This window comes from Quercus robur, chromosome 8 (assembly GCF_932294415.1).
Source record: "Quercus robur chromosome 8, dhQueRobu3.1, whole genome shotgun sequence".
In the NCBI taxonomy this organism is placed as follows: Eukaryota; Viridiplantae; Streptophyta; class Magnoliopsida; order Fagales; family Fagaceae; genus Quercus; species Quercus robur.
The window spans coordinates 60737099-60809187 of NC_065541.1; the positions used below are offsets into that span (position 1 = coordinate 60737099).

Consider the following 72089-nt stretch of genomic DNA (forward strand, 5'->3'; position numbering starts at 1 on the left):
TAATCTGTGTTTATGCATGAAATATATATATATATATATATATATATATATTCAAATGAAACATAATGAGAAAAATAAAAAACACCTCATCACCATTATAGGATTCTTACTATTACTCCCCAATTTACATTGCAAAGAGGACAATTAATTTCAAGAATACAAAGTAATATATATATATATATATATATATATCTTGAGGTGTGGGGGAGAGAAAAAGAGATCCCTTAAAGCCAATCCTTATTTTGCACTTGCATTGATTGAAACTAAAAATTGGTCCCTCAAGATTAAATGTCCAAGCCTATGTAAGTGCAAAGAAAGTGGCTATGGTAGGCCTAACCAAGTCTTCCATTATAAAATTTTCTCAATAGCAATCATTAAAAGATAAGAGTCGGTACTAATAGAAATCTGCATTGTCTTGCTCTTTTCTTGAGCCGTGTACATTTGATTTTCAATTTCTTGATGCTTCCTACCACTATCCTTTTCCATGATCAACTCCTACTTCATTAGGATCCTGATAATATTTGCACTTTTCTCAGTATCACCAATATTCATTTTCTTATTTGTCTCTACCTCTTTTTCAACTACTCTTTGGCTCTAAGTAGCAATTAAGACCTAGCAAAATAAGAATAAAATATTCATAAAAAATAGCATTAGCATAAAACATAAATGATGCATTGAGTTGCACTCTATAAAACTCAAAGGAAGATATCATTCTACTTCACTCTTGTAGACAGCATCCATCCCATTTAGCCTCTTGCCAAAGACAACATGGCATCACTTTGCTATTAACTAATTTGGCCGAAAGTATAGGGTACGTTTTGGTTGTTAATTCTTAGGCTCTATAGAACCATATCTCTTGTTTATTTTTTCCCATAGGATTATGTAAGTAAAAACAAATTACTATATTTGCTAGGTGTTCTACAAAAGGCCTCCCAATAGGTATTTTATTTTTTGAATACTCATTTGATTTGTCTTCTTTTTTTCCCATACAAATAAATCTCCTGTTGTGGAGCTTTTAATGCTATAAACTAATGAAAGAGAATCGCAAATAGCTTATGTAGTTAGGACAAATAAAAAAACCCAATATGGTTGGTGGCAATTGTTTTTAAAAGAGAACATAATAGCTTGATAGGTTAGTTGAATACAGGATAAGAATTAATTGAATGCAAATATTTGTTTCTTTGAAGAGAAAGCTGGCTAAAATATGCAAATCAAAGCCAATTCAAACACAAATACACTAATGGACAAAATCTAATACAAAGTATGAGATAAACAAAGAGAAAATCAGGCTGTCCTTACCTTTCAGTTTGTTCCTCAACTCTTCTTGTAAATTACCCAAGTGTTGTGCTTGGCAAAGAACTAAGCAAATCTGTATTTCAACAAAATGACAGGGTTAGAAGGTTTTTCAAATTATAGGAGAGAAAGATGAAAAAGAGACTACAAAAGAACGGTTTGATCCATCGAAAATAACCATAAATTATGTAAACTTGTGAAACTAAAGAGTTGGAATTTCAAATGCATTCTCAAAGAAAAAAGGTTGCAAGGATCTTAGTTAAAAACTAAGTTTTGAACTTTACTCTAAAAACTCCTTCAAAAATTCAATGTCTTCCATTTAGTAAGTTAGCTCCTTACAAAGCACCATGTACCTCAAGTAGGAGATATAAGTTAGTTACAACTTCACCTTATAAAAATTAAGTATAAGCATTCCTTCTAAACCAAGTTTGCTAAAGCCATCTATTAGAACCTTTGTCACAATTAACGTTAATCTATTTGTAGATAATTAAGTGAAGAAAGTACACCAAATGCATTAATGCAGTGTACAAAACATCATACTTCATAAAAGCCTATAAACACGTTGTCATGATCAAAGTTCCAATCATCTCCAAATGGAGTGACGCCCAAAGTAAAACCAAATGCTTACAATAATACTAATTTAAATTACACAGGGTCAGAAGGTCGTTCAAATTACAGGAGAGAAAGATGAAAGAGAGACAACAGAAGAAGCTAAAGAAAATATTGTAAATGGTATGGATATTGTAAAAATAAAATGCGGAATTCCTTAGGCTGCGTTTTTATCTCAAAAAAACGCGGCCTCAGAACCTGTCTATGGCCCCGCGTATAAAACGCGACCTTAAGGTGGGCCTTGGGCCGCATTTTTTTGAAACGGGGCTTTAGCCGGGCCTTGGGCCGCGTTTTTTATGGCCGCGGCTTAAAAAACGCGGCCCAAGGCCCCCGCGTTTTGTAGTGCAAGAGCGAAAATCCCTAATTCAAAAACATAGCAAATAATCTAGAAAACCATAATTTCACTTATAAAAAATTATAAATTATCCTACATTGTAAATTTTTTGATTTAAAAGCAGAAAATGTGAAAGCTAACTATTAAAATCAAGAGTGAATATCCCTAATATTACCCAAACCAAAATACAGAGATGATAATTTGAGACCAAAGCATCCAAAGTAAGAGAATAAACCCATCTATTCTTCAATAGGGATCGAAGGAAAACCCTAGACAATTCAGCAGGAGTGGAAAATTTTAAATATAGAAATTCAAATAATAAGTACCGTTGAGAAGTTACAGGAATTGACAATAGTGGGTGAAGTGGGAAAGAGTGTGCTTACCTTCCAGATATACTACTGTAGAAAAGGGATAGGGGCAGGAAAAACGAATAGAGTAGCAAGGATTAAGACAAAGTACGGATAGAGCAGATGGCAATTAGAAGGGACGAGATAGGGTAGAGAACAAACAATGTGATTGGTAGTTAGAATGAATGAATATTGAAAGGGAGGGTTCCACCACTAAAATAAAATTTTCTGGCTCATTGGAATTCAGCCGGATATGCCAATGAGCTTAACGAACAAAACAATAATTATTAGAATAATATTGTACCTATTCTATATAAAAGAAGTACATGAATAGAGCATCTTTGCAGTTTTTTTTTTTATTACATGCAAACCTGCAAACTTAATAGCGACCACTCATTTTTTAGTTTTGTTAATTCAATTCACACACCAGCAACTGTAAAACTACAATAATAAAACACATTGCTTGCAATTGTCTACCATTAAAACAAAACTTTAAAGTACCTAACCCCGTTCATTATGCAGATAGAATGGAAGGCAATAAAAAATTTTAATAGAAAATATAAAAGAAAAGCCAAAAGGCAATAACAAAACTTATTCTAAAAGAGAACCAAGTAATAGCATTAAAAAGAGGTCTGACCCGTATTAGACTCCATACCACACACTTGCCTTGACAAACAAACATTTACCACCTCCAAGAATTTTACCAAATTAAACAAAAATGAAACACAGCTTCTCCCATAAATCTAAGTTGCATTTGTTTCCATTCGAGTTTCACTGATTTTTTGCAAATTAATTTTGGTTGTAGGGAATATTTGTTCTATTAATGAAGCAGTCCTATCTAGTAAGTTCTCTGCTTATCTTCCTTTGAAGATAAATATATTCCTTTCTCAAAAGATAGATTTGTGTTAACTCTCACAATTAGTCTTAAAACACATCCACTTAAAGCAAAGTAGCCACAAAAGCTAAAAAGTCAATTCTCTTGGGACTTGGGAATATGGATATTAGTATTACACATTTATGGTGCATGATTAGAATACAAATTGATCACAAAGTATCATAACTTTAATACACATCTTACTCAGTCATGAGACCGCATTTAAGGTAAGACATTATTTTATTTCTATAATACCAAGATTGTACCATACGTAATTAATTGGCAATAAAATGAACTCAACAAAATATGACCTATACCCCTCTGAATTCATCACCTTATTCTTTCATTCTTCAACAGAATAAAAAAATTGAAAAGCCTTCCCTCCACAAAGATTCACGTTACTACTTCTATAGGATTTGGATTAAGGGAAAACTCTCAATTTACTTTTTCCTTCCAACTTGATTTGTATTGTTTATAACTTTGTTTTGAATAATCTCCTAATCTATTTCGACATTCAAATTGTCCAAAAGAGACTGAGACTCGCTTAAGTTTTTTAAATTCGTTCCCTTGTGTTTTAACCCAGACAACATAGATAGATGAACATGAACAAATTTAACCCAAATAACTTAATCATAACCAAATATAACATAAAGACCTAAACTAAAACCAATCCAAACAAATATTAAAAGAATTGATCCTATTTAATGCACAAACTGAAAAGCTAATAGAAAAACATAACTTCAAGGTAAAGACCTAAATCAAAACCACTCCAAATAAAATATCAGATTCTGATCATATTTAATGAACAAACTGGAAAAAAGAAACTCATATTGGTATTGGTTTTGGTATGATGATGGCAAGAGGAAATTCATTTATAAATAAACACCTCATATTGACTATTTTTTTTTTTTTTTGGTAGTCAGGCAGTAACAAATAAAAAGGAAATTCATTTAAAATAAATGCAATAGAAGATAAATGGCAATCACAACTCTGCATTGATCCAACATGAGATCAAAACATGCATGAAAGAAAATAAAAATAATACATGAAGAAAAAATAATTATAGCTTCTATTATATGACAAATTGACAATTGTAATCAAAATCAATTCAATTGAGTACCGAAACTTAAGCCTAAATCAAATCAAACGTTTAAAGCAATATTTACTTAAATAATACCTATAAAGGTTTCAGGCGGCCTGACCGAAGATGTTAGATTTCTCTCTTTCCAACTCTTTTCACATGCCTTTACCAACGCTTTCTCCAAATAGAAAACTCATGTTTGCCCTCTCCAGACCTAAATTTAAAGAGACAAAAAATAGAGAGACTACATCAATGGAGGTATGGTCTGATTGGGGTAGAGGGTGGATGTACCATGGCGCAGTTTAACCCAAATAATCAAAACAGAACCACTTATAACTTAAATACCATAATGAGAACCAAATATAACATAAAGACCCAAACAAAACGAAACCAATCCAAAAAAATATCAAAACCTAATCATAATTAATAAACAAACTTAAATGCAAAGATAAAACTCATCAGTAGTGGTTCTGGCCTCTCTCTATCTTCCCCTGCGTGAGACTTTTTTTTTTCAAATGGTAGAGCAAAAATGGCAGAATGACTAGTTTTGTTTGTTTTTTAATGAATCTTAGGCGTGTTTTTTGATAGTTGTTCTAAATGATATATGACGGCGGTGTGAGGCTGAAGGAGTGAGAGAGCAGCCATGGGCTATGGTTTAGGGGTTTTTAGAATTGAGAGAGGCAGAGAAAACGACATCAACACGAAGGAAGAGGCAAAGAAGAAGAAAGGGTTTATCAGGAGAGGGTAGTTTTTGGGCTTTATGTTTTTGTTTTCTCTTATAGGTGTAACGATCGGGCTTTCAAATGATGTAATGATCGAGATTCTAGTTGGGTTTAACTAACGTGGCAGTATTTGAACATGCTATTCTGACCTGTGTGTATGGAATTGTAGAGAAGAAATGGAAGTTAGAGTGAGTCTAAACTTTTGATTGGAAATACGGCGTTTGGGTTTTTGGGTTTGTGTGTGTGTGTGTGTGTGTGTGTGTGTTTTTTTTTTGATAAGTGGCCGGGTTTGTGTTTTTATAAATATGTTTGATAAAAAGAAGACTCCAAACGGTGCACCGTACGGTTTTTTTTTTCTTTTGAGAACGATTCAACAAAACATAGATCTGCACAAAGCATAAATCAATTCAAATTTTAAGGGCAAACCAAAAAAAGCACAAACCTAACAAATATTTGCAAAACAAAAACAAAATTTAATCAATACAACAATCGAACAAAACAGAATTGAAGAAATTGTAAAAATAAATGGGAAATTAGGGAAAAAGGTAGCCAAACCTTAAACCTTGACTGAGTAGTGCGACAAAACACTGTTTAACAAAATCTTTGTTATCTATCTGTTTGTTTCTATTAAAAAAAATGCAGTAAATAATTTCAAGAAAACCATAATTTCACTTTGAAAGAAATCATCAATAAATCTACACTCTACAGTAATTGACAAAACATGAAGGCAAATGAAAAAAAAAGTGCAAACCTAACAAAAATCTGCCAAACAAAACTACAATCTAATCAACACAACAAATGAAGAAAACAGAACTCAATAAACAGAGCAAAATAAATGGGAAATTAGGGTAACAGGTAGCCAAATCTTAAAGCTTGATTGAGAGATTCTTTTTGTGGAAGACCCAATGGGTAAGGAATTAGTAATCTGCAATTAGAGAAAAAGATGAAAGAGAAAGAGGGAATTGGTTGAGAAGATGGAATATGGTTGTATAAACTACTAAACCCATATATTTTTCAATAATACGGATAAAAGAAGAACCCTAGAAACAGTAATTGAATAGGAAAAAAAAAGGGGGGGAAAAAAAAGAAGAACCCTAGAAACGGTGATTGAATAGGAAAAAAAAGGGAAAAAAAATCAACATCTAATTTCCTGTTTCTATTGAAATGAAATTGTTATTTAACTGGAAAAAAAAAAAACATGGAATAACTTTCAAAAATATGATCTGTTTAAACAATGCAAAGAAATTTAATAGTGATTGTTGTATTTGCACTGTGCATTTATTTTAATTCCTTTCTAACCCCGATTACCCAAATACTCAAATCAACATTTCTAACACAAATATACAAAACCAAACCAATTCTAACCCAAATACCTTAATATATAAACCAAAATCTAAAATCAAACTTGAATTAAAACCAATCTAGCCAAAATACTCAAAGGCAAAACCTAATGGAGAAAGAGAAAACTTTACCAATAGCGACCCTCTGATCTCTATATTCGCACCTTGTGGAGTCTCTGTATAGTGGGTTTGGTCGTCTGATAGGGGCGTTAGGGCGGTAGTATCTCTCTTTGAGTAGAATCTGTCATTCAATTTTATTTTCAATATTTTATTTTTAAAAAGAACCTTACCCATAATGGCTCTACCAGTATGACGGTTGGGGAAAGCCAGTTTTTCGGTGGCTGCAGATGAACAATGGCAGTAGTGCCCTGAAATGTCTCTCCTTCTCTCTTTGCGCCTTACTGTTGGGAAATTTAGACCCCAGTTGATAGAATTAACAAGTTGTAAACCCAAGTTGTTAATTAGATTTATTATGTATAAAACTTGTTAAAATAAACAAATATCAATATCATGTCAAAATCATGCAGCGGAAAAAATAAATAAGACAAGATATGATGATCCAAAAAATCCAATGAAACAAACTAGTTTCACAGTAAAAAACCTGGGGGGAAACTTTCCCAAAAAGCAATCCACTATAGTAAAGAGAAGTTTAAGATCTAGTACAAAACCTTTGTCTTTAGACTCTACAATCCCCGTAGATGAACTCATAGTAGAAACCTTCTACCGCTTCAGAATCTCTGAACTCTTCAATATATGAACACCACCCTTTGATGCACGAATCTAAGTACGTGACTAACCAATTGCGTGGATCTCAGTACGCGACTTAAATCACCAACTAGAAGAAGATGTTGGTTGCAAAGTTCTTTAGTTCATCCACACGATAAAGATCAAGAAGATGCTTGGTCACAAAACCCTACGGTGCACATACACAGTAACTTTTTCAAGAGAAAGAGATGAACTAAGGCAAGAACTTCGTCTCCGGTCACAATTTGCTTGAACAGAGTTTGCTCAATGCTTGTGCAACTTGTGAACACTTTGACGACCCTTAAAAAAATCCTTTTATATGTCTAGGGTTAGGAGAAAAGAAGGCCCAAAGACACATTCACAGATTTTAAGAAAATCAGATCAGAATTCTGACATTCTTAAACCTCGATAGATAGGAGGTGTTGAGCAGCTGTCGAGCAGGTGTCAAGCACACAGGCTGAACAGCTTCCTTAAACCTCGACACATGCTAGCTATTGAGCTAGCTGTCGAGCTTTAGTAACTTTGCACTATTAGCTTGTTTTCTTGGACAGACTTGAAGACTTCAACACTTGATCTTGAAATATGATTTCTTGAAGTATTTAAAAACATCCTAAATCTACCCAAATACAAGTAAATTGCGTTTTGTCAAAGGATTAGCCAATTACATAAAATATGTCCTTAACACTTACAAACTCTCAAACTCTCTGTATCTCTCTCAATCCTTTTGGGTTTTTATATTTAGTTAACCGGTTTTATTGAATTGTATTAAGTTAAACGGTGCGTAAAAGCGAAATGCTATAACTTTGCTCTTTTAAAATGTGAACGTGGCAAATTTTTAAGGGGCCTTTTTTGCTAAGGTGGCAACACCTCCTTAATTGCAGGAAAAAGGCTTCTGCTATTATATATAGTATACGATATTGATGATTATTTACTTAAGACAATTATTAGATAGACAATTAGATAGTATTAGAGGGGGGAGATGGCGTTCAAAGTACATCATGGGATGGGGAGGTAAAATTGAGATTAATCATTCGATTTTTGAGGGAGATTCCAAAACTTTTGTAAACTCTCTTCCCAAGGGTGGTATACTAAGTTTGGCTATTAGTCATTTAGTAAGGGACATGTCTTAGAGTTTTTCTTTCTCTCATATATAGAGGTAAGGTAATATTACAACATGTTAGGTTCTAAGTACTTAGGAACTAATATTAGAACTCTAATTTATATTGTTGGCAAATCATGATCAAAACAAGTTGTTAGTCTTGTTTTAGACTTGCTCAAAGTATGTGTTTTATGTAAAGTTGGAATCAAGCTGTTGTAGAATTCATTGTGCAATTCAGTTTGGCTCGATCGATCGAGAATTAGGCTTGATTGATCGAAAGTCGGGCAGAAATTTTTTTCTGCAGAATTTCCAACTCAGCTCTAAGCCCATATGACGTGTAGGATTTTATGTTTTACCCTAGGTATAAAAGGGAAACCCTAGCAACGTTTTTGAGGTTTCTCTATTTACTATGTGTGTGACTCTCTTGTGAGATCTGAGAGGTGGTTGCCTTCACACATGCTTAGGATTATTAAGAAGGAGATTTCATTAAGAGCTTTATAATCATTCAGTTGCTGCAATAAAAGCTTAAAGATATACAAGCAGGAGTGCTTGTACTTGCTGGAGAATCCAAGAAAGAAGGAGTTTGTGGTCTCGGAGCTGTCATGTGGTTGTGTCAGTAAGTTTTCTACTGATGGGTAGCAATAGGATGTTAGTGGTCTAAGTCACTATTGTAAAACTTCGATTCTTTCATAGTGGATTCAAGTTTACCTTGAGGATAGCTAGGTTAAATCCTCCCCAGGTTTTTACCGGTGTGGTTTCCTGGATCATCATATCTTTGTGTTCTCTATATTCCGCACTTTACATTGATATGATTATATGATTGTGTTAACCTAGATCTGAAATTTGGACTAAGTAATCACTTGGCTAATTAACTAGGTTAATCCAATTGTACTTTAAGGGATCTAAAAATGTACATAACAAATGCTTTAATCAAGAGTGTGAGATTTTTTTTTATTAGTTTGGATGGAGGTTGTTCCTCCAAACATTGTTAACTTTTTTCAAGCTAATTTACTAGCTACTTATATAAAAACTAAAAAGCATACAGATCAGTTTCTTAAAAATAAAATAAAAAACATGGGGTATCAAATTGTGCTGACTGAGAAGAAAGTAGTTGCACTAACCGCACTTTTTCTCCTTTTTTATTTATTTATTTTTTTTTGAGGTGACATTAACCAAACTTGGCTGCTATATATGACTGGAGGTTTTAATTAGTGGGGTTTACTTTTATTTGTTTGCTAAATTAGTGGGGGTATTTTTAAACGTTAGCAAGAGTTTTAGTCAGAATGATCCCGTCAGCTAAATTACTGGGGGTATGATATAATTCTATATATCGAATCCCTCCCTCTCCCACCTTTTTGATCTCTTGATATTTCTCTCTACCTCTCTCTTCCAAGAAAATCAGGTCAAGTCAGCTTCGAATGGTGTTGTACAATGCCAGGTGTGAGATCCATTTGAAGGACCCAGGTTAGGGCAATCTCTTTGTGGTGTACGTGCTTCATCCTTTTAAGTTAGCCATGCAAGGCGTCCATGCATGGAGATGGTGCTAACCCTACAACCTAAGAAGAATCCTTATAATTTAGCCTTAAAGAAATGAAACATAATTCTAATGGAGATTATGAATATACGAGGTTTTATGGGGAATAATTATTGAATTTAAACTTAGTTAAAAAAAAAAAAATTGAATTATGAGTAATGTTATAGGTACAAACTATATTACAATATTTTTACAAAATGTTGATGTGGCCATTCATAACTTATTGGTTTTCATCCAGACCCACCATTAATATTACTTTTTCATTTATCAATAATTACTCACCACATCAGTGGTTTGTAAATTTTTTTGTAAAATAATTTGTATCTCTAGCATTATTCTTAAATTATATCATAGAAAATTTTGTTTTCAAAAGCTTATGTGGCAATTGTTGTATATATTAGCATATACGATACAGGTTGTAATATGTGGGAGTAATCTTATTGTGAATGTAAAAGAGTTAAGAGAAAAATAAAGTTAAAAAAAAAATAAAGTTTTAGTGACCTGCTTGAGCAAGCCCACAGTGCAAGCAATAGAATAGAGTAATCGGCAAACAAAGTGAATTACATGGAAAACAAAAAAGTTATATTGGCACTTTAGCCAATACGGCTCGAGTGAGAGTTAGTCGAGCGAGGATGAGCAATATGCAAACAAGGATGGACAGGGATGAGTGAGGTCAGGTAGATGCTTGCCTGATATCTGCTCGAGAGACAGGGACGGAGCAAGGATTTCGAATGAGGGGGGGGGGGGGGGGGGGGCGAGATACACTCAAACCCAAAGACGACCTTCATATTGTAGCTCTAGATTAACCCAAAGATAATCATGTTTTTTTATCCAAGCAACTTATAAAAGAATATATATATATATATATATATATATGTGTGTGTGTGTGTGTGTGTGTGTGTGTGTGTGTTTTTTTTTTTTTTTTACTCCAAGCTTCTTTGGGGAAGTTCATCAAACATTTAAGCCGCAATTATCCTATACTAATGCTTTAAGATAAATTTCATAAATCATTTAAAACCCAGATAGAAACCCACAAAAAGAATCAAAATTTATTTAAAATTTGAATAAAGAAAATGTATTTTTTGTGAAAGCATGGAAGTATTGAACAAAAATAGAGCATAAATATTTAAAAACAAGCTTTATATATTATATATTTTACTTTTTCTCATTGGGCCGGGGGCCCCCCTTGGTCCAAGTATAATTCTGTCTCTATCGAGAGAGGTTATAAAGCTTGCTTGAGCAATGTAAATCATGCTCAAGCAAGACAATTATAGAAAGTGCAAAATCTACAAAAGTTTGCAAAAAAAAAAAAAAGGAGAGGGATGAGACATTTTTTTTTTGGTCTCTAATGGCTAGTATTAGACACAACTCATATTTTTAGGGTTTGTACCAACCAAAGTTACTGTGGGGACACGATTCTTAAACGGCCCAACAACGACGTTGGGCTCACGCGTGAAAGATCCCCCACAATAATATTTGTAGAGAGTGGGCTTGAAAGGCTAGCGTTGGGTCACGGGGCGTTAGTACATGCCGGGCCTTGGATAAACTTAGACAAGAAAAAGCTTTAGTCCGGATATTCAAGCCCAAAAACTTTATAAATGGAGGGATTGGACTCCTCGGATCATGTCCGAGGAGCACTGTGTTTTTCTCCGGTTACCCGACGATGGGTTTTCCATGGTGGAGCGCATATATATTATCCGGGCATTCTCATTCCTGGAGCATTTTTCAGGAAGTGAGATGGGGATCCCCACTTCGTTACCTAACGTTTTCTTTTATACTAGCCTACGTTCGTTGTCCCTCGTCCATGTGTAGGGTCGACCTTTCCAGGACAGATATCTGTCCCATCAATCTAATCCCGAAATTGTTGGAGATGATCAATAAAGCCTAAGAATCCGGCTCTGTTAGGTGTAGTGTCATATCAGTGAAGGGTATTAAGGACAACTTCCCCAAGATATTTTCTGATCTTTCAAGTTAGCTTGTATTCCACTCTAATCCATGAGACTTTGGGTCTGCCGAGGACTAAGCTGTCCTCGGCTGTACCTTCGGGCCACTTTGGGCTTCCTATTTTTGGACTTGGGCCCTGGCCTCCTTTAGTTTGGGGCCTGTGGACTCCCCATAAGCGAGCGAGCCGGGCCCCTAAACTATTGGGCCCCACAGTTACTATCCAAAATTCATTGTTTATAAGTTTGCCTCCATATTCAATTTTATTTATCGATAGATTTTACACCATTAGATAGAAATTCACCGAATTCTCAAAGTTTGCTACATGAAAGATTTTGGCTTAGTTGTATCTTGGAGACAAATTTACTAATAGTGCTTTAGGTAGCAAACTCTTTGTGTAACATCCCGTGAGTTTTTTTTTTTTTTTTTTTTTTTTTTTTTTTTTTTTTTTTTTAAAGGGTAAGTCAGAATTTTTGTGGACCAAATGTGCCCCCACCTAACCCCACTACCCATCACACAATCCACTCCCTCTTTTCTCTCTTTGGCCGGTCACTCCCACTCTTGTTCTCCTTTTCTTTTTCTTTTTCAGTCAACACAACACACATACACACACTCCTCTCCCTCACCCTCCCACCGGTACATTCCTCATAATCACCCCTACCATTTTTTCCAGCAAAATCACTAGAAAATCCTCAAGAACATCACATCTTCACACAAGTTAATTGAGGTAGAAATTTTAATCTCTTTTGATGAGTATTATGTTCTTGTTTGAGGTTATTTTACCCAAGCTTTAATATTGATTTTCATGTGATTTAAGAGTTTTGGAAATGATATTCATGTGTTATACATATGGGTTTTGGTCTTGGTGGATGTACTTGATGAGTGTGTTCATGATTTTTACAATGTTGGGTATCTAAGGCTTGTTATGGTGAAAATTTAGGGGTTTTGAGGTATATTTTGTGAAATAAATTGTGAATATAATTTTATGGTTTATTTGGAGCTAGTTTAAGATCTAAATTGTTTGTTTGAAAGGATATTGTGATTTTGGTGTCATGGGTCTCTTGATGATGTCGTGAAAACCATGTGGAAACTATTTATAAATTATTGAGGTTTTGATGTTAGAAATAATACCTTGTATGATTCATAAGTATAATGGGAGTCTATGTCTTGTAAAGTAATTGGTTGAGAAACTTTGGAGATGGAAAATATTATTTGTGAGGCTAAATCTAGGCTTGCCTAATTTAGTGCTTATTTGGCAATTCCTAATATGTAGCTAGATACAATTTCAAGCTTTGTGCTCATTGTGATAGATTTGCTTGACATTGTTTAGGTTCTAGCTAATCTCCCCTTGGAGCTTGGAGAATTAGGATTTTGCGGTTGCTAGGTAAGTAGCTTTTTAATGGGTATTTTTGAAAAATAGCCATATCTTATAAATATTGTTTTTGGGTCAAACACATTTTGGAAAATTAATGGTGGAACTATGTTTTTCTAAAAGGTATTGTGTTATGACCCTACTATATATATGATTATATATGAAAATGCATATTCTTATTGCATATGGGGGATTTGCATGATTTGTTAGCAAAGAAAAGACTAGCATCTTTGATTAAATTCTAGAAAATGCGTATTATGGATTTATTGCATTATTTGCAAAAATATAAAGATGCTTTATCTTGGCCTATGTTATTTGGGAAGTTAATACAAAATCTCTTTGGCAAGAAATAAGTTGAAGGCATTGAGAACCTTGTGAATATCTTGGGCATTCAAATGTTTTATGAAACTACTTAGAAGTGAAATTATGTATTTTGAATTAAAGTTATGTGAGCTCTTTATGTTCTACCCATGTGCTGTGACATGTGATTACTCGGTGATTACCTAGCTAGATACTATAGTCTGTGTGACATTAGTATCTTAGCACCCGTCTTTGTGATGATTATTCCGGCTTTGTGTCGGCGATGAGTTCCGGCTTTGTCTTGGTAGTTTAGTTTCGGCTTTGTGTCGGCAATGAGTTCCGGCTTTGTGTCAGCGATTATCATGTGGCCTTGGGTTAGATTTTTTGGTTTGGAACGGTGTTGTTATTGCTCACAGTATAGTAAGTAGTTTCATGTTGAGATATTTTGAGGAATATATAGTATGTAATCTCATGAGAACATTTTGAGAAGCTTTGTGCTGTGTCAATTTATTCATTCTTGTCATATTATTTTTGGGAAATGGTTTTGTAGAAACTATTTGGAAACTCCCGAATTAAAAACATGATTTGTAAATTGTTACCATCATGAAACTTGCATTTCCCCCACCCCCTTTAATTATGCTACTTACTGGGCTTTGTCTCATTCCATTATTTTTATAACTTTTCAGAGTAGGCAACAATCTTTTGAGACAGCTTTTTGGTGGCTAATAGTAGTTAGACTAACTGCTGATGGAGGCTGAATTTTTGTGTAATGGATATATTAGATGGTGTACATCTTAGACTAGGCTTGACTCATTCTTTTGTATATTATAGTGGTTATGTCTGTATTTCCACTGTTGGGACAAGCTGTTGTTATGTAATTGTTGTTTTCAGACCTCTATTCTTTTGTGGCCTATGATACTTGTAATTAATGCTTAGAGTTCTGACTTACTCTGAAAGTATATTTTATGGGATGATTATGATAATTCTTGTTGTTGGCACTTGATAATAATTATGTGGATTGAATTGTCAAAAATGAAAAATTTACAGGTACTTGAGACGTCTCTCTCATGTTTTGGACCCTTCGGGGTTTGGGGCGTGACACTTTGAGTGGAGGCAAATATTATCTTAAGCGAATTTATTTAAGCTATTATTATTATTATTATTATTTTTTGGTGTTATTTCATTATTTACCTCGTAAGCAACATTTACCGTGGTGTATCAAACTGTGCTGAGTGCTGACTGAGAAGAAAGTAATTGCACTAACCAAACTGGGCTGCTAGCTAGACATGACTGAAGGTTTTGATTGGCGTTATATATATAATGGTAAAACACTGCTAATGCATCACGTGGTTACATTATCTTAGTTCACATAGCAAGTGGAAATTAGAAACATAATAATTCAACAATTGACTAGTTTTGCACCTTCTAGTGCTATCGACATCATATGCCAAAAAATAAATAAAGGCCAAAGAATTTCAAATAAATTGAAATTTTTTAGCGTTGGGAGTACACACTTGAATGAACCTTTGTTTAGTAGTGCTGATTAGCCTTTTTTTTTTTTTGGGTTGAGAAATAACAGCATTAATTGGAATTATGTCATATTAAACATTTGAGAGATGCCTTGTGTGCAGGGTAGCAGTGGCATTAACAATCGAGGATTTGTAATCATCCTAACTAAAACTAACAAACAAACATATGTACGTAGCTTTTGCATTGATAATACTAACAATAATTTCAGAATCCATCTAATCGAACTTATTAGACTTTGACATATTGTATAAGTTTTTGGAGATATGTCATGGCCCTGGATTGTCTTAAAAATTATTGGGACGTTTGGTCTTGCTGTGGCTTGTTAAAGATTGCGAGCAAATGCATGTTAGGTTTAAACCAAATCTTCTTGTACTCTTACTATGGATGGAAATCTTCCATTTGGATTTTGAGTTTTGTGCACCACCATGCCAACTTTAATTGGCCTTTTCAAAATATATACCCGACCAATCTGTAGTTTCTATGCACTCGATTGCACATGAGGTTTAGAGAATTGAAAATTTTGGTGGTGTGCTAGTTGTGACGAGAGAGACATCTTTTGGTGTATTAGGGGTTTAGGTTTTATGAGAATGTATATGTGCCGCCTCTGTAATATCTATGTTTCTTAGTGACTCTTTTTCTTAGATGCTGCCTATGGATATGTCTAGGCTTAAAGTCGAACCACATATATTTGTGTGATTGTGTGGCTCCCCTCTCATTAAAAATTCTCTTATGTATGTTTTTAAGAAATCTAGCACATAAAAAGATCTAGAGGTAAAAAAAAAAAAAAAAAAGCCACATCATATGTAATTTATTGTAGATTAATTGCATTCGACTTACATGAATATGCTTCTAAAAGAAAATCAGACTTTTAGTCCTAGTAATTATTTTAATTTCAGAAAATTGTTGAGAATCGATTTGATAGAAAAATTTAAATCCCAGACAGATGGTCGAGGTGAATTCTCAAAGGGAAAGTTTTTGACTCTCAGTCATTTACGTAAATGTGGAATCATGTAGCAGTACTTGGCCCTGCCATAGGTTCTTTTTGCTGATACCAGTCCATCCGACTGGACTTGTCTGTGTGGCTTGAAGGAAGATAACTCCAAATCAGTTTGGAGCTAAATTTTTTCTCTCATCCAAATTATTACAATTCAATCGGACCATAAAACCAAAGACCATTCCCTTTCCAATTTTATTTTATTATTATTATTATTTTTTTCTAATCCTTTTTTTAAAACAATGCTTATAAAACCATTTTCCTGTGCACTGATAGCCGGAATCAACGAATAGGAGGAAGGTGGTGGCATAGAGATATCCTTTCCTTGGTTAAGAAATAAGTGAGAACCAAGCAATGGAGATGTACTTGGTGCACCTCCTTTAAATTCAAGCCATGTCTAACTTTGGAGGTAATATTACACGAGAAACTTCACATTGAATAGAATTTATTCCATATATAGAAAATACACAAATTCCAACTAATAAGCACATATATAAATAAAATATCCACTATCTTCAAGTAGTTCCTAATGTAGATTTTGTACTAATTGTCACATCAATGGCTAAAAATTCTTGTTTTGAAGTTGTTTTCCTCTCATTCATAGTGTCCATATTTTGGGCCGTTAGTACTACCTTATCACTTTCTGATGTCGATTCCAGTTGATCTTTACTCTTGCCCCATAAAACTAGGTATAAGCCAACAACAATGACAACTGCTCCAATAACCCTAAAAAAAAGTCCAGTTACCTAAGTTAGTCTGTAGTTATACAATGTTTATGATTCCAAAATTTTTTCCAACGATTTCCTTCCATTAACCAAATAAACCAGATAAACTATAATAATTAAATACTGTGGGAATATACTAGTAACACAACTTTTCTCACAATTACTAACACGGCATATTGTGATTGGAGTAATATTACTTTTACTTGGATCCATTGACATAAGTTTTATTATGAAACAATTACTTTAGGCTATATTAGTAGTTGTGAAAAATATTGTACGGTGACTTTTTGGTAGGCATATTAAGAAAAATCAATGCGCACCTTCCCATGCTCAATGTCTCAGATAGAATGAAGGAGCCTATAATCATAACTAGAACCACACTTAGGGGACTAAAAGCAGTCACAAAAACAGGTCCCCTTTCCTTCATTACCACTCCTTGAATGTAGAAAGCAAATCCTGAACATATTAGGCCCTGAACAGAGTTTCTTATGAGTATAAAAGCAAGTATATAGGCCACTATTCACTATCAACATTTATATAAGAACTACGAAAAGAAAAGGCATTAAAAAGGATAATATTTTTAGAATTACTCACACTGTATATAGTTGCTAAGAGCTTAATATCGAAGTGTATTGACCAGGCTGTGGGGTTACCCCATTCGATTGCAAGGGCTAGTATGGTACTTTCTAGTGAGCCCATCAAGCAAATCAAAACTGTTAGAGAAAGCTCCGCGGGGTATGATTTCAGTGTAATTGCCTACAATGCAACAAGTATATCTCATTACTAATTCAGTCTAAATAAACGTTTTGAAATATCATGTGCAAGAAGTTGATTGTAATGTTTAAAATGGGATTCATGTATCATACTCTGTTAATCATAATTGTTTTGTTGATTATAACAAAAATCCTAAATAGAAGAACGATATTGTGTGATTTATTCACCTTGCGCTTAAATTGTTTCTTGAAACCTCCGAGCTTGCTCTTCAATAGTGAGTTGCTGCGGCTGATGGTTCATTCATAAAGGAAATTTGTGTAGAAAAACTTCCATCGGTTCTGAAACCACCATGGAGGAAGGCAAGAAGAATGTTTTCTGAGGTTGCATAGAGAGTCTTAAGTTATAAAGGTTTTGAATGTTTTGACCAATTGTAATTGTTTCTTCTATTGGATTTCTACAGGTTGGATCCTCGGAGTGATTTTTCCTTTGAAGAAGTTCTTCATTGGTTTTCTACTTCATTACTAAAAATTTGGGTGTAGTTTACTACTTTCATTATTTTTGCTTTAGATTTGGTATATTATAACTATGGTTGAAACACTGATAGAACAATTGTTTGGAACTAACATAATCCACTGCATAAATACTGGGGTCTAAATTAAATTTTCAATTGATTTACCTGTTTATGCTTGTGCTCAATTTAAACTGAAAATTGCAAATTATATTAATGCCGATTAGACTCTTACTTGAAGAATAAAGAAACCAGACCCGGATAGAGAACTTGCTAGAATCATCAGAGCACCCTTCGTGATATCTTGCTTGTTTGCTGCACTAGTAGATTCTTGATGGGCATTTCCATTTGCCCATGGCAAATTAAACATAGGTCCTTTAACCAGAGTCATAAGCAAAGCTCCCACAACTGTGACCATAGTCCCAAATACCTTGGCCTGGCCACGCAGTCTCCTAAGATATACTTTCTCAAGACTGCAAAAGCATTCATAAATTTGAAGCAACCCAAATTTGTGTACACCATGTATGCATGCAAGAACGTGAATGGGGGAGCTAAAGAGAGTTACCCTAAAATCCAAGCCATTGCAAATGAAAAGGCAGGAATAACATTGCACATGGCTCTTGCAAAACTTGCTGTAGTATACTTCATCCCGGTGTAGAACAAGTTCTGGTTTATTACAGGCCTGAATAGGAAATTAAAAAGAGAAAAAACAGAAGAAAAAAGTAAAAATTTTTGTTTGAAGCTTAAGACCAAAAGCTTAATTATTGAGTGATGGTCCAAATTCTTACCCCAATAAGGCAATCAACGCAACCTTAGCAAAGACAGAGAATGTCAATTTTGGCGTTCTCTTCCTGTTAAAAGTATCAAATTAATGTGGTTAGCCTTTTCATCTCGTTCAACATGTAACATTGAAGAAAAGAGTTGAAAAACTTGTACAATAACAAGAAGGTAGGAGATGGAGACCTATCCAAGACAATAGCAAAAGGAGCAATGACAACAGCGGCAATGGCATGCTGGTAGGCTATGAACACATGTTCACTCATCCCCTTGTTTAGAGCATACTTACCGATTATGGACATCCCGGCATAGCCAAATTGCATTATAATTACTAAGAAATATGGCTTCACTTTGTTATACAATTGAGTCTTGGAGTACTCCATAGATATGTTAAGCTAACGTTCTCTTTCTTTCTCTCTAATGTGAAGAGGTTTGAGCAAAGTAAAGTATGAAGTTCACTTTATATAAACAATAATTCTTTTTCTCTCTTAGAAAATAAAAATCAATCATAACACTTCCAACTTTATAACTTGTTTGGGAGAGGAGAACAAGAGGAACCAATGTAAATAAAAGAATTTTTAAAGAATATTTCCTGATGGGTTCAATGGTGAAAATATATATCTCTATATATTAAGAGGATTCAAAAAATTAGTTATGATTTCAAAAAATGTCAAAAATACCTCTAATCTAATTAGATAATTCTTATTCTTAAAAAATACAAAATAAGGTTAAAATTGTTATTCAACAAAATTCAAAATTCAAAAAAAAAAAAAAAACTTCTAGATAAACTTTTTTTCCTAAAAATTTGCCGTTCTATTTGAATATATTTCACGCACGTTTAATACATTTTATCCTAAAATCTAGCACACACTAAACCTAGCCGTTTATTTATTTTTCAAATCATAAATTTTAGTTTCTTAAAAATAAATACCTGTGTAACCTCACTAATAACGGATAAATTCAAATTGAAAAATTACATTAAACTAAGAAAAAAAAAGCCTTATCACACATGCGGAGCGCGTGTGATGAGGCTAGTGTGTGTGTATATATATATATATATATATATATTGTTATTCATTTCTATCATAAGTCATTTTTTTAATTCTTTCAAAATTAGGACGTCTCAAATTGAATTAAATACCTTAAAATATGGATTTTCACTGAAAATCTTATAATACTTTTTTTAATCCTTAAATGTCTATGCAGCTATTTTTATTAAAGAAATTTCATAATAATAATAAAAAGGTTGTATATACACATATAAAATCAAGTGGTGTAACTTTTGTTAATGTTACACTACTCAATAACTTTTAATTGGTTTAATAAGTTTAAAACCGTGGTGTTGGATTGCATATATATATATATATATATATTCTCATTATCTTTAACACACATGTCAAATTTCATATTAATTAAATGTTATTTACTATTTGTATAAAACTTGATTAGGAATGTTGTATTCTTGCTTGAGTTTAGTTACTTTCACAAAAATTGAAACAAAATCAAGGAAAAAGAGAAAAAAAAAAAAGATTTAAAGAAAATATGAAATCATCAAGAGTAAAAAAAAAAAAAAAATGATAATGTACTTAACATAGTGGATATAATTTAATATTTTCAATTCACTTAAGAAAGAAGTTTATATTTTTACTTATAATAATCATAATAATTTAGATTTGCTTTCTTTACAATGATGTATAATCTAATTAGAATTTTTTTTCTTAAATATTATAACATGTAGAAATAATTCTTTATCAAATTTAAAAAAAAAAAATGCATTTATAGAGCGTACCTGCATTACATGGGACATAAGCAAGTAATAATAATAATTAAAATTTTTTTTTCTCATTTAAATCCCAAACATGATTAATTCATTTCCTTTCAAACATTTAAACAAGAGGGAGGTAGATATTTAATTTTTTTTTTATATATGTTTTATTGTTCATAAACTTCCAAGGCTTAAGAGTCTTGAGACTCCACTCATACACCAGCTATCTTTTTCTCATAGAATGCTAAGCACTATCAGTGCCGACTAAGGAGAGGGACTCAGTGCACCAAGAAAAAGTTTCCACAATGTGGGGCATTGATTGGGTTTACCTAATTCTCACTGAGGATCAATTAGATTGAGTTTAATTAAGGATAGCATTAAAAAAAAAAAAAATTGGGATAATGGAAAAATTTTTATTTATCTTTTAAACTTTGCCAATAAGAGTAGATATTCTAAGATATTTAGCAGTGTCATTCCTAGACCTAAAATGTTGAGTTTGCCAATTATAATATTAGTGGCTGTAATTAAAGCAACAGAGGGAAGAGAGGTATTGCCATCTCTCTCTCCTGCCCTTTTTTTTCAATTTGATAATGGTGGTAAAGGTTTTGTTTAACTGTCTTTATCGAATGACAATGTAATCCATCTCATACTTAAAAGTAGTGTCTTCTCAGTGCGTTCGCATTTGTTGTGTTGTTTTTATTATAATTAGATGATATCCCGCACGATGTATGGACTATTTTACAATTTCATTTAAAATCATTTTTATGTATATTAAAATCTACATGTAATATTTAATACTTATTTTGTTGTATAATATTTATGTTTGCCCACAATATTGTTAAATACTTTGAAACTTGATTTTTTTTAATTCATAATTTATTTTAAAAAATTGTATAACATTGTAAGATTATAATATTTACCATTAAAAGTATATTTTATTTTTCAAACTTATTAAATGATTTTGAAATCTACAAATAAGAATTTAAAATATAAAATACTTTTATATCCTATATAAGCAACCTACCAAACACTTTCTCAATCACTCTATTCTCACAATCAAATATGGAGACCTTGATCATAAAAACCCAATTAATTATCTCAATGGAATTAAGGAAATCATTTGTAAGTATCAACATAAAGAGAACGTGATTAAACAAAGAGAAATTTGCTAAAAACACATTCATTTATCAAAATTCAATTGACTTAAGTTGGGCTTCTGTATCCTTTAAAAAAAAGCGAAAAATACTTTTAAGTCACCATCGATTTTTGTTTTTACCACTATGGCTACATACAAAGAAACCTACAAATTATGAATTCTAACACAATTTTTTTTTTTTTTTTTATAGAAAAAAGCTAACTTCATAACCTTCACAAAATCTACAATGTCTGACTTTAAAATCAAAATCATAAGCTACTGTCACTGAATAAAAAATGCAAGCCCCCTTCCTTGGTCATAGCCTACTCATACGAGTTACAATCAAATGATACTGCAACGTTGGAGTTATGTAGGTGTCATTGAAAGGTCGAAACTAAATGACATCATTTTTTGTTTAAGTGTATTTGAGATAGGATGATATGAAAGCCTATGGAAATGTGTATATAAAGGAGTAAAAGTGAAAAGGATGAATGGAAATGCAAAGAGTTTTTTGTGTGTGTGAGAGATGGAAGGTCTTGAAACATTGAACCAAATGAAATAAATAGTAGTCTTAAAATATTGAATACAAAATGTAACAAAAATTAGTCTTGAAACATTGAACCAAAGGAGGTATAGAGTCTCCACTTTTAAATTTATTCTTATCTCTAATATGACTTAAGAGTATCTTAATTCTCTTCATAGAGTACACCATATGGCAGAACCTCATGCTCTCTTGCATGAAGTCTCTGCTTTTATATATACTAGCGTTTTACCCACACAATGCGCGGGATACTTTAATTCTTATTCATGGTAGAATATTTAAAAGTAATAATAATAAAATATTTAAATTCTATTGTTAGGAAATTGCTATTTTCACTAAGTGTTTAATCCTACCAATATTATTCTCTAATAATGTAAACATGATATCATAAAAACTCCATGATAGCTCCTTAAGCCAACTAATCATAAATATGATAGCATAAAAATCTTATGATAACTCTATAGATGATTAATAGAAAACTAAATACTTCTATCAAAAAAGAAAAAGACAAAAAAAAAAAAAAAAAAAATTCCCTATTATTTTTTTTTATAAACTTCCTTTTTTATTTTTTATTTTAATTTTTTTTAAGGAGATTATAAAATCCCTCATAATCTGTGTTTATGCATGAAATATATTCAAATGAAACATAATGAGGAAAATACAAAACACCTCATCACCATTATAGGATTCTTACTATAACTCCCCAATTTACATTGCAAAGAGGACAATTAATTTCAAGAATACAAAGTAAAAAAAAAATATATATATATATATATATATATATATATATATATATATATATATATATATATATATATATATCTTGAGGTAGGGGGGAGAGAAAAAGAGATCCCTTAAAGCCAATCCTTATTTTGCACTTGCACTGATTGAAACTAAAAATTGGTCCCTCAAGATTAAATGTCCAAGCCTATGTAAGTGCAAAGAAAGTGGCTATGGTAGGCCTAACCAAGTCTTCCATTATAAAATTTTCTCAATAGCAATCATTAAAAGATAAGAGTTGGTACTAATAGAAATCTGCATTGTCTTGCTTTTTTCTTGAGCTGTGTACATTTGATTTTCAATTTCTTGATGCTTCCTACCACTGTCCTTTTCCATCAACTCCTACTTCATTAGGATCCTGATAATATTTGCACTTTTCTGAATATCACCAATATTCATTTTCTTATTTGTCTCTACCTCTTTTTCAACTACTCTCTGGCTCTAAGTAGCAATCAAGACCTAGCAAAATAAGAATAAAATATTCATAAAAAATAGCATTAGCATAAAACATAAATGATGCATTGAGTTGTTCTCTATAAAACTCAAAGGAAGATATCATTCTACTTCACTCTTGTAGACAACATGGCATCACTTTGCTATTAACTAATTTGGCCTAAAGTATAGGGTACGTTTTGGTTGTTAATACTTAGGCTCTATAGAACCATATCTCTTGTTTATTTTTTCCCATAAGGATTATGTAAGTAAAAACAAATTACTATATCTGCTAGGTGTTCTACAAAAGGCCTCCCAATAGGTATTTTAGTTTTTGAATACTCATTTGATTTGTCTTCTTTTATTCCCATACAAATAAATCTCCTGTTGTGGAGCTTTTAATGCTATAAACTAATGAAAGAGAATCGCAAATAGCTTATGCAGTTAGGACAAATAAAAAAACCCAATATGGTTGGTGGCAATTGTTTTTAAAAGAGAACATAATAGCTTGATAGGTTAGTTGAATACAGGATAAGAATTAATTGAATGCAAATATTTGTTTCTTTGAAGAGAAAGCTGGCTAAAATATGCAAATCAAAGCCAATTCAAACACAAATACACTAATGGACAAAATCTAATACAAAGTATGAGATAAACAAAGAGAAAATCAGGCTGTCCTTACCTTTCAGTTTGTTCCTCAACTCTTCTTGTAAATTACCCAAGTGTTGTGCTTGGCAAAGAACTAAGCAAATCTGTATTTCAACAAAATGACAGGGTTAGAAGGTTTTTCAAATTATAGGAGAGAAAGATGAAAAAGAGACTACAAAAGAACGGTTAAGTTTGATTCATAAAAAATAACCATAAATTATGTAAACTTGTGAAACTAAAGAGTTGGAATTTCAAATGCATTCTCAAAGAAAAAAGGTTGCAAGGATCTTAGTTAAAAACTAAGTTTTGAACTTTACTCTAAAAACTTCTTCAAAAATTCAATGTCTTCCATTTAGTAAGTTAGCTCCTTACAAAGCACCATGTACCTCAAGTAGGAGATATAAGTCAGTTACAACTTCACCTTATAAAAATTAAGTATAAGCATTCCTTCTAAACCAAGTTTGCTAAAGCCATCTATTAGAACCTTTGTCACAATTAACGTTAATCTATTTGCAGATAATTAAGTGAAGAAAGTACACCAAATGCATTAATGCAGTGTACAAAACATCATACTTCATAAAAGCCTATAAACACGCTGTCATGATCAAAGTTCCAATCATCTCCAAATGGAGTGACGCCCAAAGTAAAACCAAATGCTTACAATAATACTAATTTAAATTACACAGGGTCAGAAGGTTGTTCAAATTACAAGAGAGAAAGATGAAAGAGAGACAACAGAAGAAGCTAAAGAAAATATTGTAAATGGTATGGATATTGTAAAAATGTGAAAGTGTGCTTCCATATAAAAGGTTGTTCAACAATTCAACAAAATCTGAATCTAAGAATTAAAGTGTAAACCATACAACCATATTTCGGAAAGAATCCCTTTGATAGTTTTTAGACCCCTTAAACAATTGAATTAACCCTAGATAATTAGCCAAGTTGTTACTTAGTCAAATTAACAAGTCTAGGTTAACACAAATATATCATATCATGCATAGCAGCGGAAAATAAATAAGACAATGATATGATCACCCAGGAAACCAAACCGGTAAAAACCTGGGGAGGATTTGACCTAGCTATCCTCAAGGTAAACTTGAATCCACTATCAGAAAGAATCGAAGTTCATACAAAAGGACTTACAAGCACCCCCGCTCGACTTCCTAATGCTACCAACCAGTAGAACTTACTGACACGACCACGTGCAAGCTCCGAATCTACGGACTCCTTCTTTCTTTGGATTTCACCAGCTACAAGCACCCCCACTTGTGTATTCTTTAAGCTTTAATGGCAGCAACTGTTTTGATCATCAAGGTTTAGAGAATGTCTATTCCTTGAAAACCTTAAGTTTGTGTAAAGGAAAACTCCTCTAGATCTCACAAGAGATTTACATAAACCGCAATATGAGCAACACTAAAACGTGGTTAGGGTTTGCCTTTTATACTTAGGACAAATAAGAAACCCTAAAAACGTTTTAAACACATAGGGCTGAGTTGGACGAATCTGCAGAAAAGCAATCTGCCCGACGTTCGATCGGTCGAGCCTAAGCTTCGATCGATCGAGCCAGGTCGAAAGCCACACTGCTTTCTGCTTTACACTCGATTCCAACTTTACATTGACATACAACTTTGAGCTAGTTTTAAACACTTCTAAACACATTGTTTTGATCATGGTTTGCCAACATTACAAATTAGAGTTCTAAAATATATAAAGTCCTAAACTTTAGAACCTAACAAACTCCCCCTTTGGCAATCCGTGACAAAACACAACATAAGCTCAAAGTTTACAACATGAAAAAGCCCTTTACAAAATAATGCTCATAAACAAAAATTCAATCCTAACTACTATCCATCATTTGCAAGTGTAGACAGCAGCTCAATTGAATCAACCTGTATATTTCCTGAAACACTAAACAAAATGCATAACCGCATGTGTGGAAATAATACAAGTAAACAAAATAAATTCTTGATTTCAAACAACTCACAAATAAAGACATATATCAATGAATAACTCATAAATATAAATCAATAAGCAGTTTGAAACAAGAAACAAATAAAGTACTAACAAAAACATAAAACTCCCCCTAACATGAATATCCATCAAAAATAAGAAAGAGCTAAAAAAGTTAAGTACACAGTGAAGCACCTAGATACAATCTAAAAACTCCACAAGCTCCAACCAAAAACAAAAAATCTCCCCCTAAAAAAAAAAACCTACAAGTACTCCCCCTTTTTGTGACGGAATGCCAAAGGGCACACAAGATATCCATCATCAAAAGGGAGGTGGTCTAAACTGCGCCAACTCCGCACGCAAGGCACGGATCTCATCAAGCACGTCCACCAAAATCTGTCCTTGAGCCGCCTGAACGGTCAAGAGATGATCCAACGCGCGACGAATGTCTGAAGCATCCGTAGCAGTCGGGGGAGGAACAGCAGCATCAGCATCTGCAGCAGTACCTGAAGGCTCAGCAGCATTTGTACCTGTAGAAGAGGGAGGAGGGGGAACACTACTAGATGACGCACCTCTAGGACGAGAAGGAGGAACCCTTAACTGAGCAGCTCTCTGACGAAGAAAGGTGGCACATATAGGAGCTATCACTTGAACAGGCTCACCTGATGGAAAACCATCTAGACCTAAATAGAGCAGAATCCTATGAATGAAAATAGGATGAATCAGCGCATGCCCTACGACAGAACTCCTATGAACCTCGTTCAAAGAACGAAGGAACAAGTGAGGAAAATTGATAGACGCTCCAGAAGCTAAGGCGTACAAAAACACACATTGCTCTAAAGGGATGGTGTGGAAGTGAGAGATAGGCCACACAGAATGACACGCAATCCTAAAGAGGAGATAGGCAGTCTCGGTAAGCTCAGCGGACGTGATCCGAGGATCAGAACCCCACTAGATAGATAACCCAGTGATGTAAGACATGACAACATCTAAAAAAGGTGACTCATCATAGGGATAGACAGCATCCCGAACTACCGGCACCCCTAGAGCATCAGCCACCACCCGAGGGGTAATGGTGAACTTTACACCTCGTATCCAACTCCGAACAAGGGTGTTGGAATCATAGATGTGGCAAGAGAGATTCGAATAGAACTCTCTAATCAGGGCGGTTAGAGGTGGATGATCTATCTGTACGAGAGGCAACCAACCCCTAGACTCAAAATTAGCTCTAATGGCCAGATCAAGCGCATCTAACACAACAGCTCGCTCAGACCAGATCTTACACCTACAGATCAAGGTGTCATAGGCTTCTCTACACTTATCATTCTTAAACAGCTCTACTCTAGGTGAAGACTCAGAGGAAGTGGAAGTGGTCCTATTAGCTCTAGTTTTCCTAGGCATGGTGCTAAGATAAGGATCAAAACACAGAGCGAAAGAACAAAACCACAAAAACAAAAACCAAGAGCAGACTGCAAGTTTGCACAAAAAAAACAAAAAAATCAAAATCTATATGATGCATGAACAAGTTTAAATGTCATGATGCATGTGCTAATGCAGTGAATCAAGTCAAAAAGGTTCAAATTACAAAATTGGCTTGACATAAAGGGTTTTTTTTTTTTTTTTTTTTTTTTTTTTTTTTTTTTTAACACAAAAACCCCAAAAATTAGAAACCACTTGATCAATTTTTTTAAAAAATTGACGAATTGATCATTGCACATGATAGAATAACAACAATAATGACCAATTACATCAATTGGAGAAGCCAATTTCATCAATTTAAGCCTAATTTGACAAAATCCCCAATTCGGATCAAATTCAAAACCCTAGAATTTTCAATTTTTCAAAAACCACCAAATTGATCAAATTAAATCATAGGGAACATTAATATAACATCATGGCACAAAAACCCATTGATCAATTACACAAGAATTGGCTTGAATCATCAAAAACCCCAATAATTTTGAAAGTGCCGAAAATAGACATGAGAATGCATGAAAAATGCATGAAATCAAGAAATAAACTTGAAAAAGATGGGCAAAAGGGTCTTACCGGCTTCTAAAGACAAAAACCCAGCAAGAATCTTGAAGGAAAACGACAAAAATTGATGGTGGAGCCAAGTGCCAACACGGAGAGAGAGAGGAACTTTGAAAAAGTTTGAATAGTGACTTTGAAAAAGTCCTATTCTGCCTTTTTTAAAACCAGAAACACGAGTTTCGATCGGTCGAAAATCAGCCTCGACCGGTCGAAACAGACAGAGGCTCCCTCTCTTAAAAAATTTAAAATTTTTAAAATTTCGATCGGTCGAAAAACAGGATGGACCGATTGAATCAGGCAGGGGCTCACCAAATTTTTCTGGAAAAACACAATTTTTGAAAAACAAAAAGATTTGACTCAAAGCATTAAAATTTAAGACCAAAAATGCATGAGTATGAGATGATATGATTTTCCAAACAAGAATTTTAAGCCCAATATTCCCAAAAACAAAATTTTGCATTCTTCACAAATTTTCAAGCCACAAATTTAGTTTGCACATAATTCAAAGTGATTGCAAAAACTTGGTTGGTCAGACCATAAACACACACAATAACATGTACAATGTTTAGCAACGAGTAACTCGTGTAGTGTGTGCGACTAGCAAAGACATGAGATACATGTGAGGTGATATGTGAATAGCAATCAATCACAAAGTCTACAAAATTCATCACAAAGAATTTTAAAAGAGACTATCACCTAAAGAGTTACATCATATAACTCCCACATCTCCTAGATCATAAGCTTGCAATCATGTAATTTTCTTGTATTTATGCCTCATAATATACATTCCAATTTTAAGTTTATGTGAGTTTGGCATCAAGCCTAATAGTACACACCAATTAGATTTCAAGAATTAAGCACTTTTACCGAGGCTTCACCTTATGTTCTTTTTGTGCATGTGCTACACTTTCTCGAGCACAAAATCTGATGATATGCACTAATGTGTTCATGATTGGCTAGTGAACAGTGGTAAGATGGTTATTTATGCCTTTCTCTAAAAGTTCAAGTCCGTCATTTAAAAAATAAGTGACTTCAAGATTAAGACATAGTAATCAAAAACCATACACATCTTTCCCACACAACATGCACTACAAATCTTCAACTAGTAGAGTGCAATAAATAAGCTCATTAAAGCTAAACAAGGTACAAACAACATGTTATGTGTAAATATTTTGACTAACCTTGTTCTCAAAAACCAAGAAGAATAGTGCAAAAACAAAATGTGCTTCCTTTTCCCTTCTTTTTTTATTTTATTTTATTTTATTTTTTTTAATACAAATAAAAACACCTAGAATGAAATGCATGAATGTTATGCAATGCAAATCCTAGAGACAACAAAAAAAAAACAAATAACAATGGTTACAAAGGGTATAGCAATGAAGCACAAGGACCATGTCAGAAAGACTTAGTTAGGTTGAGTCTTTTGCATTCAAAACTTTTTAGATGCACCACGAGCATTGGAGTTCTTATTCACTTGAGAATGATTTCCAACTCCAGGATTAGAATAAAGGTTTAAAACCTTTACCAAATCACCAATAAGTACCATAGGATCAAGTGTTTGAGGCACAGGTACTTTTGGTTTGTTCGCTCTCTTTGCAGCTTGCAGCTTGTAGCAATTTGGACGTATGTGTCTAGTCTTTCCACAAAAATGACATACCCATGCAGGTTTATCATGTGTCTTGTCCTTAGATAGGGTAGGCTTCTTAGCCTTAGATTCTTTCAGATCAACCCTAATCTTCCTAGATGATGAACCTTCTAAGGGTTTAGCAACCTCACTCACAAGGGGTTTGACAGTATCACTCACTATCTCACTCGCAGAAGGTTCAGAGGAGGAAGATGAAGGAACAAACTTAGTGGAATGGGGAGTGGACACACAGATGCTATCAACATAACCTAAACCAGTTTTGTCAGAAGATGGCTTTTGAACACTTAGCATTTGATCAAGTTTAGAACTAGCAGATCTAGCAACAGATAAATCAAGTTCTAAAGATTTAACTTTATCAAGCAAAAGCATGTTTTCAGTTTTCACATTGTTCAAAAGGTCATTAGCATCAAATAATTTAACAAGCAAATTTTTCTTTTCAAGCTCAAGAGATTCAATTTTCTTTAGGCCAAGTTCAACATTCATAACATCCTTTGCAGCAACTTTGCAAAATTTGTTATAGGCCTCTTGAAGATCTGCATCTTCAGAGAGTTCCCCATCAGAAAGATTCTCTTCAACAGATATGCTCTCATTAACTACAGCAGTAGCAGTGAAAGCAATGAAGTTTCCATCCTCATCACAATCAGAATCATGATCAGAAACTTCACCATCACTAAGGGTTACAGCCATAGCTTTACCCATAGACTTCAAATAGGTTGGACATTCAGATTTCAAGTGTCCATACCTTTGACATCCAAAACATTGAGAGCCCAAAGAATTATTGGAAGATTGACCTACTCTCTCTCTAGGTTTATCATTGTTATTAACCTTAGTGGGATCATACTTCCTAAAATTTCTAGGTTCAGCAGTGTTTGTGCCTCTTGCCTTTCTATTGTTATCCCTGAGAAAGTTTCTAAAGTTCTTGGCAAGATAGGCAATCTCTGTAGCAGAGAGCTCATCATCAAATCCACCACTATCAACATCATCAACTGACTTAAGAGCCATTGATTTGGATTTGGAAGTTTTGGGTAGATCCAACTCATAGGATTGAAGAGATCCTACAAGCTCATCAATAGGGATGGAGTCCACATCCTTGCTTTCAGTAATGGCAGTCACTTTGGGTCTAAAGTCTTCAGTCAAAGATCTAAGAAACTTCCTAACAATTTTAGGTTGATCATAGATATCACCCAAGTTAAAAGCAGAATTAACAATATCATTCAGTTTAGCATAGAATTCATCAAAAGATTCATCATCAGACATCCTAATGCTTTCAAATTTAGAAGTCAATTGCTGCAATTTATTTATTTTGACAGCCTTCATGCCTTCATGCACAGTCTGGAGGATATTCCAAACAGTATGAGTGATCTCAACATTCGAGATTCTCTTAAATTCCTCCATAAAAACAGCATTAAAAATCGCATTCATAGCCTTGCTATTGAACGAAGTTGCTTCTTTCTAAGAAGTTTCCCACTCACTAACAGGAGTAGTGGGCTTCTCCCATCCGTATTCAACGGAATTCCACACCCTTTCATCAATGGATTTTAGGAAGGCTTTCATCCTTACTTTCTAGTAAGCATAATTATTCCCATCGAAGTGAGGAGGAATAACTAGAGAGTGTCCGTGTTCCATGACAACAAGGGTCAAGGATCAGCTCAAAGATCAAAGGATCAAAAACAAAAGAGCAACCCGCTCTGATACCACTTGATAGTTTTTAGACCCCTTAAACAATTGAATTAACCCTAGATAATTAGCCAAGTTGTTACTTAGTCAAATTAACAAGTCTAGGTTAACACAAATATATCATATCATGCATAGCAGCGGAAAATAAATAAGACAATGATATGATCACTCAGGAAACCAAACCGGTAAAAACCTGGGGAGGATTTGACCTAGCTATCCTCAAGGTAAACTTGAATCCACTATCAGAAAGAATCGAAGTTCATACAAAAGGACTTACAAGCACTCCCGCTCGACTTCCTAATGCTACCAACCAGTAGAACTTACTGACACGACCACGTGCAAGCTCCGAATCCACGGACTCCTTCTTTCTTTGGATTCCACCAGCTACAAGCACCCCCGCTTGTGTATTCTTTAAGCTTTAATGGCAGCAACTGTTTTGATCATCAAGGTTTAGAGAATGTCCCTTCCTTGAAAACCCTAAGTTTGTGTAAAGGAAAGCTCCTCTAGATCTCACAAGAGATTTACACAAACCGCAATATGAGCAACACTAAAACGTGGTTAGGGTTTGCCTTTTATACTTAGGACAAATAAGAAACCCTAAAAACGTTTTAAACACATAGAGCTGAGTTGGACGAATCTACAGAAAAGCAATCTGCCCGACGTTCGATTGGTCGAGCCTAAGCTTCGATCGATCGAGCCAGGCCGAAAGCCACACTACTTTCTGCTTTACACTCGATTCCAACTTTACATTGACATACAACTTTGAGCTAGCTTTAAACACTTCTAAACACATTGTTTTGATCATGGTTTGCCAACATTACAAATTAGAGTTCTAAAATACATAAAGTCCTAAACTTTAGAACCTAACACCCTTAATATTCAAGAATACAGTGTATAATCCAGAAACCATAATTTCACTTTAAAAAGAATGATAAATTATCCTTACATTGTAAACTGTCAGATTTCAAAGCAGTAAAGGTGGAAGTTAATTATTAAAATCAAGAGCGAAAATCAATCCCTAATTCAAAAACATAGCAAATAATCCAGAAAACCATAATTTCACTTAGAAAAAATTATAAATTATCCTACACTGTAAATTTTCAGATTTAAAAGCAGAAAATGTGAAAGCTAACTATTAAAATCAAGAGTGAAAATCCCTAATATTACCCAAACCAAAATACAGAGATGATAATTTGAGACCAAAGCATCCAAAGAAAGAGAATAAACCCATCTATTCTTCAATAGGGATCGAAGGAAAACCCTAGACAATTCAGCAGGAGTGCAAAAATTTAAAATATAGAAATTCAAATAAGAAAAGTACCGTTGAGAAGTTACAGGAATTGACAATAGTGGGTGAAGTGAGAAAGAGTGTGCTTACCTTCCAGATATAGTACTGCAGAGAAGGGACATGGGCAGGAAAAACGAATAGAGCAGCAAGGATTGAGACAAAGTACGGATAGAGTAGATGGCAATTAGAAGGGACGGGATAGGGCAGAGAACAAACAATGTAGTTGGTAGTTAGAATGAATGAATATTGAAAGGGACCGTTCCACCAATAAAATACAATTTTCTGGCTCATTGGAATTCAACCGGATATGCCAATGAGCTTAAGGAACAAAACAATAATTATTAGAATAATATTGTACCTATTATGTATAAAAGAACTACATGAATAGAGCATCTTTGCAGTTTTATTATTACCTGCAAACTTAATAGCGACCACTCATTTTTTAGTTTTGTTAATTCAATTCACACACTAACAACTGTAAAACTACAATAACAAAACACATTGTCTACCATTAAAACAAAACTTTAAAGTACCTAACCCCGTTAATTATGCAGATAGAGTGGAAGGCAATAAAAAATTTTAATAGAAAATATGAAAGAAAAGCCAAAAGGCAATAACAAAACTTATTCTAAAAGAGAACCAAGTAATAGCATTAAAAAGAGGGCTGACCCGTATTAGACTCCATACCAGACACTTGCCTTGACAAACAAACATTTACCACCTCCAAGAATTTTACCAAATTAAACAAAAATGAAACACAGCTTCTCCCATAAATCTAAGTTGCATTTGTTTCCATTCGAGTTTCACTAATTTTTTGCAAATTAATTTTGGCTGTAGGGAATATTTTTTCTATTATTGAAGCAGTCCTATCTAGTAAGTTTTCTACTTATCTTCCTTTGAAGATAAACATATTCCTTTCTCAAAAGATAGATTTGTGTTCACTCTCACAATTAGTCTTAAAACACATCCCCCTAAAGCAAAGTAGCCACAAAAGGTAAAAAGTCAATTCTCTTGGGACTTGGGAATATGGATATTAGTATTACACATTTATGGTGCATGATTAGAATACAAATTGATCACAAAGTATCATAACTTTAATACACATCTTACTCAGTCATGAGACCACATTTAAGGTAAGACATTATTTTATTTCTATAATACCAAGATTGTACCATACGTAATTAATTGGCAATAAAAATGAACTCAAAAAAATATGACCTATACCCCTCTAAATTCATCACCTTATTCTTTCATTCTTCAACAGAATAAAAAAATTGAAAAAATTGAAAAGCCTTCCCTCCACAGAGATTCACGTTACTACTTCTATACAATTAGAATTAAGGGAAAACTCTCAATTTACTTTTTCCTTACAACTTGATTTGTATTTTTTATAACTTTGTTTTGAATAATCTCCTACTCTATTTCGACATTCAAATTGTCCAAAAGAGACTGAGACTCGCTTAAGTTCTTTAAATCCATTCCCTTGTGTTTTAACCCAGACAACATAGACAAATAAACATGAACAAATTTAACCGAAATAACTTAATCATAACCAAATATAACATAAAGACCTAAACTAAAACCAATCCAAACAAATATTAAAAGAATTGATCCTATTTAATGCACAAATTGAAAATCTAATAGAAAAACATAACTTCAAGGTAAAGACCTAAATCAAAACCACTCCAAATAAAATATCATATTTTGATCATATTTAATGAACAAACTGGAAAAAAGAAACACATATTGGTATTGGTTCTGGCATGATGATGGCAAGAGGAAATTCATTTATAAATAAACACCTCATACTGACTTTGTTCTCTGTTTTTTTTTTTTTTTTGTTTTGTTTTGTTTTGTAGTCAGGCAGTAACAAACGAAAAGGAAATTCATTTAAAATACATGCAATAGAAGATTGTAAGGACCAGATTTGAACTCCTAGCCCACTGCGTGGATGGACGTAGGCCCAAAAAGCCCAAAACAATGAATTTGTAGAGAATGGGTTTGGATACTAGGCTTTAATTGATCAAACAAACATAAAAATGGATTCAGATCATAGGAGAATGAAAAGGAAAAAGGCTCGTATTGAAGAAAAATCGTCCTCGGAAAGATCCAAGGAGGTCTGATCTTATGTATTGATCTCAAGTTTAGTTCTTAGATGCTACAATATTTTTTCTTGTGAATTCTCGATCCTCATCTATTGTTTCCCCCCTTTCTTTATATACTCTCCTTCCTTCTCTTCTCCCTCTTCCACGTGCATTCTAGCCGGTCGGTGTTGATACTTGTCCCATCTATACCTTTCATAAGTCTTCATGTAATAGTTGTAAGGTTGAAATACACTATTCAGGTATCACCTCCACATTAATGCGGCCAGAGTGTTAGCTGCAGTGCATTTAATGTGGTGGTACCTGCTTTCTCTTTAGATATTTTAGGGCATCCTTCTGATAACCACTCTAACAATGTTTATCACTACCGACAAGACTTTTTGGAATATTACTCCTGAGTGACAGACAACCTTTTTGAACCTCGGCCCTGGTTAGCTGAGGATGAATTTATCCTCGGCCCATCCCTTGAGCCATAGTGGTCAAAGTAGACCTTTATTCACTAACACAACCTTGCTTAACAAAGATTTCTCGTCCTTGAACAAACCCTTGTCTTCGAATTGGGCCATAAATCCATAACACAAACAAATGACAGACTCCCAGGCCCAATATCCCTACAAAGATAAATGGTAATCACAACTCTGCATCGATCCAACATGAGATCAAAACATGCATGAAAGGAAATAAAAATAATACATGAAGAAAAAATAATTATATTTTCTATTATATGACAAATTGGCAATTGTAATCAAAATCAATTCAATTGAGTACAGAAACTTAAGCCTAAATCAAATCAGACGTTTTAAGCAATATTTACTTAAATAATACCTATAAAGGTTTCAGGCGGCTTGACCGAAGATGTCAGATTTCTCTCTTTCCAACTCTTTTCACATGCCTTTACCAACGCTTTCTCCGAATAGCAAACTCATGTTTGCCCTCTCTAGACCTAAATTTAAAGAGACAAAAAATAGAGAGACTACATCAATGGAGGTATGGTCTGATTGGGGCAGAGGGTGGATGTACCATGGCGTAATTTAACCCAAATAATCAAAACAGAACCACTTATAACTTAAATACCGTAATGAGAACCAAATATAACATAAAGACCCAAACAAAACAAAACCAATCCAAAAAAAATATCAAAACCTAATCATAATTAATAAACAAACTTAAATGCGAAGATAAAAACTCATTGGTAGTGGTTTTGGCCTTTCTCTATCTTCCCCTGCGTGAGACTTTTATTTTATTTTATTTTTTTTATATTTTTTTTTTCCAAAATGGTAGAGCAAAAATGGTAGAATGACTAGTTTTGTTTTTTTTTTTTTTTTAATGAATCTTAGGCGTGTTTTTTGATAGTTGTTCTAAATGATATACGACGGTGGTGTGAGGCTGAAGGAGTGAGAGAGCAGCCATGGGCTATGGTGCAGGGGTTTTGAGAATTGAGAGAGGCAGAGAAAACGACATCAACACGGAGGAAGAGGCAAAGAAGAAGAAAGGGTTTATTAGGAGAGGGTAGTTTTTGGGCTTTATGTTTTTGTTTTCTCTTATAGGTGTAATGATCGGGCTTTCAAATGGTGTAATGATCGAGATTCTAGTTGGGTTTAACTAACGCGGCAGTATTTGAACATGCTATTCTGACTTGTGTGTATGGAATTGTAGAGAAGAAATGGAAGTTAGAGTGAATCTGAACTTTTGATTGGAAATACGGCGTTTGGGTTTTTGGGTTTGTGTGTGTGTGTGTTTTTTTTTTTTTGATAAGTGGGTTTGTGTTTTTATAAATATGTTTGATAAAAAGAAGACTCCAAAGAGTGCACCGTACGATTTTTTTTTTTTTCCTTTTGAGAACGATTCAACAAAACATAGATCTGCACAAAGCATAAATCAATTCAAATTTTAAGGGCAAACCAAAAAAAGCACAAACCTAACAAATATTTGCAAAACAAAAACAAAATTTAATCAATACAACAATCGAATAAAACAGAATTGAAGAAATTGTAAAAATAAATGGGAAATTAGGGAAAAAGGTAGCCAAACCTTAAACCTTGATTGAGTAGTGTGGCAAAACACTGTTTAACAAAATCTTTGTTATCTATCTGTTTGTTTCTATTAAAAAAATGCAGTAAATAATTTCAAGAAAACCATAATTTCACTTTGAAAGAAATCATCCATAAATCTACACTCTACAATAATTGACAAAACATGAAGGCAAATGAAAAAAAAAAAGGGTGCAAACCTAACAAAAATCTGCCAAACAAAACTACAATCTAACCAACACAACAAATGAAGAAAACAGAACTCAATAAACCGAGCAAAATAAATGGGAAATTAGGGTAACAGGTAGCCAAATCTTAAAGCTTGATTGAGAGATTCTTTTTGTGGAAGACCCAATGGGTAGGGAATTAGTAATCTGCAATTAGAGAAAAAGATGAAAGAGAAAGAGGGAATTGGTTGAGAAGATGGAATATGGTTGTATAAACTACTAAACCCTTATATTTTTCAATAATAGGGATAAAAGAAGAACCCTAGAAACAGTAATTGAATAGGAAAAAAAAAAAGGGGGGGGGGGGGGGAAAGAAGAACCCTAGAAATGGTGATTGAATAGGAAAAAAAAGGGAAAAAAAAAAAAATCAACATCTAATTTCCTGTTTCTATTGAAATGAAATTGTTATTTAACTGGAAAAAAGAAAAGAAAAAACATGGAATAACTTTCAAAAATATGATCTATTTAAACAATGCAAAGAAATTTAATAGTGATTGTTGTATTTGCACTGTGCATTTATTTTAATTCCTTTCTAACCCCGATTACCCAAATACTCAAATCAACATTTCTAACACAAATATGCAAAACCAACCAATTCTAACCCAAATACCTTAATATATAAACCAAAATCTAAAATCAAACTTGAATTAAAGCCAATCTAGCCAAAATACTCAAAGGCAAAACCTAACGGAGAAAGAGAAAACTTTACCAATAGCGACCCTCTGATCTCTATATTCGCACCTTGTGGAGTCTCTGTATAGTGGGTTTGGTCGTCTGATAGGGTCGTTAGGGCGGTAGTATCTCTCTTTGAGTAGAATCTGTCATTCTATTTTATTTTCAATATTTTATTTTTAAAAAGAACCTTACCCATAATGGCTCCAGCAGTATGATGGTTGGGGAAAGCCAGTTTTTCGGTGGCTGCAGATGAACAACAGCAGTAGCGCCCTGAGATGTCTCTCCTTCTCTCTTTGCACCTTTCAAACTCTCAAACTCTCTGTATCTCTCTCAATCCTTTTGGGTTTTTATATTTAGTTAACCGGTTTTATTGAATTGTATTAAGTTAAACGGTGCGTAAAAACGAAACGCTATAACTTTGCTCTTTTAAAATGTGAACGTGGCAAATTTTTAAGGGGCCTTTTTTGCTAATGTGGCAACACCTCCTTAATTGTAGGAAAAAGGCTTCTGCTATTATATATAGTATATGATATTGATGATTATTTACTTAAGACAATTATTACATAGACAATTAGATAGTACTAGAGGGGGGAGATGGCGTTCAAAGTACATCATGGGACGGGGAGGTAAAATTGAGATTAATCATTCTATTTTTGAGGGAGATTCCAAAACTTTTGTAAACTCTTCCCAAGGGTGGTATGCTAAGTTTGGCTATTAGTCATTTAGTAAGGGACACGTGTTAGAGTTTTTCTTTCTCTCATATATAGAGGTAAGGTAATATTACAACAAATTCTTTAATCAAGAGTGTGAAACACTTTTTTTATTTTTATTAGTCAGGATGGAGGCAGGGCCGGCTCAACAAGTTTTGGGGCCTTAGTCGAAAATTTTAAATGGGGCCTTTTTATAATTAAATATTAATAAAATAAAATATATTTATATATTGAATTTTTTTATTTAAAATCTATTTTTCTTGCTTTTTAAGATGCAAAATTACTAATTAAGTTTTTGTATTTAAGTTCCTCTAACATTTCTTTTTCAATTGATAATATAGCTAATCCACTTAATCTTTCTTGTAATATTTTCATCCAAACTTTCTATTGTGTTTTTTTTAATACTAGTAACAAATTTATCCATAGATCCTTTTTGAGATTCAATTTGTTTTTCAATTTTTCTCTTTTTAAGAAGTTTTTCATATCCGGATAAATATTTTCTAGTAGACATTTATAATGAGAAAATATTTATAGATAAATAAAACACAATTTATAGTTAAAAATGATAATTTAACTAAAAATAAAATTTAAAGTATAGAACAATAGAACCTGGTTATTGTAATTTTTCTAGAGCCATGACCACTTGAAAGTTTAAACCTGCACAAATAAAAATTAATTTAATACATGATTTAATAAATTAGTGTCACTATAATACAAATGAGTTAATATGATATACATCAAATTATTAATTGACATAATAATTTATAATAATAAATAAAGTGTCAGATTACAAATAAATAAATAAAAAAAGTTAAGAAATCGTCGGACCAAAGTGAATAACTGTGGTCTTTAACCAAAAAAAAAAACTGTGCTGTGGTCAGTGGTTTGTCACGTGACGTGACATACCACTGACCACAGTACTCCTATTAAAAAAAAATTGAGAACCATCCAGCCGGATCAGCTTTTTTCTCCAATTTCTACGGCTAAGTTTTAAAGTAGATAAAAGTCCACAGACGGGCAGAACAAAAAACATGTCCCATCCCATCAAACAGTTGTGCAGTGCAGTGAATGGGTGAAACAAACTAAAAATATATATAATATAAGTTAAAGAAATAGATGGCTCTTGAGTCTTTATTTTCGGAAAGACAAAGAGAAAGAGGGGAAGAAAAAACTGAAGCAGAAAAATACCTTCTGTGACTGCCGGCCGGTGCCTGATATAGAGTGGTATGCAGGAATCAACAAAGAAAAATTTTAAGCTAGAGGGGCTGACTGAGTTGATGAAAAAAGATCAAAAATCGAGATGAAGATGAAGAAAAGAAAGGTAAAACCGTAAGAATATAGATGAAGAGGCAGAGAGTTGAGAGGCTTTTCTTTTGTTTTTGACATTTATAATCTCTATTTTAGCATATTTCAAGATAATTACGTTATATTATTAATGGATTTGTCTGCTATTAATTTTAATTTTAGCATATTTCAAGAATGAGTTAATACATTTGTCTCCTAAAATTTAATTGTGTTAGTTGAACTTTGACTTTTTTTTTCTTTTTTCCTTTTTAATCTTTTGCATTTTAGGATATAATGCGGCATTTTTAATGCATTTTATTGACCAATAAAAATGCTTAAAATTTTTTTTAACTAAAATATATAAATAAATATATTATATATAAAAGTTTTTTTTACAAGTGGGGCCTTCTTTTATTTGGAGGCCTTAGGCGATTGCATCTCTTGCATCTGCTGTTGAGCCGGCCCTGGATGGAGGCTGTTCCTCCAAACATTGTTAACTTTTTTCAAGCTAATTTACTAGCTACTTAAATATAAACTAAAAAGCATGCAGATCAGTTTCTTAAAAATAAAATAAAAAACATGGGGTATCAAATTGTGCTGACTGAGAAGAAAGTAATTGCACTAACCGCACTTTTTCTCCTTTTTTATTTATTTATTTTTTTTGAGGTGACACTAACCAAACTTGGCTGCTATATATGACTGGAGGTTTTAATTAGTGGGGTTTACTTTTATTTGTTTGCTAAATTAGTGGGGGTATTTTTAAACGTTAGCAAGAGTTTTAGTAAGAATGATCCCGTCAGCTAAATTAGTGGGGGTATTATATAATTCTATATATCGAATCCAAACTGAATGATCCCATCAGCTAAAGTTTTAGTCATTAATACTAGCTATGTGTTCTGGCTTTACATCACATGTAGTTGGAACTTGGAAGTGGCATCCTTGCTCAAACACTCTGCTAATGTAACACGTGATTACATAATCTAATTCACATAGCAAGTTGAAATTCGAAACCTAATAATTCAATAATTGAATAATTTTGCACCTACTGGTATTGTATGCCAAAAAAAAAAAAGCCAAAGAATTTTGAAATTTGTTAACGTTGGATTACACATGACTTGAATGAACCTTTGTTTAGTAGTGCTGATTAGCTTCTTTTTTTCTTTTTTTTTTTGGGTTAAAAAATAACAGCATATTAATTGGATGTATATGTCATATTAAACATTTGAGATGCCTTGTGTGCAGGGTAGCAGTGGCATTAACTATTGAGGATTTGTAATCATCCTAACTAAAACTAACAAACAAACTTTTTTTTTGATGAACTAACAAACAAACATATGTAAGTAACTTTTGCAGTAATAATATTGATATTATTTCAGAAGCCATCTGATCACAGTTGTTAGATATTGACATTCTTTTAAGTAACCTTAGGTCATGCTATGGCAACTTAAAAGATTGCATGAGATCCAAATTAACCAAATTTTCTTCTACTCTTAGCACTTCCTTGTATAACAGAAAAAGTAACATATTTTAGTCAACTAAGTCCAAAATTCACTAACATCAGTCCATGCAAAGTTGTGTAAAAATATATGGTTATTATTATAAACCGTATAAATTTACACTAATACTATTCATTTTGCATTTAGTTTTTTATTATTTCTTTACGTATCTGGAGAATGAATGAAGAGAGTGGATGGTGGTAGTTGTATGTGAAGAAAGAGAGACAATTAATAAAATCAAGAAAATTTGATATTTTAATAAAATATAATATAAAATAGATAATATAATGTGAGGTGTTTTGAAAAAAGAGTATATAAAATAGAAAAAGTAAGTTCTTATACTAATATAAATAAGAATTTTTGTATGAGTTAATGCGAATGCTCAACTATGGATAGAAATCTTCCATTTAGATTTTGAGTTGTGTGCATTATAGATATGTAGCCAAACTTTGTCATATATAAATTCATTCTTTTGTGCTTTTACTCATTTTTCTTTCCTTTTTTATTTTATTTTATTTTTCTTTCTAACTACTTTTCAGTTCCATGCATGCATATTGTCACATTGATTATGTATTCGAATTTTTTGTAAAATTTAGAAATTGGAATTTACTTAATTATATATGCTTTGTAATTTTTGACATCATTAGTCCACCACCAGTTAAATCCAATCTTTTTTAAAAAATGTTTATGATACTTCGATATTCTGTGCAGTGATCTCCGGAATCAACGGATAGGAGGAAGGTGGTGGCATAAGTATGCTTAACACAGTCTTAGCATCCTACATGCAACTCTTTGTCAACAAATAGAAATATACTTTCCTCGCCTAAGCCTAACGAATAAAAACCAAGTAATAGAGATGCACTTGTTGCCTCTTTAAATTGAAGCCACGTCTAACACGTACTGGAAGTATAAAAACAAAAATATTAAACAAAATACTACACATTAATTGGAACTTTTCATATGAAATTAAACCACTGCTAAGCATATATACTATATCAGCTATCTTCAAGCAGTTCCATCTGTAGACTCTATGCTTGTCACATCGATGGCTACAAAGTTTTGTTTTGAAGTTGTTGTCCTCTCATTGGTAGCCATATTTTGTTTTGTTGGTACTATCCTATCATTGTCTGATCTCGATCCCAATTGATCCTTACTCTTGCCCCATAAAACCATATATAAGCCAACAACAATAACAACTGCTCCAATAATCCTACAAACATTTCAGGTACCTTAGTAAGCACATAGTCATTCAACGTTTATGATTCCAAATCTTTTCCTACAATTTCCTTTAACCAAATGAACCATTTCAACTACAGTAATTAATTTCTGTATTGTCATATGAATGTTCTAGGAAACAAAAGATTTTGAATTGAAAATTTAAGCACTTTTTTCACTAGGCATAGAAGTAATGCTAAGGACACAATTTTTTTCACAACTATTGATATAATATGTTAACTTGGGTCTACCGTCGACACTTTTTTTGTAACACACCAATCAAAATAGAATATGTCAACAGTTATGAATAAAATTGTGAAAGATGTTGTTGCTAGACTTATTGATAGTCATAGTAGGATAGAAAAATCAATACTTACCTTCCTAAGTACATTGTCTCGGACAGAATGAAGGAGCCTATAATTGTCACTAGAACCATGCTCAAGGGATTAAAAGCAGTCACAAAAACAGGTCCCTTTTCCTTCATTATTACTCCTTGAATGTAGAAAGCAAATCCTGAACATATTATGCCCTGTATAAAATTTCTTGTACGTGAGTATAAATATAAGTCTATAAGCCATTATTCCATGACAACATTTTTATAAGAACTGCAAAGGAAAAAAAAAAAAAAAAGCATTAAAAAGCTCAACATTTTTAGAATTTCTCACACTGTATACAACTGCTAAGAGCTTAACATCGAAATGTATTGACCAGGCTGTGGAGTTGCCCCATTCCATTGCAAGGGCTAGTATGCTACTTTCTAATGTGCCCATCAAACATATCAAAACTGTTAGGGAAAGTTCTGCGGGGTATGATTTCAGCGTAATTGCCTACAAAAGCAAAAAAAATGAAGTTCTAAAATCTTGTGTATGTGCACGCACATATTTAATTGAAATTGCAAGGTAAATTAATGCAGATTATACTCTTACTTGAAGAATAATGAAGCCAGACCAGCAGACACAACCTACTAGAATCATTAGAGCACCCTTGACCAGAGCTTGCTTATTTGCAGCACTCGTAGATTCTTGATGGGCATTTCCATTTGTCCATGGCAAATTCAACATGGGTCCTTTAACCAGAGTCATAAGCATCGCACCCCCGACCGTCACTGTAGTCCCCAGTACCTTTGCCTGGCCATGCAGCCTCCTAATATATACTTTCTCAAGACTACAAAAGCATTCACAAAGTTTGAAGCATCCCATGCATACTTAGTATAATTTATAATACCATGTATGCAAGAAAGAATTATGTCTTTGTGGGACAAAATTAAGAGAGAGAGTTACCCTAAAATCCAAGCCATTAAAAATGCGAAGGCCGGAAGAACATTGCACATGGCAGACGTAAAAGTTGCTGTTGTATACTTCATCCCTGTATAGTACAAGTTCTGGTCCATTACAGGCCTGAGTAGGAGACGGAGAAATGAAAGCTAAGTTAGACCCATGCCTCCAGCAGAACAAAAAAAGTTAACTAAAATGTTAATTTGAAGCTTAAGACCAAAAACTTATTGCTTGATGGTCCAGAATCTTACTCCAATAAGCCGAGCAATACAATCTTAGCAAAGATTGAGAAGGTCAACTTTGGCCTTACGTTCCTGTTAAGAGTATTCTATTAACGTGATTAGCTTTTTATCTCACTCAAAAATATGACTGGGAAAATATTGAAGTTACCATCAATTTTATTGCAAAAGACTTATATGAAAAATGTTAATGAATGTCCTAGGGGCATTGATTTAGAAACTATTTTTAGAAATATTTTATGAAAAAATGATAAAGCAATTAATTTTTCTGATAGTTTTTTATATTTTTCATGAAAGTGGTATTAAAAACTTTCTTAATATAGTTTATTAATAATTGCCTTAAGGACACTCATTAACATGATAATGGATGTAATTAGTCATACTATATATAACAAACATAAACAGTAGTGAATGATTAAGGGTATGTTTAGATACCACTTATTATTGAAAATTGAAAATTGAAAACACTGTAGCAAAATAATTTTTAAATGCGTGAATAGTATAGTGAGATCCAGTTTTAAAGTTGTTTTTGTTAAAAAAGTACTTGCGGGTCCCGTGAATAGTGCACGGGACCCACCATTTTTCTTGCGTTTCACGTTAAAGCACAGAAAATGTGCGTTCCAAACGCACACTAAATTACCTTTTTTTTTTTTTTTTGGTTGGTAATTGGTGACACGTTAGTATTGTAATTAAAGTTTATATAATAAAATTTAAAGTATGCCTAGCATCAATCTTATAACTATAATGAAGAAAAGACTTTACATATATACATGTAAACAATAAGAAGAAGATAGGAGATGGTGACCTATCCAAGACAATAGCGAAAGGAGCAATGACAGCAGTGGCAATGGCATGGCGATAGACTACCAAAACATGTTGGCTCATCCCCTTGTTTAGAGCAAACTTACTAATTATAAACAACCCTGCATAGCCAAATTGCAATAAAATTACAGCCAAAATTAGCTTCACCTTGTTGTACAATTGAGTCATGGACTTCATAGTCATGGTACGTTTGATTTCTCTTTCTTTCACTCTAATGCAAAAAGCTTCTAAGAAACATGAAGAATAAATTCACTTTATATACAGTTTTTAATAATTTTTTTTCCTGGTTCATATTCTTATGGATAAAATCAATCTCAACACGTCTTCCTTCAGAAAGTCTAGGGACTCCACCTGAGCAAACTAAGATACCAATATTCCTAAAAGAAAACTTAGATAAACACAACATCAAAACCAGCTATCTTTCCCTCATAGAATATTAAGCACTATCATTGAGAGTCGGCGCACCAAGAAAACGTGTCCTTGACGTGATGCATTGGTAAGGTTTGCTTAAAACTTAATTAGTGATATCAGATGCTGGAATTAGCTTCGATCACAATTTTTTTTTTTTTTGACTTGTTTCCTAAAAGGAAAAAGCAATCTTTTGTATATTGATGGCTTTGGTGAATGGAAAGGCATACGTAGAAACTTTATGCATGCCTTGTGACTCACATCACATGTTATCACACGCCATGCAATGTCGCCTTATTTTTGTGGTAGTGAGTAGAGTGACAATTTTTATTCATATCCATGAACCCACTTATTAACTACCTAATTTGGATAAGTTTTAACCCAACCCATTTGAATCTTTGGGTTAAATAGGTAAAGACCCATTAGGTTATTTAATTATATGGGTCTTAATGGACAAACCCACTAAAACCCATCTAAAATTTAAATAAACAACGTAAAATCTAAATTTCTAGAAAATGACCAAAATACCCCTAAAACCTAAAAAATGAGAAAAATACCCCCAAAACCTAAAAATTACCAAAATACCCCCAAAATCTAAAAAATGACCAAAATACTCCCAAAACCTAAAAATGACCAAAATACCCCCAAAACATAAAATGACCAAAATACCCTTGAAATCCAAAAAATGACCAAAATACCTCTGAAACCTAAAAATTACAAAAATACCCCCAAACCCAAAAAATGACCAAAATACCCCCAAAACTTGAAAAATGACCAAAATACTGCCGAAACCCAAAAAATGACCAAAATGCCCCCGAAACCTAAAAATTATCAAAATATCCCCAAAACCCAAAAAAATGACCAAAATTCCCCCAAAACCTAAAAATTACCAAAATACCCCCAAAACCCAAAAAAATGACCAAAATTCCCCCAAAACCTAAAAATGACCAAAATACCCTCAAAACCCAAAAATGACCAAAATACCGTCGAAGCGTATAAAATGACTAAAATACCCTTGAAACCTGAAAAAATGACCAAATTACCTTATAACATAAAAAAATGACTGTAATACCTCCGAAACCCATAAAATTACCAAAATACCCCCTAAACTTAAAAAAATGACTAAAATACCCCTTCGAAACCTAAAAAATTACCAAAATACCCCCGAAACATAAAAGTGACCAAAATACACCCTAAACCTAAAAAATTACCAAAATACCCCCAAAACCCAAAAAATGACTAAAATACCTTTGAAACCTAAAAAATGACTGAAATACCCTTGAAACCTAAAAAACTACCAAAATAACCTGAAACCTAAAAAATGATCAAAATACCGTAAGACTTAAATGACTAAAATAACTCCAAAACCTTAAAAAATGACCAAAATACCCCCAAAACCTAAAAAAATGAGCGAAATACTCCTAAAACCTAAAAATTACCAAAATACACCCTAAACCTAAAAAATTACCAAAATACTCCCTAAACTTAAAAAATGACTGAAATACCTCCAAAACCTAAAAAATAACTAAAATACCCCCAAAACCTAAAAAAATTATCAAAATACCATTAAACCTAAAAAAAATGGTAAAAATACCCCAAAACCTAAAAAATGATGAAAATAACCCCAAAACCTAAAAAAAAATGATCGATAAAAACCCTTGAAACCTAAATTATGACCAAAATACACGTGAAACATCTAAAATTACCAAAATAGAGGTTTAGGGTATTTTGGATGTTTCGAGGATATTTTCGACAAATTAAAGGTTCTAAGAGTATTTCAGTCATTTTACAGGTTTCGAGGGAATTTCGGTAATTTTTTTGGTTTTGGGGTTATTTTTATCATTTTTTAGATTCTAAGGATATTTTAGTCAGTTTTTAGGTTACAAGGGCATTTATGTCATATTTTAGGTTTTAGGGTTATTTCAATAATTTTTGGTTATTTCAGTAAATTTTTAGGGTTCAGAAGTATTTTGGTAATTTTTTAGGTTTGGGGTGTATTTTGGTCATTTTGTGGGTTTTCGAGGTATTTTGGTCATTTTTTGGGTTTTGGGGGTATTTTGGTCTTTTTTAGGGTTTCGGGGGTATTTTGATCATTTTTTGGTTTTGGGAATATTTTGGTCATTTTTTGGGTTTTAGGGACATTTTGGTCATTTTTTTAGGTTTTGGGGGTATTTTGGTCATTTTTTAGGTTTCGGGGGTATTTTGGTCATTTTTTAGCTTTTGGGGGTATTTTGGTCATTTCTAGGTTTCGGGGGTATTTTAGTCATTTTTTGGGTTTCAGGGGTATTTTGGTCATTTTTTGGGTTTTGGGGTTATTTTGGTCATTTTTAGATTTTGGGAGTATTTTGGTCATTTTTTGGGTTTCGGGGTTATTTTGGTCATTTTTTGGGTTTTAGGGGTATTTGGGCTTTTTTTTTTTTTGGGTTTCAAGGGTATTTGGGCTTTTTTTTTTTGGGTTTCAAGGGTATTTGGGCTTTTTTTTTTGGGTTTTCGGGGTATTTTGGTCATTTTTTGGGTTTCGGGGGTATTTTGGTCATTTTAGTGGTTTTTGAGCATATTTGGTAATTTTAGAGATATCGGGGGTATTTTGGTTATTTTAGAGGTTTCATGGGTATTTTGCTAATTTTAGAGATTTTGGCAATGTTTTGCTAATTTTAGAGATTTTGGCGATAATTTTGGATATCCAAGGGTATATCGGTAATTTTGGAAGTGTAAGGGTATTTGTGTCATTTTAGGTATTTAAGGGTATTTTGGTAATTTTGGAGGTCAAGAGGGTATTCAAGTAGTTTTAGAGATATTTGGGTCATATTGGGTTAAATGGGTGGATTACTAATTAAATGGGTTGGGTTGGTAATGGATAATAAATTTATATATAAACAGATTATAAATGGATAAATGGGTAATTATACACCCAACCCGCCCATTTGCCACCCCTACGAGTAGTGACCATGTTAATGTTGTACGTTTTTAATACTTTTATTATGCAGATAGTTACATATCGCCCATTGGTTAATGATATGAAGTCAATTCCATGATAATATCTTAAGAACTTAATAAAGGGTGCTGATAGATTTACTGCAAATTTTAATAACATAGGATCAAATTATAAAATGATTTGCCATTAATCACAAAATTTGTAAATTTTATATAGTAAAATCTGTAATAAAGCATGACGACCTTTGATTAGTCACAAAATCCAAACTTTGACTTGTGTTTTTAATTTTTAAACTTTGCTAATAAGATCGTTTGAGTCCTAGACATACTTCATTTGTGGCCTCTAATTAAAATAAAGCAAGTATTATTTTCATCAAGACGATGCTAGTACTTATTTACAGTAATTGTTTAATGAAAGTGTAATCCATCTCATACCTAAAGTAGTGTATCCATGATGTGGTTCGCACTAGCTGAATTATTTGTAAAAGCAAAATGATGATAAATGAGTTTTGATTTGGAACTTGGAACCACCACAGGCACTCATATATATATATATATATATATATATATATATATATATATATATATATATATATATGTATGTATGTATATAGTAGTAGAAACTAGAAACCATGTCTCTTGCCCATTGTTAAGTGGAAAAAGCAAACTTTTAGGAGTCTTTGTCATCAACTAAAAAAAAAATTCAGAATTTTCTTTCGTGCGTGCTGGCGGAGGTGATAGAAAAATGGAACAGTAGAAAATAATTATAATTTCCCTTTGCTTAGTTGGGAGAAAGAAATGGAGGATGAAAAAAGTAATTTATAAAAATTTACCATTATATCTTTATTACCTAAGATGATACCTAGCTAATAAAAGTGAAGGCGTAATATTTTATTACATTATATCTTCACCATTCATTATATGTAAAAAAATTAATTATCTAAATTGGTTGAATAAGACCATTTTTTTTTTGGGTAAAAAGGAAATTCCAATAAGAACTAAACAACTACACCGGGATTAGTTACAAACCGATCAAAAGCAACCCCTACTACATCTAAACTAAGCAGCAAGGACACATCAGCAGGGGGTTTAAGAAAAATAACAAAATCTTGGGAAAGCAAAACTCCCTTCCTAGTTAATGCATCAGCACATTTGTTAGCCTCCCTATAACAATGTTGAATCTTCACCACATGAATATCCCTCAGCCCTGCTTTACAATCTCCAAGGATAGCATCCAACCAGTTTTGGTTTCTATCTTCTTTATGCAACAGGTCCACCACGAGTTTGGCATCCAGTTCTATAATTACTGTTGGACATTTTAAGGTAATACATAGTCGAATTCCGTCATGGAGAGCCTAAAAGCTCAGCAGCAGCACTAGTAGTGGTCCCTATAGCTCTAGCAAAACCTCACACCCATTCCCTATTAGCATTGCGGATCAATCCTCTTCCTCCTCCTGCTAAGCTGGGGTTCCCAATGGAGGATCCATCAGTATTTAACTTAACCCAATTTGCAGGAGGGCGATGCTAGCTGACCTTAATTGTTGTGCAAAGACCACTAGACCTTCCATTTGTTCCGAGATAAGCATATTCAATGGCTTTGGCCATTACCTCCTTCTTCAAATCAATCCGGGTTCTCTCTTTACCAAATACAACACTATTTCTGTGGAGCCAAAGACTCCAAATTCCAAAGGGAAATACAACCCCCCAAATAATCCTCGAGCAAGGAGATTTTTACGTGCAACGACAATTCAGCCTCAACCAATCCATAAGTTTAGTCCTATAAAACAGAGAAGGTGGCATAGGCTAGGGAAATGAATTCCAAAAGCACTGAGCAAAATGGCAATCCCTTAAAACATGGATAATAGTTTTCGGATCACCATTGCAGATTGGACAGGAGGGTGAGACATCCATACCTCGATATGCCAGGGTGGCTCGGATAGAGATGCTGATGTGAACCCCGTCAAGAAAAACGAAACCCAACAACGAAAGGGAACCCAAGATCGTTCTATGGACAGATTCAAATGGGAGACCTCGACCTGTTGTTTATGACAAACAAGAACCTCGGTATAAGGAAGACGCCACAAACGGTGGTGGAAACTCCGTTTGATAAGTCGAGATGAACGCCACGGGAATTCTCGATAAGTTCAAGTAGTTCTTCAAAGAACCAAAGAGAATAAACCTCACAAGTTTTATCAATAATATCCGAAAAACGTTTACAAACTTAGATGACTATTTAAGGGCTCCTTAAAACTTGACAGATAAGAAAATATATTCTAAAATAACTCCTAATTGATACCTAACCATATTAGAAATAAAGTTTGACCTAAAAAGCATTAAATGCACCTAAAAACAAGGAAATAAATCACCTAAACCTAGAATAACGTTTTTTTTACATAGCCTTGACCGGATCCTTCTAGAACTTGAATCAAGGTGACGATTTTTTCGTTGCCCACGTGGATCATGCTCAATGGGCCTCCACGAATTTGCTTGAGCCCATAACTCTTGGATGAGTCCGTTGAGTACATCCTTGAACTTCTTTGCTCGTGCTCTTGTAACCGGCCCAATTGGTACTTGAACGAGATCCTTCAAAGCGGTGCCTTGATCTCCATCAGATGCTGTTGTGATAGCATTGCCAGATGAAACACTTTACCTTAGGGACGGTGATAGTCTTCCAAATCCAGTCACCTTCAAAAGGATTGGCTTGATCATCATCACCTTCCATGCAAGCCAGCTTGTAAGCCTTCTTAAGCCCAAAAGCCCCATTTGGGGAAGAAAACCAAGAAAGCCGATCCTCATACAAGGCCGAGTATGATATGAGGGTGGCTTTAATAGCAGCCAATAGATTAGCAGGTAAGATGAAAGAAAGCTTTTGCCAATGCCATCCACTAAAGTTGGTAACCTCTTTTAAGCTAGTACTCTCTTCCCCGTGATTGAGAGGGCCTGAAATGAGACTTCACACCCAGCCACTTGTCATTCCAAAGAGATAGGTGGCTGTCTCTACTAACTACCCATTTGGACCCCCTATTAAACATTGCCTCTCCTTTCCTTATTGTAGACCAGATATTAGAGCAAGACCAAGGTTTGAGATGGGCATTTGTAACTCTTCTAGCCACCCTATATTTATGATTTAGAACCTTGGCCCACAAGGAGTTCATCTCTGTTTTCAATCGCTAGTTAAGATTGGCTAAAAGGGCAACATTTCTGGCTTTGGCTGCATGTAAACCAAGACCTCCCTCTGTTTTGGGTTTAGCAATCTTTTTCCAGCTAACCAAGTGAAGCTTCTTCTTGTTATCAGTTGATCCCTATAGGAAGTCTCGGCTTAGTTTGTCCACACTATGGAGCACTTTAGAAGGAAGAGCCACACATTGCATTGCATAATTAGGGACAGTTGTGATAACATATTGGGTGAGGACAAGTCAACCCATGAAGGACAGAAGATTCGTTTTCCAACCAGTAAGGCGACTCTGAATCCGCTCAATAATAAACCCAAAGTCTTGTTTCATGCCTGAGTGCTTTATAGGAAAACCCAAGTACTTTCCAAGAGTCGGGGTGGACCTAAATTCTAAGATCTCACACAAGTTTGCTCTAGTATCTGGGTTGACATTAGGAGAAAAGAGCACCCTAGACTTTGCATTGCTTACTTTTTGCCCTGATAATAAGCAAAACGAATCAAGGACATCTCTTACAGCCAAGCAATTTTTCCTATCATCTTTTGCAAAAAGAACTAGATCATCAGCAAAGGATAGATGGGAAAAACCCAGCCCTCCCCGTGAGGCTTTAATCAGGTCCCAAAGCTTGGCATCACACTTCTCAGTGATGAAAGCTCCCAAAACTTCCATACAGAGAATAAATAAACAGGAGGAGAAGGGGTCCCCTTGTTTAATGCCCCTTGAAGGAAGAAAAGGCTCGAGAGCACCACCATTGTATAACGCAGATATAAACGAGGTTGAAACATAGCTCATAATAAGAGAAGCTAGATGATTAGGAAACTTGAATAGAGCTAAGGTATCCCAGGTAAAGCTCCATTTGAGGTGGTCATAGGCCTTCTCCAAATCAATTTTTATTGCCATGAACCCTCATCTCCCTTTCATCTTAGACATGGTATGCTCAAGCTCTTGCACAATAATCGCATTGTCAATCCCTTTCCGACCAGGTATGAACACCGTTTGATAGGGGAGACAAGATTGGAGAGCATGGGGCAAATCCTGGCCACAATCACCTTTGTGACTCTCTTGTACACGGTGTTGCATAGACTAATTGGGCGGTAATTGCTAAGAGATTCAGGCGCATTGCATTTGGGAATTAGAGTGATGAGAGTTCTGTTTAAGTACTCCGTCATAGATTGGGAAGTAAAAATCTATTTCACTTCCGCTTTGACTAATTCCCCAACAAGAAGCCAGAAGCGCTGAAAAAATCCTGTATGAAGGCCATCTGATCCTGGTGCTTGAAATTTCTTCATCAGATATCAGGGCAGCAAGTTTTGCAACTTCATCATCTTGCAAGCAAGTGCTCCAGCAAGGAGGGTCCCATAATGAAAGGAGCGAGCTAATGTTACTAGTCATAAATAACAAAGCAAAGCACGTCCTAATATAATCAGCAATATCACTCTCCTCTGTCAGCCAATTACCCATATTATTTTTCATGCAATTAATACGATTCTTGCTTTGATGCACTAGTGCAGAAGTGTGATAAAAGCTTGTGTTTCTATGCCCCTCAACTAGCCAAGTAATGCGCGATTTCATAGCCCAAAACTCTTCCTCTAATTTCGAGACCTTAGCAAGCTCTGTGCGCAACTCCTGTTCAAGACAACTCAGAAAATTATTGGGGTTATTGGAGAGAGCAATTTAGGCACCCCTAAGTCTAGCGAGTGTGCGCTTTTTCCTATGGAACAAGTTTCCAAACACATCCCGATTCCAAACCTTCGCTTTATCAATGAACCTGGAGACAGCATGCAATAAGGAACTAAGATTTGCCTAGGCGTCTCGCATAATATCCAAGAAAGAAGAGTGGGAGAGCCACATTGGTTGGAATCTGAAAGGCCGATCCTGCCTGTGACCATAAGGTCTGTCTAAATGCAGCTTGACTGGACAGTGGTCTGAGTGACCTTTCTCAAGGTGTTCAACACTCGCTTCTGGGAAGAGAGCATACCAAGCCACATTAACAAAATACTGGTCTATCCTCTCCTAGACAAGCTGCGAAAAGGGCCTATTGTTTGACCATGTATAGCGCGCACCAGAAAACCCAATATCAATCATCTTGCATATATCAAGGCACTCTTGGAATCTGAGGGCTCAGCTGATATTCACTGGTCTACCTCTAAACTTATCTCCTCCAATCAGCACTTCATTAAATTCCTCGACGATAACCTAGGGTAAGTTATGGAGACGAGCCACAGTAGACAAATTATCCCATAAAAGATGCCTTTCAGCAAGTCTCAGGCTGGTATAGATTGCAGAGAGAAGCCAAGGAACCTGGGAGTTAGGAGAATTTATATTCACCAAGACATGGACCTCTTACTCTGTAGTAGAAAGCTCAGAAACGCCCACTTGGGTGGAACCCCACAGAACCCAAAGGCCACCAGTCAGCCCAATATTATTAACCAAAATAGCCCCATCCATGGGAAGCCTATCAACAGTACTTCTGACTGTGTCGTCGCTCACTTTTGTTTCCATGATAACCAAAATTGTAGGAAGGTGCTTATGGATCAAATTAGAGATAAAGCTAAAAAAGTTTGGGTTAAGAGCACCACAACAATTCCAAATAAGCATATTCATATCCACAGATAGAAAATTAAAAGGAAAACAGTATTCAAGGAGCAACAAAAATGTTACCTCCATCATCAAAAATCATATCATCAGCCTCATGGTCCAAGGAACCGCCCTCATTAGCTAGTGGCACACTGTGCTCTTGAGAGCTTTCCTCCTTTGTTGAGTTCCTTTTTCCTTGGCCAAAGTGAAGGGTCAATGCGCTTTAAGGGAGCTCTTAAAAAGCTATCACACACGGTGACAACACTAGGTCCCACCTTTCCACCATCTTCAAAGGGGCAATTTGGGATTTCCCTTAGAGAGGTTTTACAGAGCTCTGAGTCTATGTTCATTCGTTGGGATTCATTTGGCTTCTCCTCCATGGTTGTGCCTTGTTGAATCATCAACTCTTCACTAAGACCCATATTCGACAGATTTGAGCTAGGCTTCATAGTTGCACAATTAATTGGAGGTGAGGGAGACCCTCCTACCTTAAACACCTTAAGCGGCGTTGCTTTGCCCAGCTCCTTGTTAGAAGCAAACACACTTTCCATCTCCAATGTGGCTTTAGGCATGCTATGTCCAGTCACTTTCCAAGCCTGGGAAGGCTTTTTGTGCGTTTGATCCTGATGTGCTCTCCTAGGCTTGTGAACTCAGGCAGTGCCACTACTCTTGGCATTGGAAGACTCGTTATTTGTCTTGTTTAAGGGAGAAAAGTCTTTGGTTTAGTCTACTCCAGGGCTATTTTCATACGAAAAATGCAAAACCTGCATTTGGGCAAAAATGGCCCATTACCATCAATTTTGGAAATAATTTGCCCAGAAATACTGTTTCTGAACTATATAGCAATGTACCACTTTTTCGGGTACTCGAGCTTGGTGAGCTCGAGTACCATGTTTTTTTAATCCACTGTCGCCCCATATTCAAGGAGCCCTATAGTGGCGTTTTTAAGCCCTATAGTGACGTTTTCGGGCCCAAAAACGCCACTATAGGGACCCTTGAACCTGTTATGGGACTTATAAAAAAATTTTGCAGGAAAACGCCGCTATAGGGCCCAAAAACGTCACTATAGGGATTAAAAACGCCACTATAGGGCCCCTTGAACCTGTTATGGGGACTTATAAAAAATTTTTGCAGGAAAACGCCGCTATAGGGCCCGAAAACGTCACTATAGGGCCCCTTACCTGGTATGGGGGCTTAAAAACGCCGCTATAGGGCCCGAAAACGTCACTATAGGGCTTAAAAATGCCACTATAGGGCTCCTTGAATATGGGGCGACAGTGGATTAAAAAAACATGGTACTCGAGCTCCCCAAGCTCGAGTACCCGAAAAAGTGGTACATTGCTATATAGTTCAGAAACAGTGTTTCTGGACAAATTATTTCCAAAATTGATGGTAATGGGCCATTTTTGTCCTGCATTTGCTTTCCCTCACTGTTTCCTAGGCCTACATTAGCCTTGCTTGGAGCTATAAAAGGAGCCCAGTATTCACAAACTTTTTGGGCCCATTTTCCTAAGAGTTGAAAGAGGTAATTGATCCATTTCTTTTGGTAGTTTCCTGCTCTGTTGCTTCTTTCGTGCAACAAGAATCCAAGGCCCAAAGGCCTTATCCTTTGACAAGCTTTGACCTTGCGAGTTTTGCTTTTTTCCTGCCTCTTTCTGATCTACCAACTTTCTTCGGCACCCCAGCTCTGTATGGACATCCCTCTGCCTTATGGCCGACCCTGCCGCACGAGAAGCATAAGGCAGTTAAGCCTTCATATTGTACTGGTTGATTAATCCCACCAACTTTAATGTTCTTGATCAAAGGTCTGTCAAAACAAATCTGGACGCATAGCCTAACAAATCGTCCCCTTGATTCCGTAGCCGTATGTGCATCTATTCTCAAGACTGGCCTAATGGCCCTCCCGATGTCCCTTAGCACTGATGGCTCATAATACTTAATAGGGAGCTCAGGAGCCTAATCCAGATTGCCACCGAGGAGACGTTTGTCGTGGACAATTTGAAGTTTGGTTCCTAGCAACGGATAGGCAAATAGTGGCCTCTCACGAACCAAGGACCGCCTCTAAGCACCTTAGAATGATCTTCTTTAGTTGAGAACTTGACGAGGAAAAAGTCATTACCTAAGCCCACACTGTCCAACTTGCCTATCGGTTTCCACATCCCTAAAAGTTTGGAGTGGAGAAAATGGAATCCCACGGTCTTGCCGAAGACTTTCACTATGAGTGCATTTGCCCAGGGAGCACGCATCTTTCCTTTCCTTTCTCCGGAAAGTTTCATAGCTACCTCACCCGACGGGAGCTCTGTAAACTCATCATCCGACTCAATCTCAGTGTCCATGTTGCTCTTAACAACAAATGCCTGCTGGAAAGCCCCAGGAATCTCGCCAACAAGTTTATCTTTGTATGACCTAAGGCCCTCTTCACCAAAGGAAGGGGAAGCTCTGAAATGGGATCCCATCCTATGGTCCTCTTTAACCTTCTTAGTGCTCCGTTGGAGCTCTTCGTCTTCTTCTCTAGACCTAACTGCAGATTCGCTCATTGCTATTTACTGCATACTCTGTAGACTTCTACAGTCCTTGTCTCTTCTCAATCGTTTATCAGCTATCAAGTTTAGCGTTGAATAACAGCTACGGAACTCATCGTTTATATTCTTTCACTCTCTATTTAATTTTTCATAACTCACTAATACCTAGTAGATAGCAAAAATGTATCGTTTTCTAGTTTTCTTTCTTTCTTTCTTTCTTTTTTAAATAATGAAAAAAGAGTTTGGAAATGGCTAGTTAAGTATAAAAAAATGATTTTCACATGGTTTTTAGACCTAACAACCGGGTTGAGTCAATAGGGTTTAGGTTCAAGTCAAAATGGGTTGCCTTAAGTGGATTGCAAATCCTATGTGACCCTTATCCGACCTTTTGAGGCCCAAGTCAACCTAATATATATGCTAATATATATGACCTGTATTTTTTTTTTCATATGCCAAAAAAAAAAATTGATTATATTAGTTTTGTCTTCTTTCCAATACAAATTAGGAAAAAAATAAACGAAAACATTCAAAATAAAATTTAAGTAATACATATAATCTAAGTTTACAGAGTTCGAGGTTCACTAATTTTATTGTTATAGAACAAAAAAAAAAATGTCATGCACCGTAAGAAGTTATAAACCTCCTCATTTATATTTGTCACAAATAAAATATGAATAAAGTTAAATTACCTATACAATAACTAAATATATAAATTTTTAAGAATAAAATATAACATGGTACGTAGGTTAAGAAAAATTATGTAAATAATTACTATGAATTGTATCTCAATTCAAATTAAAATATAAAATTATAAGTGTTTGTGGGATGTGGGAGTAAGGGCAGGAGTTCAAGTCTTCAGAGGGGAGTTTCACATACATATACACTTAAATTAGTTTAGAGTAGAATTTCTATCTTGTTTAAAAAAAAAGACACCAATTCCAACCATAAGCACATATATACATTATACAATATTTTCATATAGTTTCATCTGTAGATTTTATACTTGTTACATTGATGGCCATAAATTCTTGATTTGAAGTCGTTACCCTCTCATTCATAGTAGCCATATCGGCGGTTGGTACTACCTCTTCATTGTCTGACTTCAACCCTGGTTGATCCTTCCTCTTGCCCCATAAAACCAGATATAGGCCCACAATAATGACAATTGCTCCAATAATCCTACAAATAGTTCAGTTGCCAAAGTTGGCCCATACTCATTAATTAAATTTCTATGATTCCAAATATTTATCCTACATATTTCTTTAATCAAATGAAGCATATCTACTACAATAATTAAATATTGTATTTTCTAATATATGTCCCAAATGAAACAAAAGATTTTGATTGGACATTCCAAGAGCCTTTATATATATATATATATTTTTTTTTTATATTTAGGCATAATAGCAATGCTAGTGACAACTTTTTTCCACAATTATTGACGTAGTATATTGCGATTGGAAAAATATCACTTTCATTTGAGTCCCCTATCACTTTCATTTGAGTCCCCATTGATAGAACTTTTATTATGCGCCAATTACAAAAAATCATGTTAGCACTTGCAAAAATTGTTGTGTCACTAAACTTATTCATAGGCCTGCTAGAATAGAAAAATCAATGCGCACCTTCCTAAGTACATGGTCTCAAACAGAATGAAGGAGCCGATAATTGCAACTAAAACTGTGCTTAGGGGATTAAAAGCAGTCAGAAAAACAGGTCCCTTTTCCTTTATTACCAGTCCTTGAATGTAAAGGGCAAACCCTGAACATACTACACCCTGCGTAAAATTTCTTGTGAGTATAAATGCAAGGCATAAACCTTTACAACATTTTTTTTTTTTATAAGAAGCATTGCGAAGAGAAAAGGACATCAAAAGAAAATGTAACTAAATTTAGAATTTCTCACAGTGTATACAGCAGCTAAAAGCTCAGTATCTAAGTGTATTGACCAGGCTGCGAGGTTGCCCCGTTCTAATGTAAGGGCTAGTATGGCACTTTCCAGTGTGCCTATCAAACATATCAAAACTGCTAATGAAAGCTCGGCAGGGTATGATTTCAGCGTAATTGCCTACAAATCAACAATTATATATCATCACTGATTAAGTCTAACTAAAACATTTTGGAATTTCTTGAATTTCTAATGGAGACATCTGGGGTTCAAATTCCCCTTCCCCCATTTTTTTTAAGTATCAAATTGTCATTTTTATTTTTTTAAAAGGTCTTGGAATGTCTTATACAAGAAGAAGTTAATTGTGATGTTTAAAATGGGATTCGTGTATCATACTCTAATAATTATAATAACTTTGGTGATTATAAAAAAAAGGGACATAGTTTTCCTTCAAATTTTTGTGGCAATATATAAAACCATCCACATGTATTAAATCAAATGACTTATTTTATTATTTAATCAAGTCACATAATTCATTAAATAGATCATGTTACTAAAAATACATGTGGATTGTCTTTTTGACTCTTCACATAGTAGGTTGGAGAAATGTTTCTCCAAATTGGTTTGGAGCGAGGTAAGTTCTAAATTAAAAAAAAAATTAAAAAAATAATAATAAAAAAATAAGAAACTTTGGCTACAACAATAATAATAATATTTATTATTGTTATGCATGCTTTAGATGTTGACAAGGTTTATATGACAAAACTTGCGTCAAAGAGTGTAGCAAATTTTTGTATTTGAGTCGTTGTTGGTTTCTGGAATTCTGAGTTGCAAACGAGGTTCATTCATGGAGGAAATTTGTGTAGAATAATTCTAGAGGTTTTAGAACAATTATGGTGGAAAGGCAAGCAGGATATTTGCTGAATTTGCATAAAAAATCTAGCTTACTAAGGTTTTGTACAATATGATTGATGGTAACTTTTTCTTTTAGTGGATTTTTTCTGGGTTGGATTATCTAGAGTAATTTTTCTTTTGAATAGATTCTTTGTTGGTTTTTTACTTCGTTATCAAATTTGTGATTTGTTTACTTTTTTTTCATTATTATTTCTTTAAATTTGGAATGTTATACCTATGGTTTTTTTTTTTTTTGAGAAAGTGTTATACCTACAGTTGAATTGCTGTGTTAGAATATCTATTTATTCAATTGATCTGCAGCATAAGTGTTTGGGCTTTAAATTAAATTTTCCATTGACCACCAATCTCATCCAATTGTTCGTGCGAGTGCTCATTTTAAACTGAAATAGCAAATTAAATTAATGCCGATTAGACTCTTACTTGAAGAATAAAGAAACCAGACCAGCAGAAATAACCTGCTAGCACCATGAGAGCACCCTTGATGACATCTTGCATATTTGCTGCATTAGATTCTTGATGGCCATTTCCATCTGTCCATGGCAAATTCAACATAGGTCCTTTAACTTGAGTCATGAGCATAGCTCCTCCAATCGTTACTATGGTCCCCAATACCTTTGCCTGGCCACGCCATCTCCTTATATTTACTTTCTCAAGACTACAAAAGCATTCTCAAAATTTTTCCCCATATTTAGTATATCATGTATGCATGCATGCAATGCGCAAACGTGAATGAGACTAGAGAGAATTACCCTAAAATCCAAGCCATTGAAAATGTAAACGCAGGAACAACATTGCACATGGCTCTCGCGAAAGTTGCTGTAGTATACTTCATCCCAGTGAAGAACATGTTCTGGTTGATTACAGGCCTGAGTAGGGGAAAATGAAAGCTTAAGTGTGGTCCAACTGAGCCAAAAAAAAAAAAAAAAACAGTAACATGTTTTGTTTGAAGCTTAAGAGCAAAAGCTTAATTATTGCTTGAAGGTCCAGATTCTTACTCCAATAAGGAGAGCAACACAATCTTAGCAAAGACAGAGAAGGTCAACTTTGGCCGCCTCTTCCTGTTAGGAGTATTAATTTAAAGTGATTAGCTTTATCATCTCGCTCAACATGTAACACTGAACAAAAGAGTTTAAACAATGTAAACAACAATAAAGAAGAGATGTGAAGCAAAAAAAAAAAAAAAAAAAACAATAACGAGGAGATGGAGACCTATCCAAGACAACAGCAAAAGGAGCAGTGACAACAGTGGCAATGGCACTCCGGTATACTACAAACACATGTTGGCTCATCCCCTTGTTTAGAGCAAATTTACAGATTATGGACAGCCCTGCATAGCCAAATTGCAATAAAATTACTGCCAAAAATGGTTTCACCTTGTTAAACAGTTGAGTCATGGACTCCAAGGACATGTTAAGCTAAAATTTCTCTTATTTCTCAATTAGCTCTAATGCTTATTTCTCTTATACTTGTATTCAGTCTAATTGATTTATATAAAGACTTACTTTCTTGAACAGTGAATTCATTCAGTTCTACTTTCCTTGTTCTTACTTGATCATCTTTTAAATCCATACTAGCCGTTGTCAAATTCGTTCATGTCATCAATTAACTGTTTAAACTAAAGTTTTTGTAGTTTAAACAATGCATAGAAGATGAGTTTATAGATCGAATGATAAACAACATTTGATTGATATGAAAATTGGCATGCATATATGTTAAGAACATATAGACTATGTAAACCCACAATGGGATTTTCAAAAATTGGATTCAATAGCAAGTTAATAGGTGGTGTAATATTACTTAGAGTTACTCAAAGTGTAACTTAAACTTAACCCTATATATTAAATATTTTTCAATTCACTTAAGAAAGAATTTCATAGTTACTTCCAAAAAAAAAAAAAAAAAAAAGAATTTCATATTCTTACATATAATAATCATAATAATTTAGATTTTCTTTCTTCACAATGACATGCAATCTAATTAGAATTAATTTCTTAAGTATTATAACATGTAATTAATGAGTACTATATATACATTAATTGTAGAAATAATTCTTCATTAAAATTTTATAATGAATTTATTGTGTATATGTATTGTGCGGGACATCAGCTAGTAATAATAATAATTTTTCCTTCATTTAAATCCAAACATGATTACTTCACTTTTAATTCATTTCCTTTCAAACATTTAAACTAGAGGGAGGAAAATATTTAGTTCTTTTATATATGTTTATTTACATTTTTCTTCTACCCTATCCATTTCATTTAATTCTTTATAAACTTTCAAGGTTTAAGAGTCTTAATGGTATGTTTGGTTGGGAGTCTTAAGGGTATGTTTGGTTGGGGTAAAAACAAGGAGGATGGAAAATAGGGTAGAAAATGGCATTTTCCACTGTTTAGTTCAGGAGAGAAAACAAGAGAGACAGAAAATAGGGAAGAAAATAATCCCTTCGGGCCTGCATTTTTTTATTCTCCTAATTTGGGAGGAAAATAGAGGAAAAAGTGCTGAATGATATAATTTACACAAATACCCTCACTTTAAGTTACATTTTTTTTTTTTCTTTCTTCTCTCTTCCCTGGGCAGCAACGTTGCCCTTTTTTTTTCTAGGCAATCACATTGCCAGTTGCCACATTTTTTTTTCTTGGGCATTAACATAGCCTCTTTTTTTTTTCTTTTGATTTTTAAGGGCTTGGGCGTGATAGTTTATTTTTATTTTTACTGGATGTGATTTTTTTTGGAACATATTTTTTATTTTTATAAAAAAAATTTGGGTGATTGCTCTTTTTTGTGTGGTTATTTGTTACTTTAAAAAAAAAAAAAAAAATTCGGCATCATTCTTTAACAAGGGTATATGAGTAAATTTATTCAAACTAATTTTTTCTATTCTTCCACTTTTCCACTCCCAACCAAACAAAAAGGAAAGAAAATAAAATCTTTTCTATCCTCCTATTTTTTCCATCCTCCCACTATTTTCTATCCTTCCACTTTTCCACCCCTTCAACCAAACGAATCCTAAAACTCCACTCATACACCAATTGACTAATAAGGAGAGGGGAGTGGGGGACTCAGTGCACCAAATTGAGAGACTCAGTGCACCAAGAAAATGTGTCCACAATGTGGGGCATTCGTTGGTTTTACCTAATCGTAATTGAGGATGAATCAAATTAAGTTTAATTGAAGATAGCTTCTTTTTTTTTTTTTTTTTTTTTTTTTTTTTTTTAAGATTAAAAAAAATGGGAGGATGGAAAACTTTTGATTTGCCTTCTAAACTTTGCCAATAAGAGTAGCGTCATTACTGTCCTCAAATGTAGAGTTTGCTGATTATATTAGAGCAACAGAGGGAAGAGACACCATGCCATCTCTCTCTCTCTCTCTCTCTCTCTCTCTATCTCTCCTGCCTTTTTTTTCTTATTAGTTAATGATGGTAACTGGTAAGAGTTATGTTTAATTGTCTTTGTCAAATGACAATGTAGTCCATCTTATACTTAAAAGCAGTGTCTTCTTGGTGTGTTTGCATTTGTTGCATTATTTATTTATTTAAATTTATTTTGTTATTATTATATTTATTTAAGGGAAATGCTAACAGATGCCCTTAGGGAAATGGTTAACAATTCATTTAAAGAAAGTTTTTATTAAAAAAAAAAAAATTAATTAATTAATATTTTGACAGCTTTTTCCATTTCTCATAAAAGTGGTGTCAAAACTTTCCTAAAATATAATTAATGTTAATAATTGCTCTAGGAACACTTGTTAGCATGACCCTTTATTTAATACAATAATATAGAATTTCATATCATTGTGCTATCATTTGAACCGCACATATTTGTGCATTGTGTTATTTCAAAAAACTATGAGGATATTTGGTGTAAAGGTGTGAATATTGTTGTAAAATATTTTTGTGTTATTTTATTGTTTATCTCGTAATCCGGCTGGCTGAGAAGAAAGTAGTGGGTGGGGGCTTAGGTTCAATGTCTAGTAGTGCTAGACTCGTTAAGATTATGACATATGACCACTTTTAAACACGTGTCACCATTTAACCAGGTCTAATGCATTGAATGCACTGGACCTAAACCAAATCCAAAAGTAGTTGCACTCACCAAAGTTGGCTGCTATATTATGACTGAGGTTTTAATTAGTGGGGTTTACTTTTATTTTTTCACTAAGTTAGTGGGGGTACTTTTCAACGTTAGCTAAAGTTTTAGTCAGAATGATCCCGTCGGCTAAATTAGTGGGGGTATATAATTATAATTATATATAATCCCATCAGTTAAAGTTTTAGTGATTAAGACTAGCTATGTACTGGCTTTACATCACATGTAGTTGGAACTTGGAAGTGGCATCGTTGCTAGAACACTTTGGTAATGGATCAAGTGATTACATAGTCTAATTCACATAAAAAGTTGAAATTAGAAACCTAATAATTCAACAATTGACTAATTTTGCACCTTCTAGTGGTATCGTAGCTTCATTCCTGACCTCATATGTAGAGTTTGCCGATTATATTAGTGGCTCTAATTAAAGCAACAGAGGGAAGAGAGGCCATGCAGATGCCGTCTCTCTCCTGCCTTTTTTTAGTCAATGGTGATAATAATTTGGCTTTACTGTCTTTGTTGAATGACAATGCAATCCATCTCATACTGAAAAGCAGTGTCTTCATGCATGGTATGTTCGCATTTGTTCAGGTTTTTTATTATTATTATTATTACTTATTTAAGATATAGGTAGATAGTAGAAAAAGAAAAGACATTTTGGTTTATCCAATTTTCATCACTCATCACATATCACTCAAAATCTATGGCCCCCACCACTTATTAGTTTGTTTGGTTTGATTTTTGTGCTCAATTCTCATAACACATCACTCAAAATTGTAAGAATGAGTGAGTTTTGAGAACAAAATTTGGGAATTTTCAGTCTGATTGAAACTGAGTTAAGTGGCTAAGTTGTAATAAAATACAAACTTGTGGGACTCATGTGTTAAGTGTTGTCACACTCAAGTCAGACGTCACTTAGGGCCTACTTGGTTGAAGTGAAAATAAAAAGGATGGAAAATAAAGGAAATAAAATAAGAGAGAAAATGGTTTTGGAGTTGTTTGGTAAGGGCGGAAAATATGAGGGATATTGGTGGAACTTGTGTGTGGTGGGCCTTTTTTATATCTTGGGCTGGACTACTCTTGCCGTTTTATGGCCCAATGATAGTCGGGACTTGCTCAACTGAAACTCACTTTAAGTAAGTTTGTGTGCAAGCTAGGACCTTTGGCAGAGATCTTGGTCACGTGCCCACGGCAGAGAATACTGTCACAAAAACGTTATGGCAGGAGAAACATAATACATCAGGATAGTTAAAATATTCTAACTAAAGTACCAAAGATAATGTTTAAATGATTTTGCAATAGGAAAATAAACGATAATATGAGTATGGCAGGGATGAATAAGCAACAGGAAAAATAATGTTAATACTTGAACAACTATGATAAAAGAAGGAAGGGGGTTAGTTTGCTGAACTTGGCCCATTGGCGGATTTAAGTTTAAGAAGGAAACCAATTTCCAATGTAAGTAACCTCACAGGGAGATTCTGCTAGACATGGCAAAATGGGTCAGAATTTTCCGACCCGACCCGAAAAATACTTGACCCGAATTTGATTTTTTTTTTTTTTTTTTTTTTTTACCCGAAGCAAAAACGGATTGACCCATGATCCGACCCGTGTTTTTACGAGTCGACTCGACCCAACCTGAACCATTTTTTTAAAACTTTTTTTTTTGGGGTAAAAAAATAGTAAAATTAAGACAATATTGGTTTAATTGTTTATTGTGAACTTTAAGGAAACAATTGATACATTTACATAACTGTATGCAAATTAATTGAAAGATAAATGTATGTGGTTGAGCATTTTGTAATGAGTAAAGATTTTTAGATATCAAATAGCAAAGTACATGCCAAGATAATCTGTAGAGTTAAAAACATAGATTTAAAATTGTAGACACGTGTGAGAAACATTCACAAGTATGAAAATAGTAAAGCCAAAGTATCAAATTAGCATAAATTATGAATGCTTATACCTGTTTTTTAACAATTTATATCCAAAATAAATGACTTTTCAAAATAAATTATGATATTTCCTAGATTATGTGTTGTTTAACAATGATATGATATTCATAAAAATGACTATGTATAAATAAATAAGCAATCGAATTTTAATGTATATCTCAAATTGAAATAGAGTGTCAATCACAATTGATAATAGATTATAAAATTAATTTTCAAGATTGTAAATTTCTTATATGTTTTTATTCTTTATCAAATAGTTATCCAATAAGTCATTTGTAATTTTGTTCTATGTTTTGGGATGTTGATATTGTGTAGAAATAAAACTTGTGTATTTGTTTTACTTATCTTTGTATTATTTTGTTTTAGATAGCAATGTTAGGATTTGTATAATTTTAAAATTATTGAATAAGTATTAATAAGTTTAACTAAGTTCATTCTTGATATAAGTGGTGAATTCAAAATAATACATTTTATATCAAGTAATTTATTGCATAACTTTTCAAATGACAAATACATGTTGTTTTCTTAAAAAAAAAAAAAAAAAAAAAAAAAAAAAATCATGTGAAAAATACGGGTCAATCCAACCCGACCCACAACCCAATTGACTCGAACTTGTTTTTAACTCGATTAAAATGACCCTTTTTTGACTCGTGACCCGTTTGACCTGCAACTCAATTGACTCAACCTGAACCCGACCCGCCCCGCTCGTTTTGCCATGTCTAGATTCTGCCATAGAAATGGCCTATTTTGGAAAATTGGCCTAAATGGCTTAATCTCAAATTCTTAACTTACTAGAGAATGGGCTTTTGAGAGGGAGAGAAGTGAGTAGCCTATTGGTGCATGTTCTACCACTCCTCATACTCTTGTTTCCTTACTACTCTCTTATTTTCTTTCTTTTTGTTTATCCTCTATGTTTTTCTTTACTTTCTTTTTCTCCCTTTGTTTTTATGTTTCTTGCCATTCTTCCTCGTTGTTGTTTCACTGTGCACGACTAAGGCCTTTTTATACTGCCTGCCATGGTTAGATTTACCGTTTTACCCCTCAACCACTTTTGGCCTGTTGTGGGTGTTCTTCCCGGACCACCCACTAGCCTGCTGGCTGCCTAGCCACCACCACTACCTTGTGCTGGTTGCGTCATGTTCCATTCCCAGACAAAGGAAGTTTTGTTTTATTTTCTTGTTATCTGTGGCATTCCAATCCGAATAAGAGCTGTGCATTCTCTCATACTAACTCCTATAGCATGCACCTAGTGGTTCAAGCTCATTTTTACCTCTTTTAGGTGGTATGTTATCCCAGCAGGACATTTCTCCCAAAAGAGCTTGGGCAGGAACCTCAGAATAGGCTTCCCCATTCTCTCCACTGCCAAACCACACCCTCTCTTACTTCTAACCCATGGCCCACCGCCCTTGTATTGTATGGGTACAGGTTGGTGGTGTCTGAGTCTTGTGTGTGCTCCTCTCCCATGTGAGTCCATTACTTGTCTGGTGTTCACACATTTGCTATTACCTGTTGATTTATCTGGTATTGCTGTGTGTTCTGCCGCTTGCTTAACCTTTTGTGGCGTGGGTGAGTCATTGAGTCTTTATTCTTTGCATCTTGTTTCTTCTTTGGGCCTGGGTATTGCTTGGATGTGGGCCTTTGCTTCTTTCAATTCAGCACCTATCTCTTTTCACCCTTGGTTTGTGGGCTGACTGGTACTCCTGCCATGCGACTGCATTGTTCCTATCATGACATTGTTTAACTTTCATTTGCTAGGCTTCCTCTAAGCCTGCCATATATTATTTCTTCCCTCAGTTTATGTTACCCAATATTTTTGCTGGGTCAGTTCTCACATCATCTTGGGCTTCCTTGGCCCATTCTATTCCTTTGGGCATTCTCGACTTGTTTCATTCCTTGGGACATACTTGGCACATCTCATTCTTTCCTACTTCTTACATTCCCATGGGCTTTTGTTAAATCTTTCGGGCTTCCCCGGCCCAGTTACCACATCTTTTACTTTTGGGTTTATTGTCCTTTAAACTAACCCCATTTACTAATTCCTTTCTTTGGGCTCCTCCAACCCATCTTTACTTGCCTTCTACTTCTTATGATTCCCATGGATTTATTAATTCATTCTTTGGGGCTCCCATGGGCCCATTTGCTTTCATTAGGGTCCTTTTACTATTTTGTGGGCCTGTGTACCATTATTCTTACCATTCGGGCCTAATAGTTTTTCTTACTTTGCTAATTCTTCTTTCTTTACTCTTTTTATATTGTTGGGCTTCTTCTTGCCATGCATTGGACTTTTTTCTTTTTGCCAAAATGGGCCTCAACACCGTGTATTTTCCCTCCAACACCACCGAAATCTCTCCAAATTAGAGTGATTTTAGAAGAGAAAATAGGAAGGAGATGGGTAGATGAGAAAATACCAAATGTGCCCCTCTCTCTCTACTATGTACTGTTGTTATACTTTATGTTGCTTTTCCTTTTATTTTTAAATCACTGGTTTTTGTGTTTTTTGTTCCTTTTATCAAACAATAGCTTTCTTTTCCCTTTCAAGGTGTTTTCTTCCTTTTACATCAAACAGTGGCTCTTTTCTTTTTTCTTCTTTTAAAAAAAAAAAAATCAAGTTTCAACGAGATTTTTGTATTAAAAAAAAAAACTAAATGATGGCTGGCTCCTCTATAATTGTCATATATATGAATAGTATATTATAATGTAATAATAAAGAAAAATAAAAGAAATTATTATATATATATATATATTATTTAATAAGAATATAAAAAGTAAATTTATATAAATTACATTTTTTATTCTCACAAGAAAAAAAAAAAAAAAATTCCATCATTTCACCTTTTTATCCTTCCAACCAAACACACATTAAGAAAAACTAAAATTTTTTAATCCTCCCACTTTTTCATGAATTCCTTCATGGAACTATGAAATATAAATTTAAAGTTATTAAGAAATATCCATGGCAGAGTAAGAAAAAGAGAGATGGTAGCGACCTAGGGGGTGTTACCTTACCTTTGTCTCCTGTGAAGATGGGACCCGGACTATGATGTCCAGATTGAATTAGAGGACGTGGGGCCCTGAAATATAAAAACGGGTTAGGGAACAAAGAGAGGTAAAGTGTGGATGCTGGGATTCGAGCCTAGGTCTCCACGGTCACAACGTGGAATTCTTACCACTAAACTACAGCCACTTTGTCGTCATGTAGCAGTGGGTTCCACAAATTTGAGTTAAAGTTGTTTTTCCTTAGCTCACGCCAAACACAATGCGGAGTGAGTTAAGAGTAGAGATGCGCAGCCGACACTTCAAAACCGATTTGACCCAACCCAACTCATCACGTCGAGTCAGTTTTTAGGGGTTAGTGTGTTAGATTGAGTTGTAAAGTTTTTTTTGTAGTGGATCGGGTTAGGTTCGGGTCATAAGATTCACAAACCCGCTTAATCCAACCCAACTAACCTATATTTATTATATATTTAAAAAATTTATTATACAAATTTGTTATTTACTTTTTTGCGACTCTTCCTAAATAAACCCAAACCTTAGTTCTCCTCATTTCAATCTCCTTTGGTCCTTCTCTCTCTCTCTCTCCTAAATAAAATCACAACCCTATGACCTCCTTATATAATTTGTTCACTAACAACAATTTTATAAGATCTGCAAAAAGAAAAGGCTTAAAGCTCAACATTTTTAGAATTTCTCGCATTGAATAAAACTGCTAAAAGCTTAATATAGAAGTGTATTGACTAGACCGTGGGGTTGTCTCATTCAATTGCAAGGGCCAATATATATATATGGTTCTTTTCAGCGTGCCCATCAAACATATTGAAACTATTGGGGAAAGCTTCACTGGGTATGATATTCGCGCAATTGCCTACAAAAGCAACATAACAATATGGGGGATTGATTGGGTTTGCCTAAATATAAGTGAGGATGAATTAGATTGGGTTTATTAAGGATGGAAAATTTTTAATTTGTCTTTTTAATTTTTAAACTTTGCCAATAAGAATTTGCTACAAATAAGCGTTTGAGTCAAGATGTTCTAAGATACCTAGAGGCTTCATTCCTAACCTAAAATGTAGAGTTTGCCGATTATATTAACAGTGTTGGCTGAATGTTAGATGCAATTGATGTGATCACTTAAGGCACTAAGCAGAAAAAAAAAAAAAAAAAAAAAAAAGGCCCACAAATTTTAACCAATATGGTTATTTATAGCCAATAAATAAAATAATATTTTTTTATCAAATGAAAAACAAACAAAAAAAGAGAAAAAAATGCTACGTTTACAACATTTTTCACAACATTTTTATAATAAATCCCAAGTAGCAGGTTGTTATAGCCTCTTATTGATGGCACAAAATTAATTATAGTGGTGGGTTCAAATAAAAAACAAGAAGCAACTTAACACTTAGCATTTGTTGTGAAAAATATTGTGAATGTTGCACTTTTCAAAAAAAAAAAAAAAAAAAAAAAGAGCAATACACACAAAAATTCATAACATTATTCACAATAGTTGAGTTATCAAACTTTTACTAGTTCTTATCTAAATTCACCATTAATATCACTATTTTACTTATCATTATCAATCTGCCACGTCAATAAGAGTGAAAAGTTTTCTCAAATTTTTTGTGTCTATAAACTTTCTAAATTAAATAAGAAAAAATGTTAATGTTAATTAGTGGTAGTTTTCGCCATAAGCCCCCAAACGTATCAAACCTCACCAGTATATTAATGGCTCTAATTAAAGCAATAGAGGGAAGAGAGGCCATGCCATCTCTCTCCTGCCTGTTTTTAGTTAAAGGTGAAAATAGTTTTGTTTAAATGTCTTTGTCGAATGACAATGCAATCCATCTCATAGCTAAAGCAATGTCTTCATGGTGTGTTCGCACCTGTGGCGTTATTTATTATTATTATTATATATTTAAGATAGGTAGATAGTAGAAGAGGGAGAAGAGGAGGGGGAGGGGAAGTTCAAACTACAACATGGAATACAATATCACTAGGCTATCATTTGTTGTGTTGGATCAAAAGACATAGTTAATATGAATTGCACCTCAATTTTACATCTAATGCTAAAAATTAATTTAGATGCCAATAACCACCGCGCACCCTTGGTGCGTTGGTGCGGTGGTCACTCTACAAGTATAAATGCTTGTGGGGTATAGGAGGCAAGGTCGGGGTTCCAGTCTCCAGGAGGGAGCTTTACACACATATACACTTAGATTAGATTAGAATAAAATTTTTATCTTGTAAAAAAAAAAAAAATGCCAATATTAAAGGGAGTTCATAAAACTGATCTTACTTCTCTTTTCACCAAAAGAGAACACCTAACTTTCTATGGTGTTTTTGATCAAGTTTAGGTTCTTCCAAATACGTACAAGTCAAATTGATTTTTGTGTGTTTGCGTGTGTCGGCACCTTCACTACAAAACGCGGGGGTCTTGGGCCGCGTTTTTTAAGCTGTGGCTATAAAAAACGCGGCCCAAGATGGACTGAAGCCGCGTTTCATAAAAACGGGACCATAGACGGGTTCTTAGGCCGCGTTTTTTAAGCGTGGCCATAGATGGGTTCTTAGGCCGCGTTTTTTTGAGCTAAAAACGCGGCCTAAGGACCTCCGTACTTTATTTTTTGGCAATTTTTTTTTTCTTTTCCTTAACTATGGCCGCATTTTAAAAATGGGGCCATAGACAGGTTCTTAGGCCGCGTTTTTTAAGCGTGGCCATAGATGGGTTCTTAGGCCGCGTTTTTTTGAGCTAAAAACGCGGCCTAAGGACCTCCGTACTTTATTTTTTGGCAAATTTTTTTTTTCTTTTCCTTAACTGTGGCCGCATTTTAAAAATGGGGCCATAGACAAGTTCTTAGGCCGCGTTTTTTAAGCGTGGCCATAGATGGGTTCTTAGGCCGCGTTTTTTTGAGCTAAAAACGCGGCCTAAGGACCTCCGTATTTTATTTTTTGAGCTTTCATATAATAGTCAAATTCCTAATCATTGAAAAATAAACTTTTGTAATAGTCAAATTCGTAAAATAGTTACATATAATTGAAAAGCAAAAAAAAAAAAAACAAAAAAAAAAAAAAAATCCTTTAGAAAACCATTTTTAGCAATTATTGGGTATAGGTTGACCTGTTTTTGTTCATAGGTCCAAAAATCTCTATCCATATACGCCTAAAGTTAACTCGTTTATGATGTTATTTGGATGGGAAAGAGTTAAATTTTTATTTTGTCCTTGGATCTAATCCTGCAAGGAGTATAGTCATTGCCATGTTTCAAAAAAGATTATCAGCCCATGACTTGGTTTTGGTCTAAAGTAGAAAAAGGTATTTTTCTTTGTGAAGACATGAAGGCTCTTGTTGAATGTGGAGGTGGAACTAAACAACCATCTAATAAGACTAGTTTAACTATGGCTCACATTAGCAAGGGATAAAGCCCATTTTTTGAAATTGAGAATATAGTTAAAAAAGAACGAAGGCTTGACACCCAGTTGTTCAAGAATTGTGGAATAGTAACTTTGAGTTTTTAACCACATATGATTGCAGATGGAATTGAATCTTTTCCATATAGAAGACATCAATTACAACAATAAGCATATCCACAATTTTCATGCAGCTCCATTTGTAGATTTTATACTTGTCACATTGATGGCCATAAATTCTTGATTTGAAGTCGTTATCCTCTCATTCGTAGTAGCCATATTTTGGGAAGTTGGTACTACCTTCTCGCCGCTTGACTTTGATCCTAGCTGATCTTGGCTCTTGCCCCATAAAACCATATATATGCCAGCAACAATGACAATTGCTCCAATAACGCTAAAAATAGTTTAGATGCCTAAGTTAGCCCACA

At 34.1% G+C, this 72089-nt stretch overlaps 4 protein-coding genes and 2 long non-coding RNA genes across 9 annotated transcripts in view; 1 reads left to right on the top strand and 5 right to left on the bottom strand.

The window, feature by feature from the left end:
• Positions 1-218: 218 nt before the first annotated feature.
• On the bottom strand, positions 219-37943 carry LOC126697440 (uncharacterized). Of its 3 annotated transcripts, none has more exons than XR_007646202.1 (3): positions 37802-37943; positions 1300-1369; positions 219-612 (listed from the first exon to the last, which is right to left on the bottom strand). It is a non-coding gene; the product is annotated as an uncharacterized LOC126697440 (long non-coding RNA). The 3 variants fall into 3 exon arrangements; XR_007646201.1 differs by lacking the exon at positions 37802-37943 and adding an exon at positions 6733-6884; XR_007646203.1 differs by lacking the exon at positions 37802-37943 and adding an exon at positions 2620-2724.
• Positions 12408-14488, top strand: LOC126697439 (uncharacterized). Its single transcript, XR_007646200.1, has 3 exons — positions 12408-12645; positions 13249-13302; positions 14277-14488. It is a non-coding gene; the product is annotated as an uncharacterized LOC126697439 (long non-coding RNA).
• LOC126697431 (WAT1-related protein At2g39510-like) lies at positions 16509-19307 on the bottom strand. Its single transcript, XM_050394428.1, has 7 exons — positions 19025-19307; positions 18850-18912; positions 18627-18743; positions 18297-18534; positions 17434-17595; positions 17160-17311; positions 16509-16840 (listed from the first exon to the last, which is right to left on the bottom strand). Exons 1-7 carry the CDS (start codon positions 19219-19221, stop codon positions 16630-16632), a joined length of 1140 nt encoding a protein of 379 aa, XP_050250385.1. The 5' UTR covers positions 19222-19307; the 3' UTR covers positions 16509-16629.
• A 4153-nt stretch (positions 37944-42096) lies between the features above and the next one.
• Positions 42097-45038, bottom strand: LOC126697434 (WAT1-related protein At2g39510-like). 2 transcript variants are annotated; one of them, XM_050394433.1, is made up of 7 exons: positions 44791-45038; positions 43998-44060; positions 43753-43869; positions 43399-43636; positions 43138-43299; positions 42850-43001; positions 42097-42467 (listed from the first exon to the last, which is right to left on the bottom strand). In XM_050394433.1, exons 1-7 carry the CDS (start codon positions 44988-44990, stop codon positions 42263-42265), a joined length of 1137 nt encoding a protein of 378 aa, XP_050250390.1. In that variant the 5' UTR covers positions 44991-45038; the 3' UTR covers positions 42097-42262. The 2 variants fall into 2 exon arrangements, with proteins under 2 accessions (XP_050250390.1, XP_050250391.1); XM_050394434.1 differs by lacking the exon at positions 43998-44060.
• Positions 45039-57362: 12324 nt separating this feature from the next.
• Positions 57363-60674, bottom strand: LOC126697435 (WAT1-related protein At2g39510-like). Its single transcript, XM_050394435.1, has 7 exons — positions 60430-60674; positions 60216-60278; positions 59970-60086; positions 59641-59875; positions 58324-58485; positions 58044-58195; positions 57363-57597 (listed from the first exon to the last, which is right to left on the bottom strand). Exons 1-7 carry the CDS (start codon positions 60627-60629, stop codon positions 57393-57395), a joined length of 1134 nt encoding a protein of 377 aa, XP_050250392.1. The 5' UTR covers positions 60630-60674; the 3' UTR covers positions 57363-57392.
• Positions 60675-71730: 11056 nt separating this feature from the next.
• LOC126697430 (WAT1-related protein At2g39510-like) overlaps positions 71731-72089 on the bottom strand; it is a 2969-nt gene continuing 2610 nt past the window's right edge. Inside the window, exon 7 of the mRNA XM_050394427.1 lies at positions 71731-72055. Coding sequence (XP_050250384.1) covers positions 71848-72055 — 208 coding nt within the window. The 3' untranslated portion in view covers positions 71731-71847. The remainder of the gene's footprint in view (positions 72056-72089) is intronic.

Excerpts from the sequence above, each read along its gene's own strand:
- LOC126697431 (XM_050394428.1), bottom strand. The coding sequence starts at position 19,221 with ATGGAGTACTCCAAGACTCAATTGTATAACAAAGTGAAGCCATATTTC. Across the intron at positions 17,596-18,296 it reads CTGGTTTCTTTATTCTTCAA|GCAATTACACTGAAATCATA; the intron begins GTAAGAGTCTAA and ends GTTGCATTGTAG. Across the intron at positions 16,841-17,159 it reads GAGACATTGAGCATGGGAAG|GGTTATTGGAGCAGTTGTCA; the intron begins GTGCGCATTGAT and ends ACTTTTTTTTAG.
- LOC126697434 (XM_050394433.1), bottom strand. The coding sequence starts at position 44,990 with ATGACTATGAAGTCCATGACTCAATTGTACAACAAGGTGAAGCTAATT. Across the intron at positions 44,061-44,790 it reads TTCGCTATTGTCTTGGATAG|GAACGTAAGGCCAAAGTTGA; the intron begins GTCACCATCTCC and ends TACTCTTAACAG. Across the intron at positions 43,300-43,398 it reads CTGGCTTCATTATTCTTCAA|GCAATTACGCTGAAATCATA; the intron begins GTAAGAGTATAA and ends TTGCTTTTGTAG.
- LOC126697435 (XM_050394435.1), bottom strand. The coding sequence starts at position 60,629 with ATGTCCTTGGAGTCCATGACTCAACTGTTTAACAAGGTGAAACCATTT. Across the intron at positions 58,486-59,640 it reads CTGGTTTCTTTATTCTTCAA|GCAATTACGCTGAAATCATA; the intron begins GTAAGAGTCTAA and ends GTTGATTTGTAG. Across the intron at positions 58,196-58,323 it reads TTTTAGCTGCTGTATACACT|GGTGTAGTATGTTCAGGGTT; the intron begins GTGAGAAATTCT and ends AATTTTACGCAG.